Consider the following 72,089-nt stretch of genomic DNA (forward strand, 5'->3'; position numbering starts at 1 on the left):
AACCATGGTTATTTTTAATACTACTGTCCTATATTCTTTATGCTTGAGTTAACTGGCTAACTCTCCACCATATTGCAGTATTAGAGTATTCTGGATTCGACGATATACAAGTACTCTCCTCTTCCCCTATCTGTGGGGGTTTCCTTTCCAGGGTTTCAGTTTCCTGTGGTCCATCCTAATCTGGAAACAGATGATTCTCCTTCTGATGTATTATGAGAAGGTTAACAGTATCCTGATGTTACATCACAATGGCTATATCATTTGCCTCATTTCATCTCATCATATAGGTTGTTTTATCATCTCACATCATTAAAGAAGAAGAGTGATTATAGTACAGTAAGATATTTTGAGAAAGAGACCACATTCACATAACTTTTCTTAGAGTGTACTGTTATAATTGTTTTATTCTATTTTTAGTTATTATTGTTAATCACTTACTATGCCTGATTTATAAATTAAATTTTATCATAGATATGTATAGGAAAAAATAGAGTATATAGAGGTTTCATTACTCCCAAGTTTCAGGTATCTACTCGGGGTCTCAGAATGTATTCCTCATGGATAAGGGGGGATGACTGTACTTACCTTTACCAATGTGCTGCTAATTAGCATCCTTTTATTTTATATTAAAGGTCTCCTTTCATCATTTCTTGTAAGGATGTTCTAGTGGTGATACATTCCCTCAGTTTGTGTTTGGGAAAGTTTCATTCTCCTTCATTTCTGAAGGATGCTTCACCCCATAAAGTTTTCTTATATTTAGTATTATATTACATTAATTAAATTAATGAAAGAAAAAATATCCCCTTGTGGTTACATCTAAGGCTTTCTACATATAATTAACCATGTAACATGGTGTCAAAAACTAAAGTATATTAGCTAGAATATCTAATCTAATTTCATGATTGAAATTCTAGACAATGCTTAGATAGAGAAGAGTGACTATAAACTCAGTCCTTGATCAGAATGCCCTTGTTTGAAAGATTTTAATACTTAAAATGATACAAATTTCATTTGGGATATTTAATTTCTTTTTTTCTTAAGTAATAAAATATTCATAAGTAATGTGGCAGAGGGAGTGATGAATGTCTTGAAAGAGATAATTCTTTTGGGAATAAGAATAGCTTATAATATTAATGCTATAAGCAATGAAGACCAGAGAAATACAGCTTTTGTCTTGTGATTTTCTGTGCTGTTTATTAATATAAACTTGATAGCTGTTCTCAGAGTTTGGAATGATTTTGATGATTGGCTGTCAATCATATATGAAAAACTATATTTCATACTGATGGTTACTAAGTAAAGCTGTATATTAGGGGCTTTTAAAATCCAGATTCTTTTGTTACAAGCACTAGCAAGATATTCAGACTTAAAACTTAGAAATACCTAGTTTTCCCCCAAGTTTCCAGGTACTTTTGTGATCAAATTTTAACTGTTTTACCCTCAGCTCCTAGGCAATCCCTGGGAATTAGGAACTAATAGTAATTATTGAATGAATTAGCAAAATATAGGAATCATATTTTTATGTATCTCATCTTTTACTTACTAGCCAGACACAGAATTGCCTCTTTAATTTTTACACACTGTTTCAAGTTATACTGGTCTATTATGAGTGGTATCTTTAAATGATACTTTCAAATTTTTCTTCTTTCCGCTTCTCTTTCTTTTTTTCTGAAGTGACATGTTCTTCTATATTTCATACTTTATATGGAGAGAGCACCAGTTACTCACCAAATGATAGATAATTCCTAGCTGGAGGTTAAGAATAAAGTTTGTGGCCAGAAACTATGTCATGTGTTGCATACTAAAAGAATAATGTTAAAGGGTACCTAAATGGCTTAGTCCATTCAGCATCTGAATCTTCCTTTTGGCTCAGGTCATGATCTCAGAGTCATGATTTCAAACCCTGCCTTGAGCTCCAGGCTGAGTGAGAGCCTGCTTAAGATTCTCTTTCTGACTCTCCCTCTACCCACTACCTTAACAAAACAAACAAACAAACAAACAAAAAACAAAAAATAAAAAATAAAAAGGAAGAAGAAGAAGAAGAAGAAGAAGAAGAAGAAGAAGAAGAAGAAAGAAGAAGAAGAAGAAGAAGAAGAAGAAGAGAAAAAGAAAAAAATAGCATTAAGATGTTCTTTGACAAGGGTGTACAGAGGCACTCAAGTGTCTGTCATTCATCAGCCACCGTTCCAGAAATAGCACCACAGGGTATATGTATATACACAGACTGTAGCAGATATATAGATAGGTTAATGTCCTATTTGTAAAATTATTTTTCCAAGGCCCACTGAAGATTACCAGTGAATAAGGCTATAGCATGTAAATACTATATAGGTACAGCCTAGAACTAACATTGACTGGACTGTTTTCTCCCATTTTCCCCTCATGGAGTTCTCAGATCTCATTATACTCATCCACTGTTGAGGAAAGGTCAGTTGAAGAGAGCAGCATGGTTAATGATGGCACATACTTCCTCCAGCTCACCAGAGGGGCTGCCTAGTGTTGAGATGATGAGAGGCAACCCTTAGAATGTTCTCACCCCAGCCCCAATGTCAGGTATAGTCAACATTTCTTTTCCATCCTCCATATTCAAGCCAAAATGGTCTCCCTAAAGTCCACTGCAATAGCTTCCCAGCCTCATTCTGCTTTCCCTCTTAACCTACATTAAATATAGCAGTTCATGTCTCCTCTTCAAAATATATATCCACAACTTATGTCATTTCCTTGGTCATTCTTTTTTGATAGTTACTCATAATAATAAAAAAAAAATCTAAGTTGTTAGTGTTTTCTATTTGGTGTGACTGTGGGCAACCTTTAAATATATTTCCTACCACTACTCTTCTGCTGGTCCCCTCTGCTCAACACTAATATTTGTTCTATTTCTCAGACACCCAGTCATGCTCCTCTCTTAGAGTCTGCATCAATTGCCTCAGTCTGGATTGCTCAGCTCATTTCTGTCCCCATGTTCATATGTCTACTTTCTTTAGGTCTTTGTTCAGATATCACATCTTCATAGAATACTACTTCGATTACCTTTACAACTAACTCTCCCATCTATTTCATTCATTCCTTTATATTTTAGATAATTACTATGTAAAATTATATTATTTATTCAGAATTTTATTTGCCTATTGTTTAGTTATTCAAAAACTTGAATTCCATAAGGACACAAAGTTTAGAATTTGGTGGTTTTTATTATTTTTGTTTATAGATTTTGTTCACTATAGTACTCTCAGCAACAATAATGAACCTCACAAATATTTCTTTTTTTAAAAAGATTTTACTTACTTATTTGAGGGAGGGAGGTCAGAAAGAGAGGTCAAGCAGACTCCACACTGGACATGGAGCCCCACATGGGACTCTATCCTAGGACCTGAGCAGAAACCAAGATTCAGATGCTTAACTGACTGAGCCACCAGGCACCTCCCTCACAAACATTTTAAGCTAAAATAATATTTGTATAATGAATAACCTAGCCAACCTAGAAAGACCATGATGCCAAGAGAAAAGTTTCTCTAACTACAATTCCATTTCCCCAACGTTAGTTCACAGATGTTATATTTAGGTATCACAAGAAAGACTATTTATATTTACTTATTTAGTGACCTGAAATGACAGTGGCATTTTAATTTTAGGTAATCTGCATGAAGCTAATTTAGGTCATTTAAAATTTTTCTGTTTCAGCAGTAATTTATATTTCAGGATTTTTTAAATATATTTCAGGTTTTTAATGTAGATTGCAAAGAACGTTATTCCTCAAAAATGAGACATGTTTTGTGTTACTTGTTAATTATCCTTATTGGAATTAACTAAATATTTGAAATCAATTAGTAACATTTAAGGAATATGATTAAATTGTAAATTCTTTTCTGTTAAAAAAAATCAAATTCTTCATGTATTGCTATCTACACACTTGATAGGCACATGCAAAGAAACAACAGATTAAATTATTTCTAGCATGCATCTATGTTTAAATTCTCTTAGAATATTTTGACAGAAATTATAAAATTAATTATTGTTTTAAACATCAATCTTGAAATATAGGATCAGATTACCAGGTATTTCCAGAATGTTTTAAGTAAGATCATTATTCAAAATTTTTGCTTCATTAAACTATGATCATATACAGACTAGAGAGGAGTATTTAATGATAAATATGTGTACTGTGCAAATATTCATAGGAAAATACTTTACTGTGTACTTCACCCTGCAATATTTTAAAATAATTAACATTGTTCATTCTTAGCATAAGGATTGATATTAGAAATTTCTTCCCACTTCTACTACTGGAAGAGTAGTATTTATTTGGAAGACTTAAGAACAATGAATGCAGAGCAATGTGTGTTTGTGTGTGCATATGACTGTGTGTCTGCACATGCCCCTGTTGGTAGAACAGCAAAATGGTCCTGGGGAAAACATACTAAATCAGAATTTGCATTGTTGTAGTGGGTACTCTATTGCTAGGCCACTGGGAATGGTTGTGAAGGCTGTAGTCTGGAAAACTCCAGGAAGCATCTTTTTCATCAAGTTCTCAGCCAACATGGTGATATGCAGTGTTCCAGTAGTAGGCAGCTATGATCATTGCCAATACCACCACTGAGTCATAGACAGTAACTGAATATCTTTGAATCAAGTTTGTTTTCTCTGTAAAACAAACAGTGTTAATAAAACACAATTACCTTATTACAAAGTTCTTGAAAAGATAAAGGGGTGCCTGGGTGGCTCAGTCAATTAAGCCTCTGACTCTTGATTTCTGCTCAGGTCATGATCTCAGAGTCTTGGGATTGAATGCCACATGGGACTCTCTGGCTCAGTGGAGAGTCTACTTGAGGATTTTTTCTCTCTCTCTCTCCCCCACACCCCCATCCCTCCTCCTACTCCTGCCCTCTCTATATAAAAGTAAATAAATATTTTTTAAGGGAAGCTTTTGGAAAGATATAATAAAATTTAAAATAGAACAAAATATTTTGAAGCAAACCTGAAGTTAATATCAAGGTTAATATATAAATGTCAATCACTTTCCTCCATATCAGCAATTAACAAATAGACTTTGAAATTAAAATCTCAGTATCATTTGCTTTAGCACACTTAAAAATGAAATATATAGTTATAAATCTAACAAAATATGTGCAAGATCTATAGAAGGGAAGGTTAAAAAACTCTTATGAAAAAAAATCAAAGACCTAGATAATTGCAGAGATAGTCCATGTTTATGGACAAGAATATCATCAAGCTGACCATTCTTCTTAACTTTATTCATAAATTCAAGCCAATCCCAATCAAAGTTCCAACAAGTTATTTTGTGGATGTTGAAAAGCTTATTCTATGGAATCAAAAAGTCTATTTTTTTTGGAGAAGAAAACAAATAAAAGCAAGAATAGCTAACATAATAACCAAAGGATAAGAACAAAGTTGGAGGACTCTACCTAATTCCAAGATCTTACAATAAAGCTACAGTAACTAAAGCAGTATGATATTGGAGAACAAATAAACAAATAGATTAATGGAACCAAATAGACAACCCAGAAACAGACCCTCCTGTATATATATACATATAGTCAACTGATCTTAGACAAAGAAGCAAAAGCAGTAAAACAGAGTAAAGATAATCTTTTCCACAAATGGTGCCAGAAAACCTGAAGATCCACATGCAAAAAGTACAAAAAATAAAAAATGGATAAATCTAGACACAGACCCTACAATCTTCACAAGAATTAACTCAAAATAAATCATAGATCTAAAAGTAAAATGCCAAGTTATAAAACTCCTGGAATATATCATAGGAGAAAACCTAAATTACTGTGGATATATCAAGAACTTTTTAGATATGAAACCAAAGGCACACACCACAAAAGAAATAATGGATAAGTGTACTTCATTAAAATTAAAAACTTCTGTCTGCAAAAGAAAATGCTAAGTGAAAGAGAAGACAAGCCACAGACCAGCAGAAAATATTTGCTAAAGACACATATTATAAAGGGCTGTCATAAAAAATATGCGAATAACTATTAAACTTAACACGCAAACAACTCAATTTTAAAAATTGGCTACAGACCTTAACATCTCACCAGAAAAGATGTAGAGATGATAAGCACATGAGAAGATGTTCCACAGCATATTTCATTAGGGGATTGTAAATTAAAACAACAGTGAAATACCACTATGCTTTTATTAGAATGGCCCAAATCTGACAAACAACAACATCAAATGTTAGCAAGGATGTGGAGCAAGAGGAACTCTTATTCGTTGCTGGCAGGAATGCAAAATGGTATGGCCACTTTAGAGGACAGTTTGATGGTGTCTTACAAAATTAAAGGTATTTTCATTATATAGTCTAGCATTCTTCTTAGTCTTTACACAAAGAAGTTGAAAACTATGTTCACACAAAGCCCTGCAAGTGGATGTTTATAGAAGCTTTATTCATAATTTCCCAATCTTGGAAGTAATCAATGTGTCCAGTAGGTAAATGGAGAAATAGATGAAACAATGGAATATTATTTAGTGATAAAAGAAGATGAAATATCAAGGCATGAAAAGACATAATGGAGGAACCTCAAATGCATATTTTGAAGCCAATCTAAAAAGGTTGCATACTGTATAATTCTAAATATATAGTATTCTGGCAAAAGTAAATTTATTGAGACAGTAAAACAGCCAGCCGGTGGTTGACAAGATTGGGGATGGGTGGACACCGGAACTTTTTTAGGGCAGTTAAAATACTCTGCATGTAACCACAATGGTGGATACATGCCATTATACATTTGTCATAGAATTTATAACACCAAGAATGAACCTTAATGTAACCTATGGACTTTGGGTAATTATTATGCATCAACTTAGAGCCATCAATTGTAACAAATATACCACTATTGTGGGGAATGTTACTAATAGGAGAGGCTGTGCATATGTCTGGGCAAGCAGTGTGTGGAAAATCTCTGTGCCTCTTTCCCAATTTTGTTGTGGACCTAAAAGCACTCTAAAGGAATAAAGTATTTAGCTTTTTTAAAAAATCAATAGGGGACACCTGGGTGCCTCAGTGACTGAGCATCTGCCTTCAGCTCAGAGTGTGATCCTGGAGTCCCAGAATCGAGTGCCATGTCAGACTCCCCACGGGAAACCTACTTCTCCCTCTGCCTATGTCCCTGCCTCTCTCTCTTTGCGTCTCTCATGAATAAATAAATAAAATCTTTAAAAATAAATAAAATAAAAAAAGAAATAGGATATAACCATTGAATATTTTAAATTGGTTAAGTTTGGACAGGTAGTTGGGGAAGCAAGCATTGAATGACATGGTAAGTTTCTCATTTGGAAAGATTACTATGAATAGAGTATAAAGAACTGCACTGGAAAAAGAATATATTGGGTAGAGGCAAAAACTATTCTGAAGAGAGTAACTTGTGTGTGAGATATAGTGATAGATCATCAATGTTAGAATGCAAGAGATATTAACAGGTAATGAGGAAAAGAATTGGTGCTGGGTCCCTATGTCAGTTTTAAGGAGAAAACTAGATATGTGTAGCTAGAAGTTTGGTGATTTTGTTTTCTGCTATATGAATCACTGGGAAATGACCAGGTTTGGGGTAGGAGAAGAGAGAATGAATATCATGAGGACAATTTTGGGCAAGCTGAGATTAAAGAATGGAATGGAATTGGAAATGTTGACATGAGTCTGGGCACAAAGAAAGGTTTTGACCAAAGATGAAAATTTGGTAGTTATTGGTAATGTTGAGGGTTAGTAAAGCACTGCTTTGAATAGAATGTCTATAGAGGAGAACAGAAAGGAAATTACCTGGACGCAAGCCTCACAGAAACCTAGCTTTCAATGGTTAATTAATGGTGAAGAAGGATGTGGCCATTATGGTGAATGAAAGGAGAGTTAGAAGTAAAATTCTGTAAGGAGCCAAGTGAGGTGTTCTGTTAGGAGCAGAGCGTGGTTAACAGGGTTAAACAGTGCGGAGAGCCCCTTTATGATGAGAAGGGACACGTGGTCCTTGATTTCTGGCCCAACTCTAAGAAAACTTTCCATTCTGCTTGTTATAAAAGCCTATAATTCAAAAGTAACATGCCACCTAGAACTGGAACATGCAGTAAAACAGATATAGAGGATTACTTGTTTTTGAGAAAATCAGAAGGAATAACATTGCATGAGAAGTTATATCATTTTAACAGTTCACTTATGCAAACTCAGTACCTGCAGTAGGCACACAATTCATAGGTCTAGCATTACATGTAGCATTTACATTTTAAGGAAAATGTAAAATCATTAGGAGTGATATTAACTCATTATTAATAAAAATGGTTGATTAGTAATCAGAAGCATTTTCATGGAAATGACAACAAATGCATATTAGGTTCGAAGACAGATGAAATCTGCCAAAGCAAATCAGTTTGGGTGGATTATTCCCTCATCACTGTCTGTTTTTAATGCAGAATTTATGTCTTTATCTTCTCAGAGAAGACTAAAATGAAAACACCTAAAGGTGAATTGTAAAAGAAATAGGGAAATAAGAGAGTAGATCATAGATTATTCCCAGTTTATGCTTTCTCTACTTTTGTAAGTTAAACACAAAGCAATGGTGGAGTTGCTCAGGGGATAAGGAGACCTCCTGTATACTTAGCATCCTTGCATCAATATTTGAGGAGCATAAAATATCCTGTTATTATAAAAGTGAATAAGAAACAATCCTCTACATAAAATATCAATGCCATCTTTATATTATTAATTCATTGCAAGAAAAATATATTACATTTGTTCTTGTAAACACAGTAATTTTAATATGATGGCATATTAGAATTCTGCAGAAATTAAAAGGCACATAATTTCATAGATTTGCTTCTGTATCTTTGATGAATTTTAAGATCAAAACTTAAAATAACTATCTTAGAAATTTTGTCTTGTTTATTAACCATAGTTGTTTGCATGATCTAGTCAAAATGTTTCCTTGAATTACATATTGTGTTTATACAAGACAAAATAATAAAATAAATAAAATAAAATAAAATAAATAAAATAAATCACAAGAGGAAAGCAACATAAAGATGCACAATGGCATGACTTTTCCCATGATCAAGGAGAGAAGTACAAAAATGTTCAAGTTTTCACAAGTAAACCTGCTTTGAGTTGACTTTGGTTTGAATTTGAATTTTAATCCTCAAGTCTTAATCTCCTCTTCTCTGTTTCCTTTTAATATTCAAAGCTTCACTCTCCCTTTATACATATAAAGTCCCCCAATCTCATACCTCTATCAAGTGTTCTAGAATATACTCCTTAAATCTAACAGCTGAGGAAAAAAAGACTGTTTCCCAGGACCATTAAGGACCCCTCACAGCTCACTAATTCCAGCAACACATTCCCAGGCAGTCCTTCTGCAGAGTTTCTCTGCTGTGGTTTCAAGCACCTTCATTTTCACATCCTGATTACAAATTTTTTTAATCTTTTGAGGGTTTCTCTTTATTTCTTGTGTGTGTAATTATAATTGTAATGGGTTTTTTTCTCCCTTGTATAAAAACTGCCCTTGCTGCACTTGCTCAATAAAAAAACATTAATTTTCAGAAGCTGTGCAATCCAAACTCACATGAGGAAGATAGGCAATGGTTTTCTGGCTATCTCACACCATGAAGAATCAAAAAAATAGATACTTACAGTGGTTCACATTATTATGCATTTATTGTTAGTTCACTTCCTTTACTCTAGGCTTTCAAATGAGGCATTTTAGAGTCTATTAGAAATAAGAACGAGGCACATTGCTGAGGCATAAGTGGCTACTACTCTAGCCACACATGTAATTATTTCTAATAATACTACACCCAGTTTTTAGAGTCCCATTCTATGTTCAGGTTCTAAAGAGAGGGGAGATCTTACCCCTGTAATTACACATGGCTTCTCTACACATAAGTGAAAATGACGTTCCACATACTTCAACATTTTGAAATTTTTTTATTGGAGTTCCATTTGCCAACATATAGCATAACACCCAGTGCTCATCCTGTCGGGTTCCCCCCTCAGTACCCATCACCCAGTCACCCCGCCCCCCCCCCACCGTCCACCTCCCTTTCCACCACCCCTTGTTCCTTTCCCAGAGTTAGGAGTCTCTCATGTTCTGTCATCCTCACTGATATTTCCCACTCATTTTCTCTCCTTTCCCCTTTATTCCCTTTCACTATTTTTCATATTCCCCAAATGAATGAGATCAATAGTGTTTGTCCTTCTCCAATTGACTTACTTCACTCAGCATAATACCCTCCAGGTCCATCCACCCCGAAGCAAATGGTAGGTATTTGTGGTTTCTAATGGCTGAGTAATATTCCATTGTATACATAAACCACATCTTCTTTATCCATTCATCTTCCAATGGACACTGAGGCTCCTTCCACAGTTTGGCTATTGTGGACATTGCTGCTATAAACATTGGGGTGCAGGTGTCCCAGCGTTTCACTGCATCTATATCTTTGGGGTAAATCCCCAGCAGTGCAATTGCTGGCTCATAGGGCAGATCTATTTTTAACTCTTTGAGGAACCTCCACACAGTTTTCCAGAGCAGCTGTTCCAGTTCACATTCCCAACAGTGCCAGAGGGTTCCCCTTTCTCCGCATCCTCCCCAACATTTGTTGTTTCCTGTCTTGTTAATTTTCCCCATTCTCACTGGTGTGAGGTGGTATCTCATTGTGGTTTTGATTTGTATTTCCTTGATGGCAAGTGATGCAGAGCATTTTCTCATGTGCTTGTTGGCCATGTCTATGTCTTCCTCTGTGAGATTTCTGTTCATGTCTTTTGCCCATTTCATGATTGGATTGTTTCTTTGCTGTTGGGTTTAATAAGTTCCATATAGATCTTGGATACTAGCCCTCCAACTGATATGTCATTTGCAAATATCTTCTCCCATTCTGTAGGTTGTCTTTTAGTTTTGTTGACTGTTTCTTTTGCTGTGCAGAAGTATTTTATCTTGATTAAGTCCCAATAATTCATTTTTGCTTTGGTTTCTTTTGCTTTCGTGGATGTATCTTGCAAGAAGTTACTGTGGCTGAGTTCAAAAAGGGTGTTGCCTGTGTTCTCCTCTAGGATTTTGATGGAGTCTTGTCTCACCCTTAGATCTTTCATCCATTTTGAGTTTATCTTTGTGTCTGGTGTAAGAGAATGGTCTAGTTTCATTCTTCTGCATGTGGCTGTCGAATTTTCCCAGCACCATTTATTGAAAAGACTGTGCTTTTTCCAGTGGATAGTCTTTCCTGCTTTGTCGAATATTAGTTGACCATAGAGTTGAGGGCACATTTCTGGATTCTCTATTCTGTTCCATTGATCTATGTGTTTGTTTCTGTGCCAGGACCACACTGTCTTGATGATCACAGCTTTATAGTAAATCTGAAATCTGGCATTGTGATGCCCCCAGCTCTGGTTTTATTTTTCAACATTCCCCTGGCTATTAAGATTATTTATTCCAACTCTCTGAAGAAAGTCCATGGTATTTTGATAGGAATTGCATTAAATGTGTAAATTGCCCTGGGTAACACTGACATTTTCACAATATTAATTTTTTCCAATCCATGAGCATGGAATATTTTTCCATCTCTTTGTGTCTTCTTCAATTTCTTTCAGAATTATTCTGTACTTTTTAGGGTATAGATATTTTACCTTTTTGGTTAGGTTTATTCCTAGGTATCTTATGGTTTTGGGTGCAACTATAATGGGATTGATTCCTTAATTTCTCTTTCTTCAGTCTCATTGTTAGTGTATAGAAATTCCACGGATTTTGAATCCTGCCACACTGCCAAATTGCTGTATGAGTTTTAGCAATCTTTTTTTTTTAATATTTTATTTATTTATTCAGGAAGGACACAGAGGAGAGAGACAGAGGCAGAGACATAGGCAGAGGAAGAAGCAGGCTCTAAGCAGGGAGCCTGATGTGGGACTTGATCCCAGGTCTCCAGGATCATGCCCTGGGCTGAAGACAGGTGTTAAAGCACTGAGCCACCCAGGGATTCCCGAGTTCTAGCAATCTTGGGGTAGAGTCTTTTGGGTTTTCTATGTACAGTATCATGTCATCTGCGGAGAGGGAGAGTTTGACTTTTTCTTTGCCAATATGAATGCCTTTTATTTCTTTTTGTTGCCTGATTGCTGAGCCTAGGACTTCTAGTACTATATTGAATAGCAGTGGTGAGAGTGGATATCCCTGTCATGTTCCTGATCTTAGGGGAAAGGCTCCCAGTGTTTCCCATTGAGAATGATATTTGCTGTGGGCTTTTCGTAGATGGCTTTTAAGATGCTGAGGAATGTTCCCTCTATCCCTACACTCTGAAGAGTTTTGATCAGGAATGGATGCTGTATTTTGTCAAATGCTTTCTCTGCATCTATTGAGAGGATCATATGGTTCTTGTTTTTTCTCTTGTTTATATGATCTATCACATTGATTGCTTTGCCAGTGTTGAACCAGCCTTGCATCCCAGGGATAAATCCCACTTGGTCATGGTGAATAATCTTCTTAGCATACTGTTGGATCCTATTGGCTAGTATCTTGTTGAGAATTTTTGCATCCATGTTCATCAGGGTCTATAATTCTCCTTTTTGGTGGGGTCTTTGTCTGGTTTTGGAATCAAGGTGATGCTAACCTCATAGAATGAGTTTAGAAGTATTCCATCTCTTTCTATCTTTCCAAACATCTTTAGTAGAACAGGTATGGTTTCTTCTTTAAAAGTTTGATAGAATTCCCCAGGGAAGCCATCTGGTCCTGGACTTCTGTGTCTTGGGAGGTTTTTGATGACTGCTTCAATTTCCTCCCTGGTTATCAGCCTGTTCAGGTTTTCTATTTCTTCCTGTTCCAGTTTTGGTAGTTTGTGGCTTTCGAGGAATGCGTCCATTTCTTCTAGATTGCCTAATTTATTGGCGTATAGCTGTTCATAATATGCTTTTAAAATCGTTTGTATTTCCTTGGTATTGGTTGTGATCTCTTCTTTTTCATTCATGATTTTATTAATTAGAGTCTTTTCTCTTTTGTTTTTAATAAGGCTGGTTAAAGGTTTATCTATCTTACTAATTTTTTTCAAAGAACCATCTCCTGGTTTTGTTTATCTGTTCTACAGTTCTTCTGGTCTGTGTGTCATTGAGTTCTGCTCGAATCTTTATTAACTCTCTTCTTCAGCTTGGTATAGGTTTTATTTGTTGTTCTTCTCCAGTTCCTTTATGTGCAAGGTTATCTTGTATATTTGAGTTTTTTTCCAGTTTTTTGAGGGATGCTTGTATTGCGATGTATTTCCCTCTCAGGACTGCTTTTGCTGTATCCCAAAGATTTTGAATGGTTGTATCTTCATTCTCATTAGTTTCCATGAATCTTTTTAATTCTTCTCTAATTTCCTAGTTGACCCTTTCATCTTTTAGCAGGATGGTCTTTAACCTCCAGGTGTTTGGATTTCTTCCAAATTTCTTCTTGTGATTGAGTTCTAGTTTCAAAGCATTATGGTCTGAAAATATTCTGGGACAAACCCAATCTTTTGGTATCAGTTGAGACCTGATTTGTGACCCAGTAAGTGGTCTATTCTGGAGAAAGTTCCATGTGCACTTGAGAAGAATGTGTATTTAATTGCATTTGGATGCAAAGTTCTATAAATACCTGTGAAATCCATCCGGTTCAATGTATAATTTAAAGCTTTTGTTTCGGGATCCCTGGGTGGCGCAGCGGTTTGGCGCCTGCCTTTGGCCCAGGGCGCGATCCTGGAGACCCAGGATCGAATCCCACGTCAGGCTCCCGGTGCATGGAGCCTGCTTCTCCCTCTGCCTGTGTCTCTGCCTCTCTCTCTCTCTCTCTGTATGACTATCATAAAAAAAATAATAATAAAAAATAAAGCTTTTGTTTCTTTGGAGATGTTGTGCTTAGAATATCTGACATTTGCAGAAAGCGCCGTGTTGAAGTCTCCCAGTATAAGTGTATTACTATCTAAGTATGTCTTAACTTTGGTTATTAATTGATTGATATACCTGGCAGCTCCCACATTAGGGGCATATATATTCTTGATTGTTAGGTCCTTTTGTTGGAGAGATCCTTTAAGTATGATAGTGTCCCTCTTCATCTCTTACTACAGTCTTTGAGATAAACTTTAATTTATCTGATATGACGATGGCTACTCCTGATTTCTTTGAGGACCATTTGAATAGTAAATGGTTCACCAACCTTTTATTTTCAGGCTGTAGGTGTCCTTAGGCCTCAAATGAGTCTCTTGCAGACAGCAAATAGATGTGTCTTGCTTTTTTATCCAGTCTGAAACCCTGTGCCTTTTGATGGGATCATTAAGCCCATTCACGTTCAGAGTTACTATCAAAAGATAAGAAATTAGTGTCATCATAATACCTATTCAGTCCTTGTTTTTGTGGATTATTTCTTTGGACTTCCTCTTTCTTTTACAGGGTCCCCCTTAATATTTCTTGCAGAGCTGGTTTGGTGGTCACATATTCTTTCAGTTTCTGCCTATCTTGGAAGCTCTTTATCTCTCCTTCTATTCTGAATGAGAGTCTTGCTGTATAGAGTATTCTTGGCTGTATGTTCTTCTCATTTAGGACCCTGAATATATCCTGCCAGCCCTTTCTGGCCTGTCAGCTGTCTGTGGAGAGATATGCTGTTAATCTAATATTTCTCCCCATATAAATTAGGGATCTCTTGTCTCTTGCTGCTTTAAGGATTTTGTCTTTATCTTTGGAATTTGCAAGTTTCACTATTAAATGCCGAGGTGTTGAATGATTTTTATTGATTTTGGGGGGGGGGGGGAGACCTCTTTATCTCCAGGATCTGAATGCCTGTTTCCCTCTCCGAGTTAGGGAAGTTCTCAGCTATGATTTGTTCAAATACACTTTCTGGTCCTCTGTCCCTTTTTGTGCCCTCTGGAACCCCAATTATATGTAGATTTTTTCCTTCTGAAGCTGTCATTTATTTCCCTTAACCTTTCATCATGATCTTTTAATTGTTTTTCTCTTTTTTCCTCAGCTTCCTTCCTAAGGAAGGAAGGATTGCATATCATTTAATTGATTTTTAATTTTGGCCTGATTACATCTAAATTCTGCAGTCATAAAGTCTCTTGAATCCTTTATGCTTTTTTCCAGAGCCACCAGTAGCTTTATGATTGTGCTTCTGAATTGGCTTTCTGACATTGAATTGTAATCCAAACTCTGTAACTCTGTGGCAGAGAGTACTGTTTCTGATTCTTTCTTTTGTGGTGAGTTCTTCTTTCTAGTCATTTTGCTCAGTGCAGAGTGGCTAAAAATGAGTTGTATTTGTTAGAAGCACAAATTCCTCTCTGTAGCATTCCAGCTGTTCTCTCTTTAAATCTCAGGCTGAATTGTAGGTTTTCAGGATGATTTTAAAATTATCTAGGTAAGTTGGTGGGGACAGTTGACTTGGGACCCTAGTCTTCTGCCATCTTTCCCTGCCCCCTCACATTTTGAAATGTTTTCTATACTCTGTAGGGCAGAATGATGTTTGGTAAGGAGTGTGAAAGATAATTGGGAGCTTAAGTTGAAATTCTATATGACTCAGGGGGGCATTACACATCCATTGAGTTGATTAATTCATTCTTTAGTCATTAATGGACTCCCTCAAAACTGTTATTTTGCTCTTTCAAAAAACAAATTGCCCACCCTTAGTAGGCTGCTTGGAGTAAAGTGTCTGTGAGCTCCTCTTTCCATTTTATTTCTATGTGATTTGTACACATTAATGTACACACTCACCTACTTCAGGGCTTACCATGCAGGTGGAGGCTCTACATTTCTTTAATACCCTTGTTTTATCTCCTGATGATAATAATACTCCCTAGTTTAGCAAGTCAAGCTCTACAAGTCCCTGGAGTATTCCTTCTCTGGTCAAATAATTGCAATTGTCTTTGGAAGATGATAATTTGAATAGCAAATAACAGCAGCAAGAATACATTTCCAAGCACTTTCTAGTCCTATTGTGTACAAGTACAAATGAGAAATCTTAGTGTTCAGTGATTCACAAACAATTTTGCTTAGGCAGATGTCAGGCTGACTGCATATAAATTACCCAAGACAATTTTTAAAATTCCAGTTCTCAGTATCTCAGTGGATCTGGGGTGTAGTCCAAGACTGTATTTTTTAAAGTGCTTATGATGCTAAGCCAAATCTGTGAACCTACACTCTACTCTGCCATCTAGAAGATACTATTGTAAATGGCTTCAACATTTAATATATATGCACATGAATTCCGAGGTTTGTTGCCCATCAATATCATTTTGGTCAAGTAATTTAACATCTCAGTGCATCCCTTTCTTCCTTAAGAGGTGTTTTGTGAGGACTAAATGAGTTTAATACAAGTAGAATGCTGAGACCTATCCCCAAGATAGGAAGATCTTATTTTCATTTTTATTATTAATCATTCATTTATTTTGTAGTCATCCAACATTTATGAACAACTTATATCAGACATAGTGTTTCATGCTTGGGGAATACATAAATAGAGAACATCCTCCTTTTGCTGTGATAACTAAGAAAGTAGCATGGAAAAATAGGTTTATAAATAAATAATTAAAATAGATGCATTTATAAATAAGTAATTAAAATAGATCCTATTCATAAGAGTCAAAACTATAAAAGTATTAGAAGGAAGCATAGAGGAGAGCCTTCATGATACTGGGTTTGGCATATAGGAGAATCTTCATGACATTGGATTTGGCAGTGATTTCCTGGGTACAATACCAAAAGCACAGGTATCAGAATTAAACAGATCAATTAGACTATATCAAAATTAAAAACTTCTTCCCATCTTCTAATAGTCTATTTCCTGCAATGCACTTAACCACACTCTGTCTGGCAAACTCTTTCTCTTCTTTCAAGTCTTTGTCCAGACCATCCTTTGTGATCACTCTTCTGCAAACTGGTCTGCTCACCACTTTTTCTTCATAACACTTTTTACCTCTAACATATATAATTCACTTAATTGAGGTATTGCTTATCACCTGCCACCTCTCAGGAGTCTGTGGGCTCCAAGAAATGGGAATCTTTGTTTATAAACTTATCCCAAGCATCTGGATGAATGGATGGCACATAGTTATTTTGAATAAAAAAGTGTTTAGTTAACTACCTGTGGAAGTTGAAGAAAAAAAAAAAAACAGTGTAGAAACCTGGTTGATTTCCTCCAGAGAATGAATAGAATAGTGCAAGAGAGATTTACGTATGGATAAAACCTGAGCCATGAGCCAGAAGCCTTCATTCTAGAAGCAAGAGGAATTGGTGCTCAGCAGATGCTGGCACTAAGAGAATAGAGGACTGTATAAAGATCAAATTGGAAGTCAATCCACACCGGAATATGGAAATATATTCTCTGTCCTGTTTACCTTCTGCCTCATTCAGGTGTTTTACACATATAACATGGAATTGCTCATCTGCATGGATTTCATGTGATAGGATGAGATATTTTGCCTTTAACTTCCTTCACAGGACATTTGGGATAGTCTTTATCCTCTTTTTTTTTTTTTTTTTTTTTTTTTAGTCTTTATCCTCTAAAAGATAAATGAACACAAACAAACCCTTAACAGAAAGGAAACAAAAGTCAGTCAGGGAATAATCTTGGTTGTCAAATAATTACTAGATTAATCGAACTGTCTACTATTCTCCCACGTGTGAATGGCTATACACTCTGAATGAGAACAATGATGATTCCAGCTAGAGTAAAAATTCAGAACAATCCAGACAGGAAAACAATTTTCTGATTGTCCTACAAAGGAATGAATTATACATTACAAAATGATTGCTTTTACATTTTCTAGGGCAACATTATTCCATCGCAAGTCAGTGTTACTCAATTCTTTTGTATTCTTTAATAATAAAACCTGCAAGTTTGTAAAGTTAAGTAAAGAATATATCACCATCATTTCAGGCAGTGTGGTATTACAAGTTACCAGAAATGCCTGGAAGCATCCCACTTGGGCCTCTTCAGAGAAAGCTTATTTTCCATCTTGCTATAAAATAGAAAATGAACATAACGAATGCTTCTGTTTGTTCCCCAGACATAGTTTAAAGCAAAGGTAATACATAACCATAAGATAAAACATAGCTGGTGATCTCTTTCTTAAGGTATTCATATCTAGCAGTATCTTTGAAGTTTCATTCATTAGGCAAAGGAGAAATTCAGTCTATAATTTCTCTTGTAAATTATTTTTTTAAAGCATGTAACAGTTCAAATCTACATCACCATGTGTTCTTCAGTCCTGTTATCTGGAAGGCAAGGGAAAAATATTTTACTTCCTTTGGCTAACAGACCATCAACTAAAATCATAAGAATTTACCCAGTCCTTCTATCAGAATGTAATGAGGGCATATATTCTCTTAAATTTTCTTTGTTCCCCAAATCTTTGCTTTCTAATATAATGTGCTTTAATTTTCATTTTCCTAATGACAAAAAAAAATGTTGAGAATCTTTTTGCATACTTATCTGCCATATGTATATCTTCTTTGGTGAGGTGTCTGTATAAATCTTTTGCCCATTTCAGTTGGGTGGTTTGTTTTCATGTTTTTTAATTTTAAATATTCTTTGTATATTCTGGATACAAGCTCTTTACCAAATGTGTTTTGCAAATATTTTCTCCCAGTTTGTGACTCGTCTTTCAATTTTTTAAAACTTTTTCATAGAGCAGAAGTTTTTAATAAAATTCCAACTTACCAACTTTTTCTTTTGTACATCAGGTTTTTGCGATTACATCTGAAAATTCATTATCAAACCAACATCATGTAGATTGTGACAGTTAGGTGTATGACACATTTTGAATTAACTTTTAAATAGGGGGTAAGGCCTGCATCTAGGTTCATCTTTTTGTATATGTGCATCCAAGTGTTCTAGCACAATTTGTTGAGAAGACAAATGTTTCTCCTCTGAATTACCTTTGCATTGTCAAAAGTCAGTTAACCATATTTATGTGAGTCTATTTTTGGATCTTCTGTTCTATTTTATCTACTCTTTTGTCAGTATCACAATGTCTTAATTAGTGTCTTAATTAGCTTTATTAGTAAGTCTTAAATTTGTTTGGTATGAGTCCTCCATTTCTTTTTATTTTCTTTAATATTTTGTTAACTATTCTAGCTCATTTTTAAGGAAAAACATTCAATTCCTTTAATTCCACAGTCTTAGAATTTTCCATGTCATATGCAATTTTAAAAGAATCTAATTTTAAGTTGTTCCTTCACTAAACTAAACAAAAGAAAACATTAAACACTATCTATAGTTAAGAATATTGGGTGTGACAAGTATATAAGACTCTGGAACTCTTAATTACAGACTAAAAGGTATACTCACTTTTCTTTCTTTCTTTCTTTCTTTCTTTCTTTCTTTCTTTCTTTCTTTCTTTTTTCTTTCTTTCTTTCTTTCTTTCTTTCTTTCTTTCTTTCTTTCTTTTTTTGTTACTAATGACTTAGATAAAATCATCTGAAAATTTCCATTGTGTTATTGTACACTCTTAATCATTTGCTCATTTTTGTATGAAAGTAGAAAATGTAGAGTGGGCTTATGAAGTGCCTTTGCAAAATCATCACATTTGAAAGCAAATCAGTAAGATGATCAATACACCTGTAACTTCCAAATGAAACTAATATCTTTAAAAATGATATTTTAAGATACTTCATCAACATACTTCAATGAAATTATCCACAGATTCTAATTAAGTGCAACAATAGTTTTTCAATCATAAGGAAAGTTTCAGAAACAGGCCTTGAAATAGCTTACAATATGATATTTAAAATTCATATCAATAGTATAAAAATGTATAAAGTAAAAATCAACTGATCTCATGAATACATTTCTTTATTTCTAAAATCACCAACCAGTGCATATATGTTTTCAAAGTAGTGACTATCATTTCTTTTGTGACTTTATAATTTAAAAAAAATAATATATGCCCACAATTCAATAAACTAAAAGAAAACCAAAAAAGCTAGAGGTAAAACTCAACATAATAGTTAAAAACCTACTATCCAGGGGTGCCTGTGTGGCTCAGTTGGTTACCCGTCCAACTCTTGATTTCTGTCAAGGTCATGATCTTGGGGTTGTGAGACAGTCCCATGTCAGGCTCTGTGCTCAGTGGGGAGTCTGCTTCTCTCTCTCTGACCCCTACTTGCATGTGTATGTTCTTTCTCTAAAAAAAAAATACATCTTAAAAAAAAAAAAAAACTACTATCCAGAAATAAGCAGTATTAACATTTCTCTGGACCAAAAAGTGAATAGAAGGATGGATATACATCTACAGACAGAACAAATTTTTCAATCAGAGATTAATTCTATAAATGGTATGTTTTAGAAGTACCTGGGTGGCTCAATCAGTTAAGTGGCTGCCTTGGGCTGGAGTCATTATCCCAGGGTCCTGGGATCAAGCCCAGAGTCAAGATCCCTGCTTAGTGGGGAGCTTATTTCTCCTTCTACCTCATGTGCTCTCACACTGTCTCTCTAATAAAGAAATAAAATCTAAAAAAATATGGAATGATTTAAATTAAAGAATTAATTACAATTTTCTTGAATTCAGCAGAAAATAACTGAAGAAGTTACATGATTTTAAAAATATATTATTTTTACTCTAAGTTCTGAATCTTCAAAGAGATCTCTAGATTGAAAAAATGTATGATGAAAAGCATTATGAGTTAGAAGGTATCCTTTAATTTCATGTTTAAGTCTTACATATTATGGGATGAGTTGATTTTCCTATGATGAATTGATTGACTTGCTTACATCACTTTCCCTTTCTTTCCTTTCTCATCTCCTTTCTTTGCTTTACAATGATTTTATTTTCTCAGACTTTGTACTATTTACATTTTGTTCAAGTATTTAATTGACTTTATGTATTTAAATTGTGTCATTGCTCATCAGTCCATATGCCAAAATATTTCTTATTCTCCATAATTTATTTTGATTAATGTCAGAATCAGGTGGATTTAATCATCTAAGCATTTTGTTTTAAAATATGATTAAAGATACTCTGTATTCCCAAAGTATTTTGTGTTTGAAAAAAACTGATTTTTTTGTGTGAGAGAGAGAGAGAGAGAAAGTGCTGCATGGGCACAAGAGAGGGTGGAACAAAAGGAGAAGGAGAGAGAGCATCTTAAGCAACTCCCCATCCAGTGTAGAGCCCATCGTGGGGTCTCACAACCCTAGGATCATGACTTGAACCCAAATCAAAAGTTGGATGCATAACTAAGCCACCCAGGCACCCCAAAACTATTTTTAAAAAATGAATACAGCAATTTGATGAATCTCTATATTTTGAGAATAGTGATTGCTGCACTGTCTTCTGATATTGATGGCTGCTCTGATAAAGTCTGACACCAGTCTGACTTGCTTTTTCTGGCTGTATGAGAATAATCCTCATTTTTCATCTCAACATTTGATTGCTTAACAAGGATTTGTCTCAACCTTAATTATTCCATGTCAAATTGCCTAGGCATTCCAGTTCATTTTAGATGTACAGATTTAATTCTTCCATTATCTCAAGAATGTCATCTTATATTATGTTTCTAAATATATGTTTTTCCCATTACAGGACTCACTCCTTAGGGACACCAATCATCCTTACATCAGGTAAGTTTGTCTTTTTCATCTATAATTTTCCTGCTAATTCCTTTTGTTTATTTGTTTATTTTTCCTTTAAAGTGGTTGCTGGGTCTATCTTAAGTCAGTCATTACATTTTTAGCACAATTTATTACAGCCTACTATGGGTCTCACTTAAAAAAATATATTATTTATTCATGAGAGACACAGAGAGAGAGAGAGAGAGAGGCAGAGACACAGGCAGAGAGAGAAGCAGGCTCCATGCAGGAAGCCCGATGCAGGACTCGATCCTGTGACTCTAGGATCATGCCCTGGGCCGAAGGCAGGTGTTAAACCGCTGAGCCACAGGGATCCCCTGGGTCTCATTTTTAACGAGTTTGTAATAGTTTGGGTTTGCCTTGCTTCTTTAACTCTGCTGTCTCCATACTGCTCTCAATGTGTTATTTTATTATTATAACAACTGAAAGTGATATTTATTGAACTCAGGTAATATGCTTTCTTCCTGATGATATTCAGTGAGTCTGACCTACAAAAATGACAATGTCATTGTAGTTCAACTTAATGAATTATGTCCCATCTTTTGGTTGCTGCAGTTGGGTAAAGTATTGATTTTTACAATTCTTTAACATGTGTTGACTTTGAAAGTCTTTGTGGCCTACCACCTACCTCATGCTTTTGTAGGCAGAGATACTCTGGAGAGATTTGCTTTATGTTCTCACGGGGCTTTCTACTCTCCACTTTGGGCTGTTTCTCTCCACTATGGAATATGTTAATGAGAATCTCAGTCTATTTTTTGTCTTTTACTGTCCTTCTTATAATAATGTTCTTATAGAAAATTAGCACTGTTGTTCATACCTTTTCTATTTAGCTGCTCCTTGTGATTTTTTTGTATTTTTCAAAAAATAGTTTTGATTCTCTTCCTCCGAATGAAGAAAAATCTTTGAATCCACTTCTTTCACCATATTTCTTCTTACTGGATGACTATATGTCCTTCTGAATCCATTTCTTCCAAGAAACATCTTCAATTATCCCCTAAGCCATTCTTTATTTCTATCTTCCTATAAGTTAAATATGTGACAGTTTCATCAAATAATTTAGAGTATATATTTGCACCTAAAGTATATGTTTGTTTTGAAATGATTTTATAGGGAAGCCTGGGTGGCTAAGTGGTTTGGTGCTGCCTTTAGCCCAGGGTGTGATCCTGGAGACCCCGGAAGAGTCCCACCTCAGGCTCCCTGCATGGAGCCTGCTTCTCCCTCTGCCTGAATCTCTGCTTCTCTCTGTGTGTGTGCTTTCATGAATAAATAAATAAAATATTTTAAAAAATAATTTTACATATGAATGAGATATAAAATGTGTTTTGCTTTTTCTTGCCAAAATCTTTTCAAAATTGTTGGTATACCATAAGCACATACATTTTTTTTACATTTATGGAACTTTAGTTTTTAATTTTTTTCTATTATTTTTTATTTAAATTCAATTTGTCAACATATAGTAAAACAGTCCGTGCTTATCCCATCAAGTGCCCTCATTAGTGCCCGTCACCCAGTCATGCCCACCTCTCCTTGCAACCCTTTGTTTCTCAGAGTTAGTAGCACATATATTTTAACAGTACTTTTCATATCTTTTAATTTTTTTCTTTTTTTTCAGATCTTTTCAAAAGATAATCTTCCTCTTTAAAAAAAAAAAAAGTTTCTTTCCTCCCTACAAAAAGATTGAATCCTTTCTCATTTTCTTGAGTATTTAGAAATATAACATTCTTTTTACTTATTTTGCGATATTGCAGATAAAAGTCATCACATGCTTGCCATTTAGAGTTTCTGTCTGTTTCTTTTTAAGTTTAAAGAGAGCCACCTCAGGCACTGAAATAAATTCCTAGAAGCTGCATAGTTGGAAGGTTTCAACTTTCTACCCAAAGAGGTATTGCAAAGTTCTCATTTTTATTCTGTGAATGTGGAAAATTGATCTAAGTTTGTGAAGTTCAACAATATGGATATAATGAGTCATCTTCTCTTCTGGGATACTCACCATTCACAAGCTAAATGGAACTTAATGTTCAAGGCATATAGATATTAATGTAGAAAATAATAGATATAAATATGGATGTAGGTGGAGGTTTAGACAGAGGTAGAGGTAGAGGTTGATGATACGTGTTTTCCAAACCTACTTTTTAGTTGTGCCTAAAATGCACATAAATTCAGAACACAATATTTCACATTTTCTTTACCTAATTTGATTCCACATTTTCTTTATCTAACAACCCTATAGGAGTCATTTGAGAAATCAGGATGCCAAAGCACATGGCTTCAATATTAGTTCAAAAATAAGGAGAGAAGAAAGTACTGTGGGATGCAAAGGTTGTGGGGGAAGATGCAAGGATTGACAAGAAATAACCTGAAATATAGAGTATCCAGTAATTCAATACAATTGTTTTTTTACTAAACACAGATTTTTAAAGTAACTCTGCTTATTTTTATACATGTAAAGACACATATACATTTAAAGAAGCATCACTACTTCCATCATTCAACAAATGGTATTTAATAATAATATTATGTTCTTAAAGCTATATATAGTTTTTTCATCCATTTCCTAAGTGAAAGTGAAAATATGTGAGTATATTTAAAAGTGGTTCCTAGTGAGTTTTCTCGTTAGGGGTCTTATAACTTCTAATTATACCTGTGAAACATAAAATCATAGTAACCATTTATAAAAAAAATATAAGTGCCATGAAGTTTCAAGAGATGGGAAGAGACACTTTCATTTCTTTTCTTTGGAGTGCACTGTCTTTCATGTTTCCTTATAAAGGTCCAACTTTCATGTAAATTTCAGTGAACATATTCCTTGATTTAGTATCTTAAATCTATCTCTCCAAATAGAAAATGACCTTTGAAAAATTGCTTTTTGATATGTTTTCTTTCTTAAGTTGAATCAATATAGAATTCTACAATTTTAAATTAACTATTTTACTTAATATTTGTCTTATTCTTTTATTTTATACTACACAGATTTCTGAATTGTACTTTAAACAAAAGAAATTGGATAATAAATAAGTAATTAAAATTTGATCAAGTAATAAATTGAATCTTCTCACACCAATCAAAAATATTTTTAACGGGTTATTATGATTGATTCAGAGTACACCAGTGCCTAATATTTAAAGACCCAGATAGCTAATGATTAAAGGTAATTCAAGTACAATATAGATATAATTAAAAAGTAATTTGATAAATTGATAAGAAATTTGATGTGTAAATTATGATACTAAGGACAACTCAAAGATGAACAACAGATTAACTGGGAATGGCTTCATGAAGGAGCTATCCTTTGTTTTTGTTTTTTAAGATTTTATTTATTTGTGAGTGACACAGAGAGAGAGAGAGAAAGAAAGAAAGACAGAGGCAGAGACACAAGCAGCGGGAGAAGCAAGCTCCATGTAGGGAGCCCAACATGGGACTTGATTCTGGGACTTCAGGATCACAACCTGGGCTGAAGGTGATGCTAAACCACTGAGCCACCTAGGCTGCCCCAGGAGCTATCTTTTGAATTAAGCACCGATTACTGGTAGATTTTGACAGCAGAAAAGGAGGAAGGATTCCAAGAGATTTGCAGCTTAATATTCTAAGGATCTATAGGGTTCCTAAAGATAGTTCTGCAGCATTTTTAGCATGTAGAGAAAGTTAACACATTCTCCAAGTAAATGAATCCCCTGAAGACCATTTGCTTTAACAGTTGCTAAAGTCATACATTGTCAGAAATTTGATTAGAAATCAGATCATTTGACTACCAGAATTAAGATGTTAATTTTGAAATTCAGTATTCTGGATTTATATCCTTGTTGTTATTCATTTATTCATTCGCTCATGAAATATCTGTTGAGTGCTTAGTAAATGCCCGGTGCTCTTCTTGACACTGGGGACATAGCTGTGAATAAATACTTTACCATATGTAACCTGAATTCTCATGTTAGAAGGAGATAAATTACATGAAGGAAGTGTTTGCTATTAGTAAAATGAAACAGAAAAACACAATAGTGAGTTGGGGTAAGGGGGTTGGTGGGGAGAGGTGGCAACTGGCAATTTTAAATAGAGATTTCAGAGAAGGTAACATTTTAAGCCAAAATCTAAGGAGCCAAACTTGGTTAGCTAAGTATACATCTTGAGGAAGGGCATTCTCAGCAAAGGGAATAGCTGGTTCAAAATCTCTGTCTTTAAGACACAGCAAGAGGGCCAGTGTGAGTGGACCAAAGAGAGTCTGGGGTGGTGGTTGTCGGAAAAAGGTAGATTAGAAGAAAATCAGATCAGAGAAGTATTAAGGATCAGACAGTGTAGGGCCCTATGGGCAGTTGCAATGGTTTAAGCTTTGCCTTTCAATGGCATGACAGCTCTTGGAAGGTTCAGTGTTAACGAGTGACATATTCTGACTTCTGTTTTATGAGCATCATACTGGTTGCTGTGTTAAAAAAAAAAAGACAGTACTGGGTCATGTGGGATACAAATTGGCAAACTTGTTAGGAGATTATTTCAATAATCCAGTCAAGAGATGATAAGGATTTGAACTAGCCTAGGAGCAGCAAAGATAAGAAAAAGAATATATCTTCAGATATGAATAATGACAGGGGTGAAAGTATGACTTTGGAGCAAAGTCATATATTGACCTTACATTGACAACCTATCTGATAATGGAAAAATACTATGGCAATGTAGGGAAGGCAAAACTTTACTCATCTTAGGTTTTCAGCTGTAATTTTATTTTTTTTCAGCTGTAATTCTAAAAGGTTAACAAGAGAAAAACATTTTATGGGGGCACCTGGGTGGCTCAGTCTTTTTAAGAATCTGCCTTCAGCTCAGGTCATGATTCCAGGATCCTGGGATGAAACCCAGCTTCAGGATCTCTGCTCAGGGGGAGCCTGCTTCTCCCCCTCCCTTCCCATGCTTGTGCACTCTTGAAAGAAAGAAAAACATTTTATTAACACATGCAGTGCATATCATGTAGGAGAAATCAAACCGAAGTAACTCAAAACAGCAGTTTGTAATTCAAGCTTACATAGCATCTTCAACAAGAAACAATGAATTTGTAGAGAAAGGACAAGACAAAGGAAAGTAGTTTTTGGCTTCCACAGGTGTCAAACTATGGGAGAGTAATTATAGGAAAGGGAACTAACGGAGTAAGGCTTATTTACGTTTTCTTTTGGTGGCATCTCTGGACTGATGAGTCCGTCTCTAGTAAAAGAAGAATTCATACTCTGCCTTTAGGCAGAAAAGGAGTCTTTCGTGAATAAGCTTTAAATCTGTGGAATCTGATGCTATTTCCAGGTACATAGTGTCAGAATTGAGTAAATTTGTAGCGCACCCAGCTGGTGTCCGAAAAATCAGAGAATTACTTAGTGTGGGAAAAACACCCACACACTTGATGACCAGACTACAGAAATGTTCTGAGTGTCTATGTGAGTATATAGAGAAAAACAGACTTTTTTTCCTCCTCACTATCTTCACTACTAAACCAAATAACCCTATGGCTTTCTCTCTCATCAGGACCAAGAGAATGTAAATACCCATGGCTAGTTGAATTTTTTGGTTCTTTAGGTCAAAACATAGCATCTGGATCAGAGAACATTAAGTGCAAATTTTAGGGAGTTTAAAACATATTGTTCTTTTACTTATATTACCTAATAACTTCTGCATGGAAATCTATCTTCTCCTCTATTAACTCAAAAGACTCCAAATTGACTATTTTATTTCATTTTCTCTCAGTGCCCCTGGAAGTGAGGAGTAAAAAAAAGCTTGCAAGCAGGTTATCACTTGGTGGCAGAGATGCTTCACTATCTCCAAACCCTTGGTTCTATCAAATAATGTACTGATTTTTGTCAAGACAATTTTTAAAGGTTATTAATATTCATATTAATTTATGAAAGCCTGAATAAGTTGTCTTCTAATTTACCTTTATGTAAATGTTCATGTGGTCTCAAACATTAATTTCTTGGTTTATTCATTCAAAAATATTTATTAAATCTAAGCATTATGCCCAGGCAGTAGTGTGTAGACAAATGTTGAACAATTGGCATTCTGGGAGAAGAGAAGCCCTCATTTGAGGTGTTTGCAGTTTTCTGTGTTATAAATACTTTCAGTTTGATTGATTTTAAGCTATCAACTTCATATTCACTGAACTCCAAGTTTAAGAGGGATGGGCAGAGTTAACTGTGGAAAGCTGGTCCAAGATCTGGCTCCAGTATACACTTGGAAGAATGACAATCCATAAGGAGAGATAAGATATTGAGAAGAAACAACACTGCCAAAACCCCACAAAGGATCATGTAATACATGAGGATTGCAGAAAGTGATTTAAGCATTAAAAAAAAAATGCTTAAATTCATTATCTGACCTTCTAACTTTGAAACAGGTGAAGAGTAGTATCTTCTTATTCTTGGCTTAAATTAGTTTTCTAATTTCTAGCACGTTGCTGACTTGCCACAACTTAGGAATTTTTCTTTTCCTTGGACAATCTTTTCACTTTAAAATTGCTTTTTCTCATGCGGTAGCTTTTCTTATTTTTATTTCCACTTAGCCATAGAGAGTTATAAATTGGTGCTTTACTGTTTGTCAATAAGAGCTCTATAAACCAGTCCACTACTAGGAAAGATATGGGACTGAGGCCTGAGATTGATTCTAGTTAGTATTTAGTTAGAATGATCACAGAAAATATTTCTTGACAAAAAGCCCATTTTGAAACCTCAGAAAAAAAAAGTGAAATACTTCCAAGTCTTTTCTACCTAAAAGTATCTGCCAATTTTCAAAGAGCATCCGCAATGTAGCTCTATGGTTTTTCTATTTTCTGTGGCAGAAGAGGAGCCATAATATTTATCCTGTCTAACATGACCCAGTTTGATCCATCTGCTTCCCTGTCTAAATCTCTTTCAGAAACTCTCTGTAGAATTTACGGCTACCTTGGATTCTCATTGAATTATACATAAGAATATTTTCTCTCTACATGTCTGCTCAGTGTGGTGAGACTCAAAAAATGTTTTCAGCAATGTATATGTAAGTTTAATGTTCAGCCAATTTTATTTTAGATCTTCTAAACATTTTATTGCTTACACTTAAATATGGAGGGTTATTTGAGCTTTTTTACATGGTTTTCTTGATTGTAGTTATTTAAAATATATGTTTACGCAGCTGAACATCACAAAAGAAGGAAAATAAATGGTATTCTTTTCACATTGTAGTTTGTTCTGGCTTGAAAAACACACAATGTAGTTTCGAATTTGGTGTCTGCCACTATACATTATCAGAGATGAATGCCTGTGCATGACCAAGTTTTCATATCCTATTTGGTATGCTGATAATTCAGGTTGTCTGCTTTATCATCACTTTAACTTGTCTAGGCCACCAAAGATCAATGGGGACTTAGAATTAACTGCAGGTAGCTATTCAAAAAGAATATTGCTGCACATGTAAAAATGTGCATGTGGTTATGAAAAAGAAAAGTCAATTTCACTGTATTATATCATGCATACGTCTCTTAAAATTGCTTTATCAATATATGATATGTGGCAAAAAGAAGTAAAATAAACAAGGACCATTCTCTTTTTCTCTACTTTCTGTCATTTCATATTAGTTTTAATGAAAATACTTCGATTCACTACATCCTGTGGAGAATAGGGAAAATATTTCCCTGTAGGTTTTGCTATTCAGTGGTTATTAAAGAGACACTGAATAGATGCATTTTTTCTAAGACATTGATTTCACTATTATTATACTTCAGTAAGTGGGATTTATAGAGCAGTGTTTTCATTTATATATTTCAAAGGAGGGGAAGCTTGATGAAAAATTTAATTATTTATTGGGAAGCACTAAGGAGATGTTTTATACTTGGTTAAGAAAAAACAGTGTCTTAATAAAATAAAATAAAATATTATTTATTTCTGAGATACCAATGAGCATGGAACACATATACCGTTCAATATTTTAATCTTTTAAGAAATGTTTTTACAATAGTTCTGATACAAATCAGAACAAAAAGTTTGTTACTTGTTCATATTTGATCTATATGAGTTTAAAAAATTACAATCAGCAAGCTAATTTAAACTCCATATAAATTTAAGATTGTAGAAACAATTAGTTATGCTCAATGGATGCAGAAATTGCAAAAGAAATACCACTTACAACTGAGTAGAGTGAAAGAGAAATGCATTTGACTTGAATATAGAAAAGGGCCCAAAGGCCCATATCTGGCACCTACTCAGCAATTACTTAAAACTCCACTTTCTAACGTCCACATTACTGGATCTGATGTATGTGTATATAACTAGCAATAGCAATAATATGCTAATTTGCAAAAAAAAAATACTAGATGGTTAATAAATTAAGAATATGAAATGGATTGAATCTCTTATCAAGTAAAGCCATTGTAATGATCAAGAGGAAGCACATGAATTTAAGAATCCTTAAGAACAAACTAATAAAACGTTCAGAAATCTTAGGTGCACAAGTTTATTAATTGGGTTCAATGTTCAAGTATATTAATATGTGACTTTAGAGGCAAGCAAATTAAACAGATAACAAAATAATTTTAAATCCTTTGTGCAGCTGTTGGGGTTAAAGGAAAAAGAAGAAAAATATGAGTAGGAAGCTTTTATTCCACTCCCCATGCTAAGAAACTTTGCTTGAAATTCTTTCAAACATATCTCTTCTTGTTCCTTCAAAAGAAACTGGAATACTTTGCAGGTTGGATACATATTCAAATTCTAGGGCACTATTTAATACTGAAAATGGTCTCTGTGCAATAAAAGATTGTGTGTGTGTATGTGTGTGTGTGTTGTACACAGTCTCTCTTTGTGCATACGTTCTAGTGTGTTCATCACAAATTTGGATGTCTACCATTCATTTAGCCAAATAACAGTAAGCTTCTAAGAACAGGATTTGAGATCATGTATTATGACCCATGTAGACAATGAGGAGAAATTGTGTTCCCCAACCAATATTCACCAGAATTTTGATTGAAAAGTATTAGCAAATAGCCAGATAATCATAAAGCAGCACCTTATTCCTTATTTGTTATAACTCCCTTCAGGAACTTGGAAGTTAGAATGCCAGCTCCATATGTGTCAGACGTTCTTAGGTCAGTCAACCAATACCCTCAATTTATACCCACACTCTTCCTTTTCCTACTCCAAGCATTAATTTATACTTGTGTCAGCAATGACAGTGAGCTGAGTACATCCATGACTCAAGATTCAGTTGATGAATCATTAGGATTCATCATTCTCCTAAATGATCATTAAGAGCTAGATATCAGAAAATGTTCTAAGCATAAGAGGAATTTAATTCCTCATTTTATCATCTCCCTAGACTTTAACATTGAAAGTGGATGTAGATTGAATTGCTGAAACCTGATACCTCAGTAAGATGAAGATAAGGACAATGTGAATTTTGAGTGGTAAAATAATGACCTGTTGGAGTTTTGTTGGCAATCTGTTAGCATCTCATCAAGAAGCCCAAAGCCTTGGTGGTAGTAAAGATTTTGGATAACCTAGAAATCATTTATGACTGATCTTACACATGAAACAAAATGTGTGAATAAGATGTCTTTTGTGTATTCATTTTTTAGGAAAGAAATGGTAAAAGGGATGGAACCCCATATGGCACAGTCACATATGGTAAATGGTTGCTGCTTTGATTTCACCTCCTGTGAAAACATATGCAACTGATTGACACAACAGTGTACACAAGGAGTGGGCAAGAGGAAAAATGGAATTGCCCGTATGTTAACAGCATTACACATTGGCAGCTACAGAGATGGGATTTGGGCTTACATGGCCAGACTAAGGGGCAGAAAGTTTTTACTTTCTCTACTGATGGTCAAGAGAGATGCACAAACTAGTCATCCCAGCTTTTGCAGGCAAGACTAGAGAGAGAAATAGGAAAAACTGAAGAACCTCTAAAAGGAAAATGATCATTATCAACTAAACATTTTATTAGATTCTCATAATTCAAAATTTAATAAATATATATTATTTTATTTTAATAAAAATAGAATGTCAAAATAGGACATAGATGCTATATACACATATAGAAAATTAGGTGTTATGGAAAATGTTTATATTTGAATAGCAATCAAAACTGAAATTTCAATTTTCCTGTTTTCAATCTCTTTAAAAGGTTTTTGTATTGTGAAATTAGTTTCAATTTTTTTCTAAAATTCTAGTCTAGCAATAAAGTCAATATATATCTTCTATTGGATAGATAGATAGATAGATAGATAGAGATATATATATCAAATATACGTGTATAGTTGACACACCAGATAAAATAGAATGACTACAAGAGTAATTTTACCATATTGGGATTTATTTCAGTCTGATCTACTTTAAACACAAAAGCTATTCATTTCTGTTTCTTTTTTTTTAAGATTTATTTTTATTTACTTATGATAGACAGAGAGAGAGAGAGAGAGTGAGAGAGGCAGAGACACAGGCAGAGGGAGAAGCAGGCTCCATGCCAGGAGCCTGACGTGGGACTCGATCCCTGGACCCCAGGATCGCGCCCTGGGCCAAAGGCAGGCATGAAACCGCTGAGCCACCCAGGGTTCCCCCATTTCGGTTTTTTATGTCCTGACTTCACCTCCATTAACATATTTTTAACCATCAATAAAATCAATAAATAGTAACAGAGTTGGCATACCTTATATTGCAGTGTAGAGTGATAATGCCATCTTTGTACATTTTTAGTAGAATATTATTTATTAATAGAACACAGTCTTTGACAAAACCTTAATATATAAAACATGGAAAAATGCAGCTTTTTAAATGAAGCTAGACCAGAACTCCATACACTTAACTTCTCCATCTTCATGATATGGAGTTGAGACCACCAGAGTGGAGAGGTTGAAACTAACAAGTAATTCCTCTCTCTACCATTCAACAATATGGTCTTCCCTGTGTGCCCTCAGTCTCCTCATCAATAAATTAATATAAGAGGGTGAAGGAAAGGAGGCTATCAAGATAAGCAAATGAAAAAATTTGATGAAAGCATGTAAAATTGTTTAAGTATTATTTTTATTATTGCATTTTAAATGTTTTGAACAACCAAAAATCCTTCTTTTCTTTTGTTGTTACTCTGATAAGTCCTTAGAATGCAGCCTGGAAAGAAAATGTGAGCTGGGCCAGTGCCTTTTTCTACACCTGATACAAATTTTATAAGATTTGTCCACACAGAGGTAGCAGGTATTATCACCATATTAATTAGTCATAAATGTGTTTGTCTCAGAGTACTTTGAAAATGACCAAAAAAAAAAAAAAAGTTAAAAGCAGTTACTCAGGGACAGATGGTACTAGAGAGAAATGTTACACTGGCTAAAAGCATATGTGAGAAATCTTATTCTGTTTCCTCAAAGAGAATATGGGAAATCTGTTAAACATTGTATGCAATCATGTTGCCCTAATAATGAGATGAAAAAGAAAACTGGTTTGTTTTGTTTCTTAACATAGAGGGGGAAAAAGAAAAAAAGAGGAAAACCGAGAAACAGACTCTTAACAATAGAGAACAAACTGATGGTTACCAGATGGGAAGTGGGTGGGAGGATGGGTGATATAGGTGATGGGGATGAAGGAGCGCACTTATCGTGATGAGCACCAGGTGTTGTATGTGTTGAATCACTAAATTCTACACCTGTAACGAATATTACACTGTATGTTAACTAACTGGATATAAATACTTGAAAAAAAAAAGAAAATTGGCGATTATTACCGATATTGCCTTGAACGCTTATTTCTGCAGATGCAAAAAAGTTTCATTTTTAAAGTTTTGTTCCACTGTAATTGTGGCTTGCCTAAGAAACATATCTAGTGAAAGAGACATGATACACATTCATAGCACAAATTGAAACAATATCACCTCAGGTCTATGTGACTGAACAGAATATAGCATTAGCACTCTAGCGTAGGTGAATCTTCTGAAAAAAGATTAAATCATAGGCATGTATAATGATTATTAATGCAACGGCTGCACTAATGTTTTCCATAATAAAGAATATAATGTATTTGGCTCCTATTTTTTGCCCAACTCCATTCGTAGTTGGTGCAGGCTGAATTTCTTATCCTCGACAAGGAGGTATTGGGGAGTGGCTAGGAAGTGACTACCTTGAGATCATTTTCTTTTTCTTTTTTTTTTTTATTTTAATTTTTTTTTTAATTTTTATTTATTTATGATAGTCACAGAGAGAGAGAGAGAGAGAGGCAGAGACACAGGCAGAGGGAGAAGCAGGCTCCATGCACCGGGAGCCTGATGTGGGATTCGATCCCGGGTCTCCAGGATCGCACCCTGGGCCAAAGGCAGGCGCCAAACCACTGCGCTACCCAGGGATCCCTTAAATTTTTATTTATTTATGATAGTCACAGAGAGAGAGAGAGAGAGGCAGAGACACAGGCAGAGGGAGAAGCAGGCTCCATGCACCGGGAGCCTGATGTGGGATTCGATCCCGGGTCTCTAGGATCGCGCCCTGGGCCAAAGGCAAGCGCCAAACCACTGCGCCACCCAGGGATCCCAGATCATTTTATTTTTCAATTCCATGTCCATTGTGTTGTTTTCATTTTCTTTACTCTTGTACTTTTTGTGACAGTATAGATGTTTGAAAAAAAATATCTTGTTAAGCAATATTCTCTCCCATTTTATAAAATTGTCTCTTTTGGAGTTCATTGATCCTCATTGCTATTTCCAGTTTCCTGTTGGAAATGCAATACCACAGTAACAGTTACCTTTTCCTGAATCTTAGCAACATGCCACATAGTCATGTGGGTATTGTGGAATCATGAGATAGGTGTGCTATGGTAATAAATTTGAACTTCATTCTAATGAATGGTGATTGATATTAGTTTTCATGGATGTTAACTTTGCATCCGTAAACCTGTGAGGTGAATATTGGTATAAGCCTGGCAGACCAAACAGGGGTCAGTAGATTCGAACAGATAAGCAAATCTTCTAGAGAATGCAATATCCAATTCTGCTGACCCTGTTGGAAAGAACTTGCTTACTTCATGCTATGAACAACATATAAGATATTTCTTCTTTTATTTTTCTGTCAGAGGTGGCTGACATATTTTCACTGGCTAGCATCTTTTCTTGGACATTATTAATCATACTTTCTTTGGCCAAAAGATACCCATATGAATTTTAACATACAAGTACTCTAAAACAACATTTATGAAATCACTCAAGCTTTTAAGTTGAAAGCAGTTGTCCTACTCACTATCAAAATTCTCATGGGGCTATTGGGTTATTCATTGAAATTAAATACCAGGACATATGACAGATGGGGTTGGCTAGAACTATATTTCTACCTAATCTATGCTTTATCAAGTGTCATGGTCTTTTCTTTGGAACACAACAGTTTGTTAAGGCAATTTTATGGCCCCTGCACAGCTCACTTTGACTAGTCTCCTCTATTTATTTTGCTTGAAGATAGAATAATAGCATCTTCACAAGAAATGGGGAAAGAAGAATGGTTGATCAACATCTTCAAATAACCAAAAGCTGTCATTTTACTTTGGACTGAATAGCTAATTTTTACTATGTAATAAAACTATTCTGAATCTCAGTGACTTGATATGACAACTATTTATTTGCTTACAGTTCTAAGGTTAGCAATTTGTGCTCAGCTCAACTGAAATGGCTCAATTCTGTTCCAAGTGGTGTTGGCTGGGCTCACTCTCACATTTGCAGTCAACTGGAAATAGAAAAGCCTCGCCCGGATGTCTGGGAGCAGAGTGACTGTTAGCAGGGAAAATGGAGCTAAGTGTGTAGCTCCTACTCCTCGTCTAGCAGGCTAGCCCAGGCTTGTTCCCAAGGTGGTGGTCATAGTGTTCTCAAATATAATGAAAGAGGGAAATTGCCAAGGGATAGGCACTGTCCAAGCATCTTCCTGTGTCATGCTTGGTAATATCTCATTGGCCAAAGCCAGGCACATGGTCAAACCCAGACTCCTAGGGTGGAGACATGAACACCACCTCTTGATGGGAAAGCTCCAAATCATATTGCAAAAAGGTTTTATACAGCGATGCAAAACATTAGTGCCGTTTTTTGCAATGGACAACAACTCAACTTCTAGATTTTTAATGGTAATAGCCAGACTATGTAGATTGGTTCCTAGTGTCTTCAAGTATTATCTATCTAACCTCGGACAAGTTCTTTTACCTCTCTTTGTTCGAATTCCATCATATATTAGAAGACATTTTTTAAGGATCTTCCCATAGGGAGATAAGTAAGGATTAAATATGGTATGTCATGTGGTGCTTTGAAGAATGCATGGCACATAGTGAGAGTTCAATAAATGCTAGCTATTATTATTTTAGTCACAAAAATAACTAATATGTGTTATCTTTAAAGCCTGGGATACACCTTCTTATCTATCAAAGTCTATTTCTCTCCATATGCTCACATGCTTGCTGCTATCTGGAGCTTGTCTTGCCATAACCTCATTATTTTTTTTAAGATTTTATTTATTCATACATGAGAAACACAGATAGTCAGAGACATAGGCAGGGAAAGAAGCTCCCCACAGGGAGCCCCATGCGGGACTCCATCCTGGCATGGTGGGGTCATGCCCTGAACTGAAGGCAGACGCTCCACCATTGATCCACCCAGGTGTCCCTCACCTTATTATTTTTGACCCTCAGACTTTTTTTTTTCTAATAGCAGATTATTGTCTTTACCACGTGTTAAAACATGGAGATTATTTTTAATGGAATTTTTATATTTTGGGCCCTGGTTGACCTCTTTCTGTCCTTTGAACCCACCAAGCCCTTTCTAATTCAGGGCTATCACACTTGATCTTCTCTATCTAGAGCACTTTTATGCTATTCTTCCCATGCCTGGCTCTACCTCCTCATTCTGATCTCATTCAAATATCACTTCCTCACAAAAGACTTCTCTGATCATCATGCCTCAAGGAATCCCTCCTCATGCATTATACATTATCTCATTATCCCTGAACCAGTTTTATATTCTACATTGCACCTATTACTCTCTAAAATGTTTATTGTCATCTTCCCCCACTTGAATGTAAGCTCCATTAGCACACAAACCAAGTCTATTGCTTGGTAGGCATCCCTAGCTCCTGGAAGAGTGTCTGATATATAACAAGATTTCAATAAAAAATTAATAAACTTATTGAAAGTATGCTATGCTCTATCTCTATATACCCCACTGCCCCTGACACCACATTATACCTTGAAATGATTCTTAGTAAATATCTGTTCAGAAAGGGAGGCAAAGCTTATTCAGCTTGTCCATTTATTGGCATATTATGGAGGTCACTAGTTATATTAAAAAATTTTCCATCCAAAAAACAGAGAACCAAAACATTAAGTTGGAAATAATGTTAAGGACCCAAGGAAACTTGAGTAGCACAGAACAAAAGTAATGGATATGCTTGATAGCAGTAATTCAGTTAGATCTCTATTATCTGTACTAATGAAGAGGAGCAATGAAGCAGATGATCCATAACAACAGATAATGAAAAGCTATTTGCATTTAACTCTGGGATGCATTACCCAGAGTCCCTAACTTGTAAACAGGTTGCATTCCAAAAGGTCATTTGTAAATAGGTTATTCTGGTCTAAGAATACGTTTTTCTAAAAAATAATATAGCTGATTTATAGTGCAAACAATATTTAGGAACTAAAAAGCAGTTAGAACATGCTTTATACAATTTTAGTAGAAAACAAACAGCTTCAATTTCTAAATAGAGAAGTTGGGAATCTGCCCTTACTCCCTAAAGACCTGATTTCCTCTCATCCAAATCAGAGGGAACAAAAACTTCTTCTCTGCCCCTGCTACCTTCAGCCTCAAAGTGAAGTCTCTGGTGGCTATACTCCCAAGAAGGATGTGATGAGTGGTGGGGGCAGATTCTGCTAGGAAGATGGGAGCTCTGTAGTGAAGGTTTGAGAGTGGCAGGTCACCATTACCAGAACTTCTCTGGAAGCTTTATGGAGACCCCTTTGGAATGAACACAGTGGGGGCATGTGGCCTCCTAAAAGTTAGGTGCCCAAGATAAGAGTGAGAGATCTGTGGCAACTATCTTGACACTCCTCAATGCGTCAAATTTTAGGCTAATTTTGGAACCTATAGATTAAAAATGGGAAATAACAAAGTGTTGAAATTTCATGAAGGGAGAGTATATATAAAAGGAGACTTAAACAAGTATGGCAACATTCATAATAACAAAAGCATAAAATAGGGCAGCCCCGGTGGCTCAGCAGTTTAGCACCACCTTCCCCCCAGGATGTGATCCTGGAGACCCAGGATCGAGTCCCACGTAGGGCTCCCTTCATGGAGCCTGCTTCTCCCTCTGCCTGTGTCTCTGCCTCTCTCTCTCTCTTTCTCTCTCTGTCTCTCATGAATAAATAAATAAAATCTTTTTTAAAAGAAAGCATAAAATAATTCAAATTCTCATCACCAGAATGGATGTCTAAACTGTAAAATATAGACAAAATTAAACATTGTGAACAAATAAACTACAGTGACAGACTACTTTTTAGCAATGTAACACTAACAGATAAAATACATCCAAAATCACATACACTAAAAAAAAAAAAAAAAAGAAAAAAAAAAACAAAATCACATACACTATGATAGTTAAATACAGTGAAAATAACTATAATATACATGGTTAAAAGCAACTAATGTTAAATACAGCTAAATAAATTAAAAAATAAATACAGGTAAAATAACCATTTTATATATATATATATATATATATATATATATATATATATGCAATATAACTATATAAAAGGAATCAAGGAAATAATAAATCTTGAAATATGGGTGACACTTATCTTGGGGGGGGGAATGAAATTAGAAGACCATATAGCTGTATGCAGATTATTATCAAGGATGTATTGTTAAGGCTTTGTCTTGAATGTTCCTTTTTATCTCTGTAATACTATCTTCTAAATAATATTTTATTTATAATTATATCCCTCTTATACTAACTTTCTAAGTTATATTGTTTCTTTTATTTCTGATTTGCTAATGATTCTTCAGGCAAAGAAAATTAATTTTAAAAAGAGTAGTTATGGTAAGTTTATTGATTAGATAATAGATGAGCCAAGTTTTGAGAAGGTTAAAGAGCTAGTCTTGAGGATATCTGAAGGATGAGTATCCCAGGAAATAGGAATGACCATTGCCAAGTTCCCAAAGGGAAGGGGAGAGAGAGAGACAGAGACAGAGAGAGATGGGGGGGGAATAAGGGAGAGAGAGAGATTGGATATTTTGAGCACATGAGTGTTATGGTCTGACTTAGGAGGTAAAAGACTCACTCTGTTGAGCAGAGACTGTGTTGGGAAGTGGGGGGAAATCTGGATATAGACCATGTAGAATCTGTTAGGAAGCTATCTTAATCTGATTGAGAAATGATGGTAGCTTGCAACATGGTATTAGTTCCCTGGAGATGTAATAAAGCGGTCAAATACTGTAGGCTGTGAGACAAAGAGAAAAATCAAAGTGACCCCAAAGTTTATGGCCTTGACAAATGGAGGGATAGAGTGATCATCTGCTGAGATAAGGAAGACTGTTAGAGAAATAGGTTTTTTTGTTTGTTTGGTTGGTTTTTAAAAAAGAGTTTATTTATTTATCTGATAGAGCGAGAGCAGGGGGAGTGGCAGAGAGGGAGAAGCAGACTCCCCACTGAGCAAGCAGCCTGATGTGGGGCTTGATCCCCAGACCTGGGATCATGACCTGAGGCAGAGGCAGACACTTAACGGACTGGGCCACAGAGACACCCCAAAGGTATAGGTTTTTGAGGGAGAAAATTAAGAATTCCCTTTGGGCATATGCAATTTAAGATTTTTATCAGATATTCAATTGACATTTTAAAATAGGCAACATAATATCAGAGTCTGAAGTTCAAAAGAGAAAGAGATCCAGGATGAAGAAATAAAATTGAGAATCTTTAGCATTTTAGATGATATTTACAGCCTTGGACTTGGATGAGGCCATTTTGTCATCCATCATTTACATGTATGGCTGAGACTTTAAAGAAAAATTTTACTTTTATATCCATTATTCAGGTTGAAAGTTTTTTCACAGTGAATTTTAGTTTAGATAATCCTTGTCTGATTTCCCACATTAATAAATGTCAAAAATGAGAACACATACATAATAATATCTCTTTACCGGTTTAGCTCAGAATAAATGAAATACTTCATTTGGGATTCTAAATTCATTTATATTGTTTATTTATTTGCTCCTATGATTTATATTACTTTTTGAAATCTAAGTCTCATTGTCCATGGCCCTTTGAATGCTGCCAGTGATTCACTCTGGTAAAATAAAACTTTAGATTTAGAACATACTTTTGTTATCTGTTATTTTGTTGTCTAATTCAAATTCCTTCCTCACTGGAAAGTGGATTGCTTCATCTCTATTTAGAGTTGTAATTTGAACTCCAGAAAGAAACAAATCCTTCAAAGCCATTAGAGGGTTGACACATAATCTTACCAGTAAAGAGAAAGGAAGCACAGACGATTGACTGTCTGCTATTTACTTAGTTTATTGACACTGTGTTCCTCTCAGGCAACTGCCATAGCATTTTACAGGAGAGGCCTTGTTTTACAAATCTTATATCCCACCCACAATCTCCAGGGCATTAAATATTATTTATCTCCCCTAAGATGCATCTAAATACACAAAGAGGGAGAATTTTTAAAATAAAAGAAAAGCTTTTTCTAACAAACTGTAAAGTTCCCGGTAACTAAATATGTTATGATTCTATCAAATTTGTAAATTTTGCAAAGATTCCTTTGGTTCAATAATGTAATTTTTATACTGATCATTCCTCCTTAGTACATTTTCAAATTCCTTTCACCAGGAATGCTGCTCCTTGATCTATTTTTCTTCTATAGTGCTTTATATGATTTGGGGTTTTTTTAGACATTTTTCAACATTAATGGCAATCTTTGGTCTTTGATATGCTAAATTGTCCTGATAAATATGCTTTTGTTTTTTTTTTTTTCTTTTTAAAGATTTTATTTATTCATTCATGAGAGACACACAGAGAGAGGCAGGGACACAGGCAGAGGGGAAGCAGGCTCCATGCAGGGAGCCCGACGCGGGACTCGATCCCAGGACTCCAGGATCACACCCTGGGTGGAAGGCAGATGTGCAACTGCTGAGCCACCCAGGCATCCCATAAATATGCTTTAGAAGTCATTTATTATAGTGATGTTGGCAAATAAATGTTAAAGACGTTTGCCTGGGTTTTGAAATACATTGTTAGGTGTTTTTGTTATCCAAATCTTCAAGATTAATTATAATAATACTATATTATCAGATTGCGATATAATAAAATTGATTGTCCAAACTATAATTATTTCTGCTTAGCTTTTGAAAATGTGGATTTCATGTCAACTCCTTTATTTCTGTCTATTTCCTTCAAAGTAGTAAGCTAAAAACAAATGATGGCTGCCATTGCCATGTTTTGGGAATTTTCGGGAAAGACTAGAATGAAAGTCTGGAGGAATGTATGAACAGACATAACTGGCAAAGAATCTTTATACTTTTAAAATGTTAATGGAAATTAGATGTAGTTTTAGTAGTGGTGCTGAATATAGAATGCAAGACTTTACATCAGTAGATTACAATTTAAATTTATCATCTGTGTCACCTTGAGAAAGTGCCTCATTTCTCATAGTCTTTTTTTTTTTTTTAATATAGAGTTAAGAAATTCAGATGCACCCACAGTAGAATGTAGTAAGGAATGGCTAGAGAGCAAAAGTGGGGAAGCCAGTGTTATGTGTAAAGCTGGAGGTGGCTAGAGCTACTGAAGACAGCTGTGAAGGCATATCAGCGAAAGGTGAGGACCCTAATCATTTGTCACTCTGATCTGGGAGCCTTCAATCAGTACTTGAAGAAGAAAATCAGCCATATTAGAAACTGGTTGTCCTAAGCTAAAGCTCTGAGAGCAAAACAGAATGCCAAAGTCTTGAACAAGTGGTGCATTACTGACCACCCAGATGCTTTTGATAATGACTTAGTCCAAGTCAAACTTGACTCTGAGCACAATGAAGAGGACCTACTGTCAAAATTGCTGGAGCCAGCTGTGAGTTAGCCTGTATATGTAGTTTTGTTTCAGTGCCTATTTGGCTTCCTACAATCGAGAGCCCTAAGACATACCTCATCTTAGTGTTGCTGTTAATCAACATTCAGAGGTCAGGCTTGTGGAAAGACACTCCTGGAGCTCTCGTGTGAGGAACCAGGGACTAATTCTAATATAATGTTCTACTTTTGAAAAATCTGCCTTCAAGGGTTTCTGCTGGCCAGTACCAGATTTTGCCCTATCTGGGTACTTACTTTTTCTCTTTTCAGATATACAAGTAACATAATTCCACTGGGTATCTGTTTTATATTAAGGTATTTAATTTATGATATGGATAAAGCTTATAATAAATACATAAGGAATGATTCTTAGCTTGAAATATGTCTTCTGTACTTTTGTTTCTATCTGCCTATATTCTTCTCCACATATCTTCATGGCTGGCGTTCCCACCACGTAATTTCTTAAATGTTGCCTTTTTCAAGGCTTTCATTGGCCACCTTATTTAAAATTGCAATATACATCCTCACCTGGCACTCCTAATTTGGTGATTTATCCCCATTCCCTGATTTATTTATCTCTATATAACTTATCATCATCAAATATAATGTATCTATTTATTAACTATCTTTCATCCTGCTAAAATGAAAGCTCTATGATAACATTTTATTTATTTCATTCATTGATGTATTCCTAGGACCTAGAACAATGCCTAGCAGATAATAGGCATTTTATACTTATTTTGCAAAATAAAGAAAATTACATAAGCACTGAGGCACCCAATACAAGGTCTTCAATAGAATCATGAGTCTTGCTATTCCAAGTGTGGCCAAAGGGCATTAACATCAGCATCACTTAAGAACTTTTTAGAATACAGAGACTCATAGCCCAATCCCAGAGGTACTGAACCAGAATCTTCAAGTGAGTTGCTCCTTAGAGTTTGGACAGCAGGTGTAGAATAGGTACTCAGTGAATGTTTCCTGAATCTAAATGCAATATACTAACAGCTGTGGGATAGTAACATATAAATCATTAATGGTCTTTTAAAATTAATACAGTTTAGATTAATGAGCAAAGAAAATCAATAACAGAAGGAAGCATTGGACTTTAATTGTTTAACATTCTACTGTATAACATTTTGATTCACCTGGAAGGTCACGTTCCAGTAGAATTATTTGTTAGGCCATAATCCTCTAATGAAGATCCAAAAGGAGATATGAGAAAGACGGCATATTAATAAAAAGAATAAAGATCATTTGCCATAATTAATGAAGCTAGCCACCCATCAGTCAGTCAATAAACCTAGCAGAAAACGTTTTAAAAGAGTTAAGGTGATTAAACAGAGGATTAAAATGTCATATTGGCAAATGCCATATGCTTTTATTTTTTCAACCCTTAGACCCCTTGGGTTATTTTCTAAACCCTGTACATGTAAAAGTACAACAGAGGCACATTTAGAAAATAAACAGTTTCTTCTATCCTACTTGGATTGGTGCCTATTATTTATCTGCTCTGTTTTTGCTCCTTAGAGTACTGAGGGCAGAGAAAATGGTAATAATTATAGTGCCAAAATATGGTTTAAATGAATAAATCAGCCAATCAATCAGTCAATATTAGGCCTTGGAGAATAAAGTGGGGGTGTGGGCATTGGATATTATGATTAACATCATGTTCTTCTGGGAAAGAGGATCATGATGGGTTGTCAACCTGAATAGGCCTGAGGGAGAAACTGCCAATGAGAAACTAGGTATAACACAGAAAATCTCTTTCCAGGTCTACATATGGCTGGTTACCTCTCTATACATACAATAATACTCTGGTTATTAATTGAACCAAGGGACCATAAGGAGTTAGAAAACTGAACTATATATAAGCTTTCTCTTGCATATTTCCATGTTTTAAAAATCTTACTTTTACATTCATGCATTTTCATCATTTCCTTTTTTTCTCAAAGTATTTTGAGCACAATTCATGAACTTGAAAAATTATTTGAAAAATATTATTTGTGATTTATATTATTTACCATATAATATGGTAAAATTTATGTTAAATTCTAATGTTGATGTAATTTCAATGATGAAGTGGGTTAGAAAGAAGAATAAATGAGTTCATAGAGTCTGTCTTCTTATGCCTTTGAGGTGAATCTTCACATTCTATATCTATATTTTTATTAAACAGGTCTTTTCTCTAAAAAATGTGTAATTAGTCTTAATGATGTTATTATACAAGTGGTCTATATATTTGCTATAAAAGGATAGGAATATGCAATAAATTAAAAATTGTGCAATGTGTATTCAAAAGCAGAATTTTCTGATCTTACCAGTGAGAAAATTGCTACATAAGTGATTTTTCAGTAATTAACAATAAATGTAATTTTCCAAAATAAGGAATCTGAGATAAATAACTTCTAGGCTGAGAAGCAGAGTTATGATCACCTGTGAGAATAAAGTATTACTTATTTCACAAATATTTTACTCATTTGCAAATGATACTTTTTATATTAAGTTATTAGACAATGACTATCTTCTTTGCTACTCCAAGAAATCTTCCTGGAAGAAGGATACTGAAAATAAATATAAACAAATTTTTCAGTCAAATCAACCTCTTTTTGGTCATTTCTTTATGCCATATTCAAATAAATATTTCACAGGTTCTATTATATAATATAAAAGTAGTTATTCTTAATAGTAGATGTCATTATGTTCTATTTTTAAAAAATAATAGAATATAACGTGTTTTGGAAAAGTAGAATTTTCAATTTTAAAGTATCCATTCCTGGGGCACCTAGGTGGCTCAGTGTTTAAGCATCTGCCTTTGGCTCGGGTCATGATCCCGGGGTCCTGGGATCTAGTCTCATATCAGTTCCCCCACAGGGAGCCTGTTTATCCCTCTACCTATGTATCTGCTTCTCTCTGTGTCTCTCATGAATAAATAAAATCTTAAAAAAAAATTAAGTATGCTTCCCCCAAATCAAATTGGTACTTTTAGTAATTAAATATTAAAATATAATTGAAAATAATAAGTAGAATAATTACTACTGGGATGGCATTTAAAAAAGAAATTCTATGTAGTCCATTCTGTCAGTATCTTGTTCTTCTTTCACTCTAACCAGATAAACTCTAAAGTTGATGGTAGACATTTTTGTTTGCCTACCCAGAATTATTTTGCTCACTTTCTTCTTACCAATAAAACCTGTTTCATTCAGATGCTGCCATTTTCTACATGACTACATACATGGTAGGCTGGCCTCAGCCACAAACCCAACATTTGGGTTCTGACTGACTTTAATCAGCATTGAAGATCTCACCTCCATTGCCAATGACTGGGTTAGGTTTATTAAAAGATGCAATTCTGGCCACTAAAGTGTGAGGGCTTCTGTTCAGATGCTTTTGAGAAAGATTTCATCCCTTTTTTTAAGAAAAATACAAAGGAAGATGGAGCCCCTGGGTGGCATAGTCCGTTAAGTCCCCATCTGTGGGTTTCAGCTCCGGTCACTATCTCAAGATTGGGAGGTTGAGCCTCATGTCAGCATCCATGCTCAGTGCTTTTTAAAATCAATCTGTCTATCACCTATCTATCTATCTATCTATCTATCATCTATCTATCATCTATCTATCTATCATCTATCTTTAAAAAAAAAAGGAAAATACAAAGGAAGAGATGATCTATGTTTTCCTAGGTACAGGCAACCGTGCTGAGTCTCTGGCCCTGCTCCCAAGAGTGTGGGATCATCCTCCCTTGAAGAACCAAGGAGGCCAGAACAAAACACAAAATATCAAGGAACCAGTACTGTCTGTCAACTCCACAGGGTGGCTTTTCATCAGTCATGCTGGGAGCAGCATGGATCAAAGCTTCACAGATTTGTTAAAGTTTAGTACTCTTCCTACTGAGATTTGGAAGTCAGATCTACTTCCCAGGGTTTTGCCAGAACAGCTTATGCAAAAGGAACAGCCCTAAGATGGGTATATTAGGCTTTCTGCCAAGTGGGTGCCTAAGTGATTTCTTAAAAGGAAAAAGGAAAAAAGAGAGAGAGAGACTTGCAATTATTTGCCTCCCAAGCATGCAGGGCAAGCCATGCTTATTAAATCTACCATCTATTTCAGACCAAGCCCTCTCCCCTTCAGAATATTACGTTCTTTTAAACTGGAGGGAATTGTGGGGTGGAAGGCAGAGCATGGACTTCAGAGCAAGACACGGTTGAGGTTGGATCTCACTGTCCCACTTACATGATGCTTGACCTTGTGTATTTTATTCCTCCTAGCCTCTGTTTGCTCACATGTGAAAGGGAGATAATGATACATGACCTGTGAGGTTGTTATAAGGAGTAAGATAATTTATAAAGTGTCTGGTAAATCAACTGGCATATAAGATGCAGTTAATAAATACTAGTTATTATAATCTGGTAAGCCTGGTGATGTGTTTCTATTATCATTCTCTGTATCATAAATCTGTCTCTATGCTGTTATTTTCAAGGAGAAAATATTTTTAAATTAAGACTTCATTTTTAGAGCAGTTTTTTATTAGCAAGAACGTTGAGGGGAGAGTGCAGAGATTTCCCATCCACACCTATTCCACATGTGCACAGTCTCCCCTGAATCAACATCCTTTACCAGAATGACATATAATTGATGAACCTACATTGACATAATTATCAACCAAAGTCTATAGTTTACATTAAAACTCACTCTGATGTATACATTCTATGGGTTGAGACAAATATATAATGACATGTATCCATCATTACAGTATCAGAGTATTTTCAAATACCCAAAAAGCCTACATGTTTGCCTATACATTCTTTCCCTATTGCCCAAACCCTGGCAAACACTAATCTTTTTACTACCTCAATAGCTTTTCCTTTTCCAGAATGGCACAGAATCAGAATCACACAGTATATAGCCTTTTCAGATTGCTTCTTTCTTTTAATGTGTATTTCAGGTTCCTCCAGGTCTTTTCACGGCATGATATCTCATTCCTTTTTAGCACTGAATAATATTCCTTTGTCTAGATGTATCGCAGTTGATCCATTCACCTACTGAAGGGCATCTTGTTGCTTTCATGTTCTGGCAATTATGAATAAAGCAGCTATAAACATCTGTGTGCTGGCTTTAATGTGGACATAAGTTTTCAACTCCTTTGGGTAAATGTCAAGTTGTGTAGTTGGTGGATTGAAGGATAAGAGTGCTGTAAGGAACTGCCAAACTGCCTTCCAATATGGCTGTACTACTTTGCATTCTCACCAGCAATGAATAAGAGTTCTTGGTGCCCCACACTCTCCCTAGCATTAGGTGTTGTCATTGTTTAGCTTTTTGGCCATTCTAATAGGTGTGTAGGTGCTATTTCATTATTGTTCTAGTTTACATTTTCCTGATGACCCACTATATGGACCACTTTTTAATATATTTATTTGCCATTTGTATAGATTTTTTGTGAGGTGTTTGTTAATGGGTGTTTGGCCCATTTTTAAGTCAGGTTATTTTCTTATAGTTGTGTTTTAAGAGTTCATTGTATATTTTGGATAACAGTCTTTTATCAGATGTGCCTTTGCCAAATACTTTCTCTTAGTCTGTGTCTTATTCTCTTGATGTAGTCATTCAGATAGTAGATGTTTGTAATTTTAATGAAATTTATCTTATCAGTTATTTCCTCTATGGGTAGTGTCTTTGGTGTCATATCTAAAAAGTATCCCCATACTGAAAGTCATCTTGGTTTTCTCAACTATGTTATCTTCTATGAACTTTCTCATATTGTGTCTTAGATCTAGGTCCTCTTTCTGAGTTAGTTTTGTGAATGGTATAAGGTCTGTGTTTAAATTAGCTATTTTTTGCATATAGATATTAGTTATTTCAGCACCAGTTTTTGATCAAGGAGGATTTTTTTAAGATTTTATTTATTTATTCATGAAAAACACAGAGAGAGAGAGGCAGAGACACAGGCAGAGGGAGAAGCAGGCTCCATGCAGGGAGCCCAACATGGGACTTGATCCTGGGTCTCAAGGATCACACCCTGAACTGAAGGCAGCACTAAACTGCTGAGCCACCTACTTGGGCTGCCCATGATCAAGGAGGATTTTTGAATTAGATTTTTTTTAGAAGGGGAGAGGGCAGAGGGCAAGAGAGAGAGAGAGAAAGAGAGAAAGAAAGAGAGAAAGAGAATTCTAAGCAGGCTCCACACCCAGTATGGGATTCATCATGGGGCTCCATCTCATGACCCTGAGATCATGACCTGAGCCAAAATCAAGAGTTGGACGCTTCACCAACTGAGCCACCCAGGCAACTCTGAACTAGATTTTTTGAGTGGTTGATGTGGGTCATTGTCAAATATTTTATAGAGTAAAAGGCCCCTATTTAATGAATTTTAAAAAGCAAGCAGCATTACACATTAGCACACCATTGACAACTACAACATGTAATGCATTATCCCTTTGGAGGTCCAGGAAATTCAGAAAAGGGAAGATAGAGACAGCACACAAGTGAAAGTTTCAGGTACGTGATTTAGGTGACATCCCTGAGAGAAAGCCTCTCTCTGCCTCCCCTGACTCTCTCAATGGTATGGATGTTGTTTGAAGAATAAACCTGAGGACTGTCCCACATTTGAAGGGATTCCAATGTTTTTTATTTAGTTTCAGTCTCACTAGATCTTTGATATACTTTGAAATAGAAATGAGCATCAACATTCACTAGTTTCTTTTATGTGAAGGCGTCAGCACTGTATCTACAGAGAGCCCCTCCCCCATTTTGGCATGGGGTTTTGACCATGCCTGGGTGCACTACTGGTATAGATACTTCCCTGTAGGCATGATATGTTAACTCTTAAGTCAGAATTTTCTAGTAAGAAGAGATATGCTATTACCCTCTGCCTGGAACAGACTGTTCCTCACAGTTTACCTAATTATATCACATGTTCTCAGACCTCAGTTCCAATGACAGTTTCTCCAGGAAGACTTTCCTGATACCAGATTAGATCCCCTACCACATGCCTTCATAGCTTTATAAACTTCATAACACACACACACACACATATGTATTTATATTTATATAATGTTTATCTTTCTTACTTGAGCAGATAGGACTCAGTTTATTTGTACCTCAATGCAACTGGAAAGACAAGTGCATGCCTAGCACAGAGTAAGTGCTGAATAAAGATTTTAAATTAACAAATAAAGAAGTAATGTTAAATAAATAATTATAAAAAAATGAACAAATGAATGCCACATATCAATTCACATAATAACAAACCAGGACCCTTTCCTCATGTTAGCAAATGTTTAGGATCCAGGGACCTATGGGGTTCAATTCTGGCCCCATAGCTTGTCAGCTGAGTGGCAAGAGACAAAATATTCAATTTCTTGGTGCTTCATTTTCCTCATCTAAACAAAGGAGATAATAAAATGTCTATTGTACAGGGTTGCCATGAGGATTAAATGGCTGTGTGGTGTGTAATAAGACTACACAAGTGTACACCATTTCACCACTTTTCTCTTTCTAATGTAGAATTCTCATGGCCATTGTATTCAAACTGGTACTTAACTGCACTTACCTTCGGCTTGCATTAGTATAAATATTTTATCAAATCTGTTTTATACAAATGCAGAGTTTAGAACTGTTGCAGAACTTTTGTAAACATGAGGGGTGTTGGCTTAAGCCAACAGGCCAGAAGCAGAGATTAAAAGAAGAAACAAAACCTGGAATTTGAATGACAACCTTGGACCATTGAATTAATTTAAAAAATGTCCCCACATATAGGCCACTTTATATTAGATTTTCTGTAACACTTAGCCAGAAGTTTTCTATCTGATATAATAGTCACAACCAATCATGTTTCTGATCATTTCTACATTCAAGCTATTGAAATCTGATGGAGATGATGATAACATCCAGAGGGTCACCTAATTTATTCTGTCTAATGCCTTTGGAATTCTGCTTCTCTGCAATCTTTTTAGCTTTTCCTAGTCCCTCTTCTTCTGGTCTCCTACATTTTTATTGCAATTGTCTGTAATTCTGCTTTTTTTTTTTTTTATGATTCCTTAAGTGTCTCCCCCTCTAGAGTATAAGCTACGTGAGAGCAGAGACTGCAACTGCAGTTTCTTGTTGTATCCCCCAAGTGACAATAACACACCAAGCATACAATAAAGCAAACTGTATGAATGAGCCAGATCAGTGTATACATCAGAAATGACACATTCTCTATATTCACGGGTAATTAAACTAATTCCCTTAAGATGAAATTATGGAGGGTATGTTTCTCCTTAGACCCTTATTCAGGTTTCCTAGCATGCAATTTATAGATATGGAAAACAATTTTTTAAAGCATGGTTTGGAAATACAGTAAAAGAAGTAAATGGTAATTTTGAGAGGAATAAGGCAATCTAAGATTCGTAAATATGTCTTTCTTCACTAGATGATAAGAGCTCCTACCTCACATGGTTATTGTGAGGATTAAGTGGAACTGGACAAGGAAAGCTTTTCAAGATGCAGCAAGCACTCCAGGATTGTTAGCACTAATTATCACCCTGTGCAGTTAATACACATTTTTAAATTCAATTTAACAATGCCAAAAAGTGATTAGCCTTATTTCTGTGGTATTGGTGAGGAAATGGAGGCTCAGGAAATCAGCTCCTGGGTCAAGGACCCACTGCAAGTAGCTGGTGCAGTAGGTATTTATATGCATGTTCACACAACTCCATAGTGGATTCAGTTTTTGCCACATCGCCATGTGAATAGACAAGCTATAGCCAAGGTGATACACACAGTGGAAGTGCAATCATCTCAAAGGGAGTGAGTCTAACCTGTAAATTGAAAATTGAATGGGTGAAACTATGTGTTACATAGGCAAACTATATGGAACAAAGGCATTAATGTATATTTTCAAGGAATTGAAACAATTCTGGAAGATTGAAGGAAAATGTTTCATTAGTTCTTTCTGATTTGATTATCTTGATGTAAGCTTACAGCTATTTCTTAGAGACATACAACCAACTTAATAATTTACTGGGAGCTATTGTAAGTTATAAGCTAGTCTCTCCAATTTAAACAGCAATCATATGTACCTTTTTATCCACTAAGATAAGCTCTTCATTCTTAAGCTGAGAGTTGTGTCAGCAATCATTTTGATCACTCAAATATAAGATTTGCTGATGTGAACAAATTTAAAGCTGGTTAATTGCATCAAATTTTTAAGTGAAAAGCATCTTCTTTACAACCCTCAAATACAATCAAGGAGGGGGCTAAGTACAGTTTGAATGCTCTTTTTGTGGTTCTTTGGTGACAAAACTGCTGACCTGGTTGTTCTTTCATCAGCTCATGCTGAACCCAAAATGAAGAGAATAAAATACAAATTCTGAATCTTTATGTAAACATCCAGATGACATATTCTGCAAGGAAGGCAGTTTTGAATAATAAAAACTTTTGTACAGACTCACATTTCATCATGTACAAAAGCTTACTCCAAACATTATGCAAAAGGAGATTGAATGCTCTTCCCCAGATGTATCAAATTGTTTTGGATGACCCAGCCCTGAAATCTGCTATGATCAGTAAATGGAAAATGATTTTTCATTACTTTTCTAGGTTTTTCTTCCCAAGAAACCAAGTCTTCAAATGTCTTCATTAATTACTATAGTATATCTATACTTCTCTGACCACCCTAAAATAAGATAGCAAAAATCTTTTTCTCCATAAATGAAAAAAGTAAACAAATGGATCTATTTAAAGTATTAGTAACAAATTTTAAAAATAAATCAGAATTTATACATTTTGTGAAACTCAGTTGTCCTTGCTTCAAGTAGAGGATAAACACCATCAAATTTAAACTCCTTCAAGAGCTCTTGTCTATTACACAAAACTTAGCATTTCTCCCCTTGAAATAGTAGCAATAAAACAGTCTCTCTCACAAGCTAAACATCCTTTCTTTCTTTTTGGTGTGATTCAATTTTTTTGAAACACTACCACTTTCACCATTTTCCAAGTCATCCCTTCTTGTGAATTTCTCATGCCATTACTTTGTAGTTGCCACATCTATCACTTCACTGAAATTAATCTTCTTAAGGTCACAAAAGTTCTCCAACTTTAAATCCATAGACTCCTCTTTGGTTTTCAGCTTACTTGCTGTGATACCACCATTCAGCCAGAATTTTCTCCTAGATTTCCTGGAAACTACTGGCTATTCCTTCTCTTTCTGTTCCTTCAAAAAAACACTTATTGAATGACTACTCTATCAGTCCTGGTACTAGACACCAGAAAAAAAATTAGTGACGAATGGTCCGACTGTTTCAGAATGTAAGTGAAATTAACAATAAGTAATTACAATATAATAGTATATATGCTAGAAAGGCAGTATGTATGATGGTCAATGGAAACAAAGAAAATTCAAATTGTTTCCTTCATGATTTCTAGATTCTCTTCACTTGCATATCTTCAGTATCCATTCATTTTATGAATCTTGATAATTCTTTATTATCTTCTGCTAAGAATACTTGATCTGGAAATATATATTTACAACTAGTATTTAACATTACTACCTGGGTATGTTGTAGTCAGCTTAAAGTGAACATACATTCCTGCTTTATTTATTTATTTAGAAAGAGAGAATGAGTGGGGGAAGGGGCCAAGGGAGAGGGAGAGAGAATCTTAAACAGGTTCCACATTCAGCATGAGCCCTACACAAAGTTTATCTCACAACCCTGACTTGATGACCTGAGCCAAAATCAAGAGTTGGTCACTTAACTGACTGAGCCACCCAGGTGCCCCTCATACCTAAATTTTTTTAAAAAGAAATATAACTCTCATCAAACTGGTAATATAAGGAAATTTCTTCCAATGTATAAAAGTCAATCCTAAAAGAAATACTAAACACAATGGGGAAATAGAATATTCCCATTAACATAAGAAACAAAACAAGGATATGCACCATTATTGTTAATTTTAAATATCCCTAATTGATCCTAAATATTCCAAAAGAGAAAGAAAAAGTCCTCAAATTGAACGTGAGGAGATAAAATTCAAAAGTCAATTGAAAACATATGGCAAAAAAGAGAAATCAAAAAATTACCAAATTCATGACCAATATACAAATATTATGAGCTCTCATATCTCAAAAATGTATTGCAAAATTGCAGTCAAAACAATAAAATAATAAAATTCAAAAGGGAAATCCTAAAAAAATGGAAATACTAATGTTAACATCATTTTTTGATTTTACTTAATTGTGTAAAATAATACCTGAATAGTTTTCTAGAAATAAATTGTACTTTTGGATTAGAAGACTCAAAATAGTGAACATGTCAGCCCTTCCCAAATTAAGATATAAATTAAATGAAAGCACAATCAAAAGTCAAGCTGAATTTCTTTAATATAATAACAAAATGAACCGAAGTTTTATATTGGAAGATAAATACAACAGAATGGCCAACTTATTTTAAAAAGAAGAATAGATAGTATATACCTTGTTAGTTATAAAAATATCCAATAATTCTTTACTAGTCTAGACACTGTAACATAACAATGCAGTTACAAGTGAATTCAAAACAGAGGGCCTAGCAAAGAAAAAAAAAAGAGTGGGACAATCAAGCAAGCTTAGGATAAACACAGTTTCAAATCTATGGAAAAGTAATTATTTAATAAAGAATATTTAAAAACTGTCTCTTAATTTGAGAGAAAAAATACGGTTAATTTCTTCCTTACATTCCATATGAAAACATTAGGTATGGATTTGAGTGTCAAATGTACCAGCAAAATTACACTTACTTAGTGGAAATTTTTTTATTTTTAATAAAACATGAGTGGGAAAATTCTTGAAGAAAGAAGATAAAATTCAAAAGAATGAATAAATATGTTTGCATAAGCAAATTTATCATTTATATTGATGAAGATACCATAAACAAAGTTAAAATATGAGTGAAAAATATCTATGAGGTACAAGAATACATTTCATGTTATATAAAAAACCTTCCACAAAACCAACATGAAAAATAAAGCCGAGCATAAATTCACTAGATAAAGTGTAAAGGGGTAGCCCATTCAATGAGGAGGAAACAACAAGAACAACAATCCAATGGGATGGTCAATGGATATTCAGTAATATGTTCCATCTCACTAGTAATTGGAGAAATCAAATTAAAACCACAGTCACATATCTAGCATCCACTTTTTGTTGACTGATTTAAATTAATAATTGTTTACTAATATTGATGATACCAGTTTTATGGAGTTTACAAGGCAAGTTCTTATGGACATATTAGGGGATGAAAATGAAAATTTGCCCACCATTTGACTTAGAGTTTCACCTCCGGAATCTACCTTAAAGCACAACAGATGTGCTGCTTTGACAAATATAAAATATCATTTGTCACTTTAATGAAGTAGGAAAAAAATCTAAGAACTCATCAAAAAGAAAATAGTGATACATAGCCAGCTATTACAAAGAAAGAGAGAAAGAGATCTTGCCATAGAGGGATGTATAATAATTTCCATACATGGAGGTTTACCATCTTAACAAAGCAAATCCTGAAGCAAAGTTGTGTGTACAAAGATGTGATATTAAAGAGTGTAACTCCAGGACATAAGAGTGTGAGAAGGAGAAAGGGTCAACCCCAGGATACAGGGTGCCACTTGCTGTCAGTCTTTAATGATTGCTTGATCTGTAGACACATTATTCCCAAAGAAGTGACTACTTCTTGGAACAAAGACTGTTCCTTCTGGGAAGACAGGCAAGTTTTATCTATGAATCCTCATCTCCCACATATCAAAGGTTTGCTTCATAGGTGTCTTGAGATATATGTGTGGGCACATTGAGAGACCTACATCAATAGAGGCATTAACAAGGAAGCCCAGAGACAAGGTGAGAGTTGAAGCATTCAGTAAACAAGTGCTGTTGGGTTGTGTCTTCACAGAGTTAGTGGTCATCCACATTGAAGTTTGTCAGGTCACCAGTGGCCAATGGCCTAGAGAGAAGTGAGGCTGAGAGGACCAGAGTGATCCTGATATTTTAACACGTGTTGGATTGTCACTTATGTTCCAGATGCATTGTCACCTAACTTAGTGATGTTTGCCTCTAAGCATGAGAAAAGATTTGGAAAGGTAAAGTAACATATATCATGCATTATGTAGTCATCAATTGAATTATTTTATATTTTTTGCAATCATATTTGCAGCTATATTTGCAAAAGACTACATAAAATTTTACATGTTTGTATACCTAATGGTAGGAATGACTAGGCCAGCTTTATAAATTAAATTACATTTTAAGTCAGTATATGTAAAACTTTATTTATTAAATCACTTAGCACCCTATGTTTCCTAGGTTACTGGCATCATCACAGAACCAACCACCAAAAATAAAAACCTTAGTGACATTCTCAGCTTTCTCTTTCACTTCACACGTAGTCAGTAACCATGAACACTGAACCATCGGACATGAGTCAAAGCAGATATTTGCACTCATGTAAATGAACCAGGCCAGCTCTCAGTTTCAGAAGACTGTCACTGGATCATACTTCTTTACATATTTAAAGGAATAATGAGTCATTCAGAAAGGAGGGGCAATGATCAAGAACTAGAACTTTCTTCATCTCTCTATTCTTCAGGTTTATCCCCCCATTGGAAAATAGTATCTGCCCCATAGAAACTGAAAAAACAGGTTAACAGTGACAACGAGCTGCCTACAATATCCAGGCATAATATTTAATATTTAAAGGAATAATGAGTCACTTAGAAAGGAGTGACAATGATCAAGAAAGAACTAGAAGTTCCTTCACTTCTCTATTCTGCAGGGTTTTTTTGCCCCATTGGAAGTAGTATCTGCCCCACAGAAACTTGCAAAAATAGGTTAACAGTGGCAGTGGACTGCCTACAATATCCAGAAGGAGCTTTGTTCTGATCAACACTTTGTCGGCTATATTTCAATTATAACAGATATATCATTACCATCCTGATTACAGATTTCTCACTCTTCCAGGCACTTGAACAATTGCTTTATATGCCAACCCTCCCTAACAAACCTACACTTGCATCACAAGAATCCAGTAGTTTAGTATTTTTTTTAATATTTTATTTGTTTATTCATGAGAGATTGAGGGAGAGAGAGAGAGAGAGAGGCAGAGACGCAGGCAGAGGGAGAAGCAAGCTCTATGCAGGGAGCCCAATGTGGGACTTGATCCCAGGACTCCAGGATCATGCCCTGGGCCGTAGGCAGGTGTCAAACCGCTGAGCCACTCAGGGATCCCCCAGTAGTTTAGTATTATTTTCATTTTATTTTATTTTATTTTATTTTATTTTATTTTATTTTATTTTTTTAATTTAATTATGATAGTCACAGAGAGAGAGAGAGAGGCAGAGACACAGGCAGAGGGAGAAGCAGGCTCCATGCACTGGGAGCCTGATGTGGGATTCGATCCTGGGTCTCCAGGATCGCGCCCTGGGCCAAAGGCAGGCGCCAAACCGCTGCGCCACCCAGGGATCCCTATTTTCATTTTAAAAATAAGAAAAATGAGGGCAACATATGCCATATGTTGGTAAGGACAAGCAGTTACTGCAAGGTGAAGAAAGATTCCACCACCATTGTGTCTGACTTCAAACTCTGTTCTTGAATGTGCATGGCGGCTCCAGGTTAGTTATTATAGTATAACCAATCAGCATTATTTAACCCCTGTGCCAGATTACCTTGGTATGGACAAAATATGTTGATTTTCCAAGTCTAGAAAGCTGAGAAACAGAGCCTGAAATTTGTTGGTCTCAAGGGTGCTCACACCACCTGGGGTAGGGTGGATGCCAGCTGCTCTCACTCATGCAATAGCATCCTGCTTCATTCCCCATGCAAAAATGATGATTTTAACTGAACAGGAATAATGGTTGAGTATTTGGAGTCAGACTCTGTGATTGAATCTTGTCTTCACCATTTATGGTTTGCATGGCCTTGGGCAAGCTCCTTTACTTCTGTGTGTTTTAGTCTTCTCATTTCTTAATGGGACCCCATAGCAATCTCTACTCATAATGTTGATGTGAAGTTTCACTGAGTTAATAATTGAGTTAGAGCAATTACTGGCACACAGTAAGCACTTAGGGTAATCTTTAGTTATTATATCATCATTTCCTCCATGACTTATTCTCTAACTTCTTTGTACACATATTCACTCTCTTGTCAGGGCTGTGGCCACATATCTGTCAAGGTTACTTATTTTGTGTTGATGTTTTTTGAAATATATCTATCTACCCTCCTGGGCTATGAGCACTTCAAAGGTAGTGGATTGGTGTTTTTATTGTGCTTTGTAATCCTACCACAGTAGCTGGAACATATCAGGTCCTGTCTAAACATTGGTGGGGCATTGAATGAGTGGAATGAGACAGGCTGTTCCCCTTATTTCATCTACCCCCAAACCTACTTAGCCTTTAGAATCAACTCAAGCTCTTCTTTTGTTAATGATTCCAATGTTTATCACTCAATTGCTTTCCCATCTGGTCTTTAATCATATGAAGTCATGCCATTCTACATTTTCAAATGATTGGAGGTTGCTAATTTTTGTAAAGCTGTCTTTAAAATATGCATGAGCTGTACTATAAAAATCACTCTTAATTTCATGCTAGCTGATTCAGTCACCACTTTGGTCAGTTGGACTCCTTCAGCTCCGACTAGTCCTCCTTCTTTAGAAAGACTTCAATACCTGCAGGCCACAGTGGGGTGCATATGTTACCTTCTTACAACATGCTAAGCTTATTATAATCACCATTAAATAATAGTTTGTATAATAATTTGTTCAAGGTTCATTCCATCGTCTGTTATTGTGGGCTCCATTAGAGCATAGGAATCCTCTGACTTACTCTTTTACATATCTCAAGTCTAGTATAAAACCTGTACATGGGATGTTCATATAGTGTCATTGAATATATGTTCCTTAGAACCTTGCCTTTGACTTATCCCTTCTTATGGAACATTAAACATACTAGGTAGTAGGCACTTAGTAATAGTTGCCTAAAATGATGCCCTGGCAAATGACAGCTTTCAGGGTTTCTTGTTCTTCTCTCAAAAACTTGAGTCTAAGAACAGTCTGGATCAACTATAACTTTTGAGAACTCTGCTTTACCACTACCTATGTTTCAAGGTTTCCAGTAAAGTAAAGCATGCTGTGAAAAAGATGACTTCTTCCTTGGGGAAGTCTATGCAGCCATTCAGATCAGCAATAAAATGATGACACATTGTAATACAAAATATTGATATATTTTCTAAGAAATTCATTTTTCCCCAAGCCACTAAGTTGAGCTATAGTAATTAAGACAGAAAGAATATCATCAGAATTTATTTCATAATCACAAGAATAATGCTGTGCTCTTCATATATATTTTGTTTATAAATTGAACATTTTATTAGAGGCATAGGCCAGTTTATGCATGGCGAACTCTTTGTCTATCCATCTATCTATGGAGCTACTGAGAAATCTATCTAAATTCTATTCCAAATAATGTAAAGATGGTTGGGAAAAGATTCATGAGTAGAATTAAGATTAGTTTATTTCAATTCATTCATCAATTTATTAATGGCCTGTTACTACATAGACAGTAATCCAATTACATCAGCAGTTTGATTTATCATTTAGAAACAGAATATTCCAACCAGGGTATATCAATAGTTTTCAAAATCAAGTATGAAAATGATTTTAAAAGATAATCAATATAATGAATAAATAAAGCTGGACTTGAGGAGAAATTTCATAGGCTTGCATTAATCTCAGGAAAATATTTTAAAAGCCCAATTAAATGTACATAGTCAGGTTCTGCAAAGAAATATGAATAAAGGACTAAAATGAGATTTTATTAAAGACCTTCCTTAAGTGACTATTTCTAGGCTAGGTAACACATTGTTATTCGGAGACTTGATTATCTTGATTTAGGAATAAAGCCAATCATCTCTAGCCAATGATAATAGGGTAGGAACACTGAATTTTCTCACTCTGTGTTTGTCTTAGTGCACATTTTTACATAAAATCATTAGAAATAAATATCAATAAAGTAATATTATGAAGGGGAAAAAAGTCTAACCTTGTTTTTGTAAATTGAATCGTTGCTTTTTCTCTCATCAAATATGAATATTTCATTTTCTTTGAACAAATGTGTCCATTTCCTGCCTAGGCCTCACAGAGCTAAGAAAATCCCAGGGTCTACAATTTTGAAGAAATCTAGTGAACCACTGATTTGGATTTTATAAGAAATGAATTATTATAGGAAAAGCTTCCAGAGGGAAAGAAAGATAACTTCAACTGGAGTAGGAACACACTAATTAAATTCTTAAAGTGAATGCAGCCAAGAACAGGAAGTCAGAGCTGGATGCTTAGCTGATATGATGCCAGGTAAATTTCTTTTGTGATTCCAGTTACTCCCAACAGCTCCTTTGGGTGGCACAGTTTTAAAATTTATGGAAAATTGTGCTGAAAGATGAGGATAGTTGGTGGGATCTGGGAAAGAAGGAAGCTACAGGAGGAGGTACACTGACTCTCTGGCTACTTAACTCTTGACTCACCTAAACAGGTGAAACAGATCCTCTTTCAGTCACTGGCAGAAAGGATACTCTGTTGGCCAGCAGGGCAATGTGAGATCATCTACAACCATTAGAAGCCTATTTGATATCACATACTTTGTGAAGAATAGTAACATACCTAATCCGAATGCCAGAGTGGCCAGCAGAAAACTATCACTGCTCTTTATCTTGTGCTAAGATACCACCCCACTATCCTAGCAGAAACTGGGGTAATTGCTCTGGTTACAAAAGCAAGGATATGGTGGGCATTTCTTTTCATATACTCAAAAGGCATTTGTTATACCTTTTATTTTGTACAAATACATGTGAAGAACATTTTGGCAAGATACTTTGTGATCTCCAATATCCACATGTTTTCTATTTTCATTATTTCTTTCATATGTCACCCATTTTCCTTCTATAGCAAATATTCCTTTTGATCATATGTATCCTACTTGTATTTTTTTAATATTTTATTTATTTATTTATTTTAGAGAGAAAGAGGGACAGTGTGTGTGGTGCGTGTGCACATGGTGTGGGGGGGTGGGGGGCAGAGGGAGAGGGAGAAGCAGACTCCCGCTGAGCAGGGAGCCTATGCAGCTAGCACTCAATTCTAGAACTGTGGGATCATGACCTGAGCTGAAGGCAGTCGTTCAACCAACTGAGCGACTCAACTGAGTTTTGATTTTTAATAACCTCTATTTTAATGTTAGTTATGTTTTTTTTCATTTTGTTGATTGACATCAAACTGTTTCAAGAGATTTTTAATACACTATAATAACTTACATTTATCCTAACTAATCTTTCAATCATTCCTTTTATAGATTTAGCATTGTATATTAATGAAAGAACAGTAGCATTTTAAGGTGCCAGATTTTGGGCTTGTTTTTTAGCTTCTATGTTTTTAATGCAGCAAAGAGCATTTATTGGCCACCTTTTATAAGTTTGACTTTTTAAGGGACATAAAGAAACATAGCCTATGATTTTTAAGAAATCTCATCCTTTTAATACATCCTATAAAAATAATAAAAATAGATATGAAATTGAGATAAGAAACTAAATAAATTTAGAGCTGATTTAATTTCCTTTATGAGTTCAGATCAGCAGATATGTTTTATTTTATGCTGATTTTTCCTTTGCTCTTTTCCCTTGAATCCTATTATATTTTTGCTCAATTAACCATAATTATATATAATATTTTAAATTATTTAATTGCAATAAATCTCCTCCTACACATACTTAATTGACACAGGCTATACTGAGAAGGTTATGTATCATCTTTCTTTATGATTATCAAAACATTTCTTTAGTATTTGCAGTTTCAGTCATACATGATTTTTTGATGCTTATCTTTTCATTTGATTGTCAAGATAACATCTATCTATATAAAAATATGTGTTAGATCAAAAATAGCAGATGATAAGATTATGAGGCATCTATGATTTATTTCTAGATTTGTAGGGTCACAAACCTAGTTCTAGGACTCAACTGTACAGTAGGCAAAGTAGTGTAGAGCAGAATTGGTTGCTGGATCAGCCAAAATCACAGGTCCAAAAGGAAGCCAGTCAGGTGGAGTCTAAGGCTGTAGGAAAATGAGCCTGCTACATCAATTCATGTAAATGAAGAGAATTACTGAAATATGTAGACAGGCAAAGGCAAGTTAACTAGATGGGTAGAAAAAGTGGAAGACTATAAAGATTGGAGTGGGGATGCCTGGGTGGCTTAGTGGTTGGGCTCCTGCCTTTGGCTCAGGATGTGATCCTGGATTCTTGGGATTGAGTCCCACATCGGGCTTCCTGTGTGGAGCCTGCGTCTCTCTCTGCCTATGTGTCTGCTTCTCTCTCTGTGTCTCTCATGAATAAATAAACAAATTAAAAAAAAAGATTGGATTGGATTGTGAGTATGAAGATCACATAGCTAGAAATGATTTTACAACCAAGGGAAAAGATGACGACCAAGACACAGTGTGTACTTGCAAGGAGGCTTTAAGGAAGCAATGGCATAGTATTGTGATATTATAAGGTTTTACATAGGTAAAGAGTTAAAGGATTTCAGGCTGGGCTTGCAGCATGATCAAAGCTTTCAAGGCCTAAATGTGCATGAACTGTTCACAGGAAAGTCAAAACTACTGGAATCTAAAAGAAAAAGAGTCTAGAACATTAGTATCAAGTCGTATTAGAAGAGACTACATATAGTACCAGATTCTGTATGCACCTTGGTACCATCAGAAACTTCTGAAAGAATGAATGAATGTCACTAGAACATCATTAAGAGACAAAGAAGATGCAATAGAAGGGACAGGTACTGGGAGACAATCTTTCATGGGTTTCTTAGGTTTTTGCATGTTTAGGAATAGAGATACTTCCTTTGTCCCTATCTTTTAAGAATGTTTTTATCTTCTACCTTCTTGGAAGATAGAGATGTCTCCCTACATGGCAAAGGTTTGGTTGTTTTGCTTACAGATCCCCTGCTTATAAAAGATTTGGGCTGCATAAGGTCGGTGTTCCTCAACTGTGAAACAAACCCATTGCATGCATAGCACCCACGTGGATATCCTCTGCACCACACCCATGGCTCTGCAGAGTCAAAGGGAACTGATGTGAACATGAAGCTCATGCTGCCCACTGTGCCCTTATGAAGAAAGTCCTTTTTCTCTGACTCTGGGGTCTTTTGTCAGCATCCATCAAATTATCACCGGCTATCTTCTTTATTTGTAGATATGACATGAATCTCAGACCCTTCACAGTACTTTGCAGTATGGTGGTTTATTTATTGACGATGTGGATGAGAAATATAAGGTATGAATAACCCTGAAGTTTTCTTTCAAGGTTCCTTGAAAGACAGTGTCTCTAACAACGTTAGGAAACACAGAAATAGGAACATATTTGTAGAAAAGACAAAAATGTTTGAACGTGTTTAGTTTGGGGTACTATTAAGATATTTTTGAAACTAGTTTCGATTAAATAGATCATCCTGGAAAATAGGAAGGATATCCCATCTAGAAATATGTTTTCAGTAAAAAAAAATTATAACAAATAAAAAGAATTATAATAACAAATAATTATAATAACCAAAAAACACATACAAGACTAAGTTTATTCTTAAACAGAGATTAAAAAGAAATGATGGCTAAAGACAGAATTTTGAAAAACAGACATTAGTTGAAGCATGGGCAGATGAAGACATCTAAACCAGGAGAAATCAGGGAAATAAAGGAAGAGTTAAGGGAGTACAGTGATGCTGGTGAAAAGAGCATTTTGCAGAGAGGGATAAGATATTGAAGTCAAATGAGCTAAAAACTTGTGGAAGATGTGGATAGGAGAGATAACTGGTAGTGGCATTCTGTTTGTCTCTTTTTAGTGCTGTGTGGGGATTATGAATATGGCAGGGAGATCATCTTTAAGGCATACTTTTTAACAAGTTGTATCTATTTATCTTAGAGAGCAGGGGAAAGTGCGGAGGGAAAGGAGACAATACTCAAGCAGACTCCCCACTGAGCTGGGAGCCCAACTGGAGGCTTGATCCCAGGAACCTGAGATCATGACCTGAACTGGAATCAAGAGTCGGCTGCTCAAACAACTGAGCCACCCAGAAGACCCTTTAAGGCATATCTTGGTTGAAATAACCGGCACCAGAGATTAAAGTGACATCAGGGAATTTTCCTTTATAGGTTCAGAATATATGTTTAGGAACCCAAAAGGGTAATGTTCTGAATTTTAGGTAGATTGTAGGCACCTAGGAAATATGTCCACAGATTGAAGCTCTATACGGTATACTATATTCCTAGGTGATGGTTCCTAAGTGCTTCCTAGGTGAGCCTTATAGTGAAGGCTTGAGATATACATCTCAAGAAAAAAAAATTGCTGGTTCTTTCTACGTATACTTAGTATGTGCCTATTATTTCCTAGACACAGTGCAGGTCCTGAGGATACAAAACTGAATGAAATATAATCCCTTTCTCAATGAAATATAATCCCTATCTCAAGGAGATATTACCACCATGCATCATACAATGAATGGTGCTAGATAACTGCCTCGAAGAGGAATCTGGAATCGTGGAGAAGGTTCTAGTTAGAACCTTGAATTCTAGTTAGAATTCAAGGATTGAATAGACTTCTCAAGGGAGTTGATGCTCACATTAAATCTTGATTCTTTGAGGATGAATACAGTAGGAAAAGCATTCCAAACCACAGTTACAATACATGAAAAGTGTCACAAGTTGTGAGAGAGCTGTCATTCAGAAAATCATCTGGGCAAAGTCAGAACTTTTACTGTGAATGGGACAAAGGTAAAAGGTACAGGCTGAGTGTTTGTCAGGAACCAAAACATGGAAGGTGTAGCAGGTATATTGCTTCAGCAGGTGCAGAGAAGCCCTGAATTTTTTTTAAGTAGGGAAATAAAACAAGAGCTGTATTTTAGAACGATTACTGTGACAGCACTGTGAAAAGGGAGAAAAGCAGAAGGAAGAATTAGGAGATGATAGTCTAAATGAGAGATAATGGGAGAAAAAGCTAAGTAGTAGCAGTGGAGCTGAGGGATGGGCAGGTTTGAGAGGTTTTCAAGAGTTAGGACAGGCCAGATGTGCAGTTGAGGGCATAGTGTGAAGAAGGATGGCCCAGTAAAAGAGAGATCCAACTACTGGCTTGTTGAAATTCAAGAAATATCTTTCTGTTCCTACTTAGCCAACTTAAAAATAAGGAATAAATGTTAAAATTTACCAAATCCCTTTCCAATTTGGAGGTGGAGCTGAGTTTTCTTCTTAGTCTTAGAGATGTGATTAATTGCATTGACAAAGGTACTAATATTGAGTTATACTTAGTATTATTGGAATAAACCCCATATACTCGTGGCTGATTTTAATTTTTTTTTAACCTATTCTTTGTCAGAGCCATCACTTAAGGTAAGCATCCTTAATGATGACACCTGTAATGTAATGTTCCCTTCTCACATTTGTTTTCATGATAGTTTGTCAATAATTTCACATAAAAATATTTCTTGTGAAATCACCTTTTACCACCATATTAAAAATGATCAAATATGTAATGAAGAAACTTATAAAGATGTATATAGATGATAGATAGATAGATAGATAGATAGATAGATATGCTATTACATACTGAATTAGCAAAACTAATTTCTAATATGGCATAGATGGTATAGAATGTAGAGCCAGAGCTTTTAATGTTACATCCGTGCTTTTCTCTTTCCAGAATGCCAATTTTGATGGGTTGTGACTGATTTCCAACTCTCAAAAAATATTCGGCTGTCAAGAGTGAAGTGGCCTGAGAAGTATGTGTGTCTGTACACACATTGCACATACTCTTCACACACATAGGTAGATGTGTATATGAGTATATATTGAGACTATGCAATTGTAGTTATACTGCATGCTGCTTCCTTAAAGTCTCTTCCCTGGTAGAAAGAGAGAGAATGCAGTCAGACTTCTTAGTCCTTAACCAACATGGATATGGAGACAGGTTTTCCTATTTATATTTGACAAACTAAGGAGTTACTTTGGAAAGTTATAATATAAAGTGGTGACCTTTATCCCTCTCTGACTTGTTATAATTTTCAAGTGCCTTTACTCATTACAAACTTGTGGGATCTTCTTCATATGTGGAAATCTAGATTTCACCCCAGGGGTTAAATACAAAACTGCTGCTCAAAATAAATTGAGAAGGAAATCAACTGTCTACAGGATTTGAGGCACCACCGCAATGCTCATTCCTAAAGTGGCCGTGCGCAAAGTGACTTTGTCAGAAAACAGCATCTTTCAGAAAATGGCATCAAGAAGTTATTTAATTTGAAGAAAAAGAATCACATCTCTATCTGCAATCGCGCTGTGATACAAAAAGAAACACCCGCTAAAATAGCAGTGCACCTCTGAGATGCTGGATTTCCGTTTTAACATTTGAAAATTAAATTATGTGTCATGCTGAAGCTTTGTATTTATCAATTACTTCCCTAATTCCAAGCCCATGGCCTGTTTCAGAATACACATAGTGCACAACATAATCTCTGCTGGGCAGTTTCACATGATATTCTTGTGGTTTAAATTACAAAAGATCATTCAGATAGAAAATACACAATGGAACGTTCTCTTATCATTCAGAACACAGACTCCATTCAAGCAATGAAATAGGTTTCAAATTCATTTCTTAGCATTTCCAGGTGTATTTCTATTGCTGTATTATACAATTTTTGTCTAGTTTTCTGCCATCACCTCTCACATATAGCTTTATTGATTCCATGACAAATAAGTCACTCAGCTTGTAACTACCATGTTATTTGAAATTTCTATTCAAGGTTTTCTGGACCATTCTCCTTTACAAATAGAGTCACTTTCTTATTATTTATTCTACTGAATATAACAAAAGTGGATACAGAGGAAGTAATATTAGCTTTCCCAGGTGAGGAATAAAACTGACTTATGTTCTATCCCTGGTTCAGTTATGGAAGGAAAGTTCTGCACATTCAAGATTTGTGTATCTTGCCCCCCTTTTTCCTATTTAAAATTTAAAACGACAGCATATTATAGTTGGGAACATGATGAAATCATTAAATTTTGCTACTTAGAATAAGAAAGTAATATTCACCTGTGCATAACTATCAGAGAGCAAAATTTAAAAAAAAAGACTCGGTGATAAAGTAACTTAAAATGTAATTTTCTAACATTTTCTGGAATTTATTAAATGTTAACCCATATTATTGACCATGTCTACAAACTGTCTAAAAAAATGTTTCTAGTGGAATGGACCTTTCATGTTCAATAGAAAGGATTGCTTTGAAAGTGAGAAACTGGAATTCAAGGGGGTACATGGGTAAATTAAAGAGAACACAGAAAGGCCATGAACAAGGATAGTTCAATTTTAAGCAGAGGTCTGAGTGTGGAAAAAGAGCTATCAATTTATCTGTAAAACATTTACTCTACACCTCAAGAAACCAGGAACAGTAACAGATAGAGGCTGACTAAGGTGCCATTTCTGACCTCAAGAAGGTCCTAGATTAGTACACTTCTGTTTGTGGCCAGATTTGGGGATAAACATTATCTGATGATAATATTTTAGAATGCAATGTAATTTAAGCTTCCTGGAATTCAGGTGAATAGGGGGATTCATTAATATTTTGGAACACACATATGCAGCAACAGAGACAGATACTAGAAGCCAGAAAAACAGCTGAAGAAGTCTTAGCTATGGATAGCTAGGCCAAGAGAGTCCAGAAATGTCACAAAGATGGTGGTTTTTATGACAAAATCAGAAGGAAAATTAGGAATTTACCAAATTTACCAAATTCCTAATCAATGTCAAATGTTAGGCAAGAGGGGTAAATATTATCAGGAAAGTAACTAAAAAAATGTTAATAGAAACTGATATAGAAAGTTATGGATTTACATAGGGGACTCCTATATTCTGGAAAGAACATTTCCTGTGACCCAGCTGGAGCTGTCTTGGGCATGGCGAGCATGGTGAGGTGATGAGAAGCTCATGAATCTGCCCCTGAGAAATATTAGCTTACAGTTGGCTGGAGTATCTTACTAATCAGCACAAAGTGACAGGTTCAATTTCTATAGACTAGACATCTCTGTTCTATTTTACAGCTGTAACCTAACATTCCTTGATTTGGTTAGCTGTCTTCAAAATTGATGACTGTGGTCACAAGCATGGCTGAAATAGGCCAGCTCAATACATCAGTTTAATTCTATCATAAAAAAAAATTAAAACAATAGGACATTGGTGTCCTCTATATAAAAAAGGACAGACTACTCATATATATATGGACTCTAGCAACTGGAAAAGACCTTAAAAACCTATAAAGCCCAACTCATGTATTTTTCCAAATGAAAATGTGAATTAATACTTACAGTATTGAAATGACTTGTCCATTGTGATGCAATCAATATTTGTGGCAGAGTTCTCATAGCTACTTAGATGCTCTCCACTTCTTACCCCAAATTAAATTCCATTCGGGGAAAGAATTTAAAATTGACCCATTTGGTTTAAAACTTAGTTTGAACAAGTAAGTCTTTTCTAGTGTTTTTAAGAGAGTTGTTCAGACTTTCAGGTTTCTTTGACCCATGAGGCACGTTGGTTTAGCATGCCCTTGTGCCTTTGAACTAAAGTCATTCTAGAATTTATACAGAGCTCTCCCACTCCTTTAATCCTCACTCAGTAATCTTGTCCTCTTAATCATCACTAAACATGTCAGCAATGTGACTCATTCTGGGGGAAGATGTAACTCACAAGGTGACTTTGTTAGGGTCTAGTAGTGATCAATGGCTGAATTGATCTCCTCTTCACTCCTGTTTACACTGTAGACCTCTTTGTGTCTCTATAAGATCCTCCATTGAGCCTCTGGTCTAGATCATCCATCTACAGAACCACCAATCCCTCAACAAAGTGGAGCACATGGCAGACCTGCCCACTCTCCATTCACCCACCTTTCAAGTCCCTTCTTAAGACTTTCTCCATCCTGCACAGAAAGGAAGCGTGACTCAAGATGCTTAATGGCAGCCCCCTCTGTGACCACACTGTGCCACTGTGGTCTCCCCCTTCCCCCATCCTCAAGATCTCATAGAGTCAGCCTATTGAGGCACATACCCCTCCCAGAGTCCTAAACACTATTCCAGTCAAGAGCTACCATCTTTAGCGTTTGTAGATTGCCTTTCTAACACACTTGACATGGAGAAAGGATGCATTTGTCTGATTTTCTGTCTCTTTTATTTCCTCTCTCATTTTTTTCAAAATCCCCCAGCTCCGTAAAGAGAGTTTCACTCTCTTCTTCTTCTCCACCTCCTTACTCCTGAGTACAGCAAATCTGTCCTAAAGCCTAATCCTCATTGATGGGAGGGTAAAATCTTTACATTAAAGAAGAAATATCTTGATGTGAGATCTCTGGGTTTGGTTCTTGGCATTCTTTAATGTAATCTTTTACATGTAACCTACTGTAAAATTCTAATTAGAATGTCAATTCTTTGTCTTTACATTTTTTTTTTTTTTGTAACAGTCTTAATCTCCTGATCACACTGCTGGAAAGGTGAATGCCTCAGGCCTACCAGAAAGAAAATTAGGAGCAATATAATGTAAAAGAGATGCACAACCTCTGTGGTATACTGAGAAAATGAATAGATGAATTAATACATAAATTTAAACTGAGAATTGGAACATTTCTGGAATTGCAATCATAACCTGTGCTCTAATTTTAAAATGCCACTAAAATATAAATTATTTCATATGATAAGAAGAATCAATCGTTGTTAGAAACTTTGTGTCCTAAGAGAAAAATAATGCATGCAACCCTTCAATAATATTCCTCCTGAATTTCATGGAAAAGCTGATTGATGAGAAAAACAGATAGATGTATGATGACTTGAAAAACAGAATTTATTTAGGGGGTTTGGAGAGGAGAGAGAGGGAATAGAGTTAAAAAGGTAAAAATATGAGACCACGAGAAAACTGGGTCAAGATTAACAAGTCAAAATGAGTACAAAGGCATGAACGATTTTTAAGGAGCTTGAGAAAATTGAACATTTTAGGATAGATATATAAAGGAACTGGAAAGACTCCTGAGAATAACAAGAAAACAGCTAGAAATTATTTTCCTATAAAGTAATAACACAATCCACTAGGAAGTGGGATTTTAGAAACTCTATTTTTCATAGAGTCTATATACATTTCTTAAGGGGAATCAATGATAGTCCAGTTAGGGAATTATGCAAATCTATCAAAGAACTAGATCACTTTTATTACTATGTGATTTGAAACAGAACACATATGGCTTATCTAACAAACTTAGTAGACCATATTCTTTGGAGTGTAGTATCATTGAAATGCAAATGACATTTGTAATGCAGAGGAGCAAGCTTTGATGTTATTGTTTTACCCTTTGAGATACAGTGTGTTCCTGGCGTAATATTCCTTACCTCATTTGGAAACCAGTTAGCACAGCTTCTTACTACCTAAATTCTTTGTTATCACTCATTTTTGGTATGTCTAAGACTTTAACTTGGTTACCTCTTTCCATTGTCCTCTTTTTGAAAAACTATTCACTGGAAGTCTTCCCAAAGCCCAGTGAAAGAGGATATGTTAGCTTTTTACATATGAATACTGGATATGTAATTACAGAAAATATTTTTGCTTATTGATTTACTCGAACATATTTGCATAGAATCTACTATTTGTGAGAGCCTATTCTGATCTGCAGTTCATACAACTGAAATAAAATACATGGCCCCTGCCATCATGTGGTATATAGTATGGTATGCCAGAGACAGCTATTAATTAAATCAAGTGACTTTAAGCCAAAAATACACCAGTGTGATACTTGACTATAGACAATACATTGGAAAATTATTGTTTAGCATTTTCATTCTGCCTAAGCTAATGGGATGAGAGATGTTGGTCAACCATAAGCTTATAGGCACCTTGGAACAAATTTCATAAATATGTTATCTTTTGAAAGATCTGGGTTTTTGGTTTTTTTTTTAAGATTTATTTATTTATTTGAGTGAGAGAGAGAGAGTGCACACAGTGGGGAGAGTCAGAGAGAATCTCAAGCAGACTCCTCACTGAGTATGGAGCCTGACACAGGGCTCAATCTCACAGCTCTGAGATCATGACCTGAACCAAAATCAAGAGTCAGTCACTTAACCAACTGAGCCACCCAGGTACTCCTGAAAAATTACTTAAAAAAAAAAAAAAGGGATCCCTGGGTGGCGCAGTGGTTTGGCGCTTGCCTTTGGCCCGGGGCGCGATCCTGGAGACCCGGGATCGAATCCCACATCAGGCTCCCGGTGCATGGAGCCTGCTTCTCCCTCTGCCTATGTCTCTGCCTCTCTCTCTCTCTCTGTGACTATCATAAATAAATAAAAATTTAAAAAAAAAAATGAAGTCTATTTAAAAAAAAAAAAAAAGTTCTTTCTCTAGGTAGCCTGAGCTGGAGCACATGGATTGGTTGGTCAGGAGCTTTTGTATAGGATGCAACATCTGGTGGTCCTGGACACAGATTCATCTATAAAAGAAGAAAATTGCAGTGTGTGATATCCACATGTTGAAAATACCAATTTGGGACACCTGGGTGGTACAGTCAATTAAGCTCTTGGTTTGGCTCAGGTGGTGATCTCAGAGTCGTTATCTCAGAGTCATGGATCACCCCGCCTAGGGCTCTGAGCTCAGTGCAGTCAGCTGCAGACTCTTGCTCCCTCTTCCTCAGCTCCTCCCCACTGCACTCTCTATCTCTAAAATAAATATTTTTTAAAAAATAGTTTGTATGTTAAATTCTTAAGATTTCATAGGTAATTAAAAATGCTACAAATATATTTAAAGACTCATGTTAAATAAAAACCATAACGTGCTGCCACCAAGTGAAGATTATTTTTTTTAATTTGGAGAGCATATTTATACTCAGCCACACCTTTGGCTTGGAATATCTCTCTGGTCCCTATGGAAGTTCAAAGTGATAAGCACAATACAACACCTGTGAGGTAGGCAACACTCTTGAGCAAAATTCTCCCTGGACATAAGTTGTGCAATTTCTGCATACTCTATTCCCAATGGAGTCTTCTTTGATCTTATTTATAAATGTTCTTTCTTTGTTACCCCAAATAGCAAAATAAACAAATACCTTCCAGTTGAACCATAAAATCTAAAACAGAGGTAATCTATTGTTTTGCCTCTACCTGACACGCAAAGGGTTGGTAGATTATATTATGTTATTACTGCTTCATCTGGTATTGTACTGCCCCACTGTGGCTCAACAGCCTTTCCCTTCTGATTTCACAGTCTCCATACACAAAAGTCTCAAAATTCTCATTGCTGGGCCCTGTCAACCTCCAAAGTGCTTTCCCTCTGGATGATTTTTTTTTTTTAATTTTTATTTATTTATGATAGTCCCAGAGAGAGAGAGAGACAGAGACACAGGCAGAGGGAGAAGCAGGCTCCATGCACCGGAAGCCCGACGTGGGATTCGATCCCGGATCTCCAGGATCGCAACCCGAGCCAAAGGCAGGCGCCAAACCGCTGCGCCACCCAGGGATCCCTGGATGATTTTCTAAATAAAACAGCAAACCCTCTCTATCCTTGTCTCTGACCCATCATTCTCATGGCATTTAAGAAGAATAAATTGGCATTGATAGAACATGACTTAACATTCTTCTGCCATTGCTTCTTTCAGATCTCATCATCTCTCAAAACAACTGCATTTTCAAGTCTCCAGTGCTAAAATTCCTCCTTCTGACCACAGAGGACTGCTCCAGACTCCTCTCTCTCTTCCAGGAGGAATCCTTTGCTTACCCATCATTTATGCTACTTTATCGTCTCTCTCTCTCCTTCAAATTTTGTGTTAGTCCCTAATCCTAGATAACTCAGTAACATACTTTCCCAATCCTTAATTAATTATCAATAGCAGCATTTGATTTGCTAGCTCTTCTAAGGGAGATAGGCACTGGCCAATCTATAAGAGTCACACCCCCAATCCAATGGGGGTGGGGAGAGGGGAGAATAATTTGATAAAGAACACATTAATTAAGGGTAATAGGGTCTTTGGGTGAAATAGATGCCATTAGTTTCATCACTTCAGACTTCTTTCTTTCTTTCTTTCTTTCTTTCTTTCTTTCTTTCTTTCTTTCTTTCGTTTTCCTCCCCAACTTTAATCCAACAGGCATTTGTGAGAATTTGCAATTTCTTAATCACTTACAGGTCTCTTAATTTTCTCCCAATGATTAGCTTTTGGGAAATTGAAATTGAAATGGTTTGAATAAGCCAAAAATTAAAGAAAATTTTAGTTTTATTGGCCTCTTTAATAACATACTTCTACAAAAGACTACATCACAATACATCTATTAGAGATCAGTTAGGTGATCAGTGAGTTCCCATTCATTTATCAAAATTAATTCACTAGGACATATTAGGAAACAATATTGTCAACCTCCAGTATTCTACTCTCTGGGTCCTAAATTTATCACCTTTTAGGTTGAATTGGTG

Source organism: Vulpes vulpes, chromosome 5 (assembly GCF_048418805.1).
Source record: "Vulpes vulpes isolate BD-2025 chromosome 5, VulVul3, whole genome shotgun sequence".
NCBI classification, from domain to species: domain Eukaryota; kingdom Metazoa; phylum Chordata; class Mammalia; order Carnivora; family Canidae; genus Vulpes; species Vulpes vulpes.